The following is a 72089-nucleotide window of genomic DNA, read 5'->3' on the forward strand; positions in this document are numbered from 1 at the left end:
AGCTAAAATTGCCTGTTCTCTGGACTAATCTTCTCAGGAAGGTGTCAGTCACCTGTTAGCTATATGTGTCTTATCAAGGGAGAATATTCCTCTGCCTATTGTTCTCATTCTGCCCAATGGGGTGGTCCATCCCAAATTGCTAGGCAAATCTCCTCTGTGCTTGAGTATCTACACCAACTCCAGGAAAGTGGTTCTGCCTCATGGGTGTGCTTCCCTGCAATACTGCTGCTAGAAAGTGTAAAAACACAAACTTTCACAAAAGGCAATCATTCCCTGCAGTTTCCCTGTGATAATTACTGGCATAAGGCAAATTCGCTGAACTATTGAGCACTGTAATGCGTTTTTAGCCCATTAAATATAGTTAAAGTGTTATAAATAGGTTTTCCAGTTCTCGGATTTGGTGTGAAATTACATGTGCAGCCTGTTTTAACACTTACAGATGGATTTTCATTTCAGGAAAATTGGTGTCTAAAATGCCTACATCCTAGTTATCGAGTCACATTTGATTACACAGTCTACCCTCTTTTCCAATTGTAAATCACGCGAGTGGTCTTAAAAGCAATCCACAGGATGTATCCATTCACATCGACATTTTCTAAAATAAAAAAAAGCGTTCCTCTGTGTTCAATGAAAGCCGAGCAACTCCTCTACCACATGCCTCCATGTGATAATATGTCTTCCCTTCTTACTTTAGTTCTTTCGTCTGCATTCATTTTGTCCAATCGGATTCTCTGAATTAATTTAACATCTACATATTCAGTATTACAATACATGCATTTCATGAAAATAATTATTCCTCTGGATAAATAGGAACATTTTAAAACTTAATTATACATTTGCATATCTTAATTATTATGAAAATAAACTATGCCTCAATATGAAGACAGTGAAATGTTTTTTGTTTTTTTTTATTATTCTGGAGAAGGCCATTCTCTGGAAGCATCTGTGTTACGTCATAGAGATGCGTCTTTTCATCGTCAGCACTCTAACGGCACAATAAGCCGTGACACCGTCCTTTGTGTTACTAACCTGGATAATTACTGCATGTATAATGTAAACATCTACAGATACTCCACATCTGAAGCCTATGAATATGTCTTATTTGGTATATGAAATGTCTGGTGTTCAGTTTGTGATGAGATTAGTGATTTGGGGGTCAATGTGTAAACACCAGCTTAATAGTTTTGGCTATTAGCTGGCACTGAAGTCCGACCTATAAGCTAAAATGCTTGAATTGGAATTCAGCTAGGAGGAAAATGACATGGGAGGAGGGACATACTGTTTGCAGGTGTTGCCTGGTTATTTACCCACCCATTGACTCTCCCATGCCATGCTAATCCTTATGAGCATTCCCACTGGCTAACTGTCCTCCCGCCCAAAACACATCCTTTTGGAATCTCTTTCGGGTTGCTATTTTAAGCAGTAACATCAAAGTTTGTCCTGCTAGCATTATTTCTGGCTGCTGAGAGTTAATGGCTTAATTGCAGCTGTAAAAGGCTACTATTGGAGTAATGAAAATGTCTTAACCAAATGTTCCGTCAGCCATTTAATTTATGTCTGTTCCTTGCTCTGACATCCTGGTAAAACAAGCAAAGACAAAGCCAACCATGTTGGCCTATGTATGGGTATGAGAGAGGCATTTGCCAAGCACTGCAATCATATGCCAAGGCAATCACACCATTGTGCAGTGATGTAAATCATGTTACATTGATCCAATACGCAGGTAAGTAATATATATGGTACGTTTATTACTTGTTACAGCGCCATCCTTATTACGTTGATGGTAAGTGAATGACACCGGCACATCCCACCCGGCCACAATAGTCAACCCCAACTGTCAAACATAGAACGTAGCCTCCAGTCATACACTGCACGTTCCAAGCTACGCTCAACAACCTCACGCGCACCTCACAGCACACGTAATATACATTACGACATATCCTCCCCCGTTCATATTACAAAGGAAGACATTCCTTATAATGCCCCAACCTTACATAACGTGTGGCCAGCACGGAATGTAGCCATCTGCAGCAACACCAAATACCTTATCCCCATGGGTGGTGGACCCATCACACGAATGAACATGCAAGCCCCATCGTACATGCCACGCACTAAAAGTTGTTATAAAAAAACTCCTAACTCCTTGTTGAACCTCAAAGCATCAGACATAACCCTCAAGCCAGAAACATCAAACCAACCCGTTCAGAAGCCCCAACCCACGAGAACTAAAACAACAAAACAGAACTTCCACCGGTCCCAAGCTGCCCCTTGGGAAATGAGTCTGCCACACCCATCTATACACAAGAAAAAACACTAACATTCTAACCCCTTCAAGCACAGTCACCTCCCGTCCCAAGCTGCCCCTCAGGACCACGGACCTGCCACATCTGAGTACACACCCGCTCAACCTAGAGCAACATCCCGCTACCTACAGCAGAGCCCGAACACCCTAGAATCAAATCACTACCTATCTCCAAACCAACACAAATCCCAAAACGCCTATCAATGACCCATAACTCCCTTGGGCCCCCAGACCATTGCCAACGCCCACTGACACTATGGCTTCAAACCATTGCCAACACCTGACAAACACCTTGGCCCCAAGCCATTGCCAACACCTCACAAACACCTGGGCCCCAAGCCATTGCCAAAGAGCTAAATACTCCCGTGGCTTCTAGATAAAGCCAAAAAAAGAAAATAATAAATTCCATGGCCCTACATGGGCCCCAAAGGCATGTCAAAAGTGAGAAACAAACTCCATGCCAAATTCAGCTGCCCTCAATTACAGCCTGAGCAGCCGTCACCTCCACCAACCAAAAAATGAGGAGCAAACCCATCGGCCCCCCCACCCCCGCAGCGATGCTATGACAAAATGCCCCCACTAACCACACCCGAGGGAAGCATAATCGCAAACACTCATAGTGTTCCACAAAGGTGCACATATAATCACACATTCACATATACATAACCCCGAACATGTATAGAGCATATACTTCTCAAATGATTGAGCAAATGTTAATAAAAGTTTCCACTAAACAGAACAGCATTGTCCTGCCCATAGCAATTTCCTTCATAAATGTTTCCACAGCACAACACGTTTGTCATGCACATAGTCATTGCCCATGAAGCAGTTGAAACCATGCCCAATGTCCAACCTGAAACAGAAATCGCATGAAAAACAGTTCCAAAAACCTTCAGCAAACGTCCAAGCTGAAAAGAAAAAATGTTAATAAAAGTTTCCACTAAACAGAACACCATTGTCCTGCCCATAGCAATTTCCCTCATAAATGTTTCCAAAGCACAACACGTTTGTCATGCACATAGCCATTGCCCATGAAGCAGTTGAACCCATGCCCAATATCCAACCTGAAACAGAAATTGCATGAAAAACCAGTTCCAAAAACCTTCAGCAAACGTCCAAGCTGAAAAGAAAAATGTTAAATTAAAGCTAACATGTCATACAGTAGAATTCTGTACACACATAAACCCAGTTAATTACATAGCAGAAAATCGAATTCACACTTGACAGGGCCACTACATATAGACACCCACACCATACGCACCACACGGCCCACACAAAGACACAACAGAGGCCACAGACGCTACTACCCACACGCACTCACCCTGGCCTCGACAACACTCAATGCTTCAATCCTCACTCAAGGTGAGACCCTTTAAACAATGTAAAAGTGACACAAATCCAGCAACGAACAACTTTCCACACACAAATCCTCCATGCTGCCTGTCTCAACTCCATAGGACCAACATCTCCATCGACACGTCCTCTTTGGACACAAACAGTACTTTTCTACGGTGTCCGAGTCCAAACCCCTCTTCCGTGAGGAGTGAGAGGAAGTCGCCCATTCTTGCACCTCCACTGAAATCCGGGAAAAACTCTGTTGATTCTCGCTGTGTATAATCTCTACTGCCGCCGGAAACAAAAGTTGCACACAATCCGCTGGCAAAATGGAGGGAAACATAGCACAGGTGCTCCCCCGGTACCGCGCACTATCCATCCTGCTCGCCATGAGAGGGCCAAAACTAGTCTGACACATACACAGGCTGCTGGCTCCTTGCCACTTGTGGCGCACTCACCTTGGCCCCGACTTCCAAACGCCGTCAGTGTACAGAGACTGGCTCTCTTACTGCCAACGGTTGTGCACAGCTGCTCCCCCTAGTGGACGCAGGGGAACACGACCTCGAAGGAACCAAAACCATCAGTCTGTACCCGCACCAACGGCCTGCCAACATCAAGGGTCCTGGCGAACACCAGCCAACCGCCCCCGGGAACTCCAGCCAACAACAGAGATGCTTCCAGACCGGTCCTGATTTCCCCCGGCTGTCGCTGCACCAAACCAAAAGCGCTTCCAAGTCTCTGCTCTAGCCAAAACAACACAGGGCACCAGCGCTCCAACCGGACAACCACCCCAACGCTCACCTCTCAGAGCCAGGGGTACCGGACACCCAGAGCGGACCTCGGAGACCTCGGGCGGCCCACATTCACCATCCTCACTGCCGAAGATAAGACGCAGTAGGAACAAGGCCACGTGGAAGCAACCACGAATTGGGGAGTGCCGCCACGAACCGCCGACTATTAGGCAGTCCTCCTGCTCCTGCTGTGGCCGCCCGCCGGGTGGGATGTCAAGACTGGAGGGCGGTGTCACGCTCCATAGGCTGCCCCCTCCGCAGCAGCATCCTCGTCGCCAGTGATGTAAATCATGTTACATTGATCCAATACGCAGGTAAGTAATATATATGGTACGTTTATTACTTGTTACAGCGCCATCCTTATTACGTTGATGGTAAACGAATGACACCGGCACATCCCACCCGGCCACAATAGTCAACCCCAACTGTCAAACATAGAACGTAGCCTCCAGTCATACACTGCACGTTCCAAGCTACGCTCAACAACCTCACGCACACCTCACAGCACACGTAATATACATTACGACATGCAGCTGTTGCCATCTTATGGCCAGGTAGTACCATTATGGCAGTGCCCTAGCAAATACCTAGACCATGCATACACAAATGCCAAAACTGTTGCCTTGGCCAATGTTTGTTTACTTGTATAGGTGTTTCTCCATGTACCACTGCAACCCTCACTTCCCCCACCATCTATATACCCTTTATCTCTATCCCCTTTCATGCAGGGGAAATATGAATGCCATTGCTTGAGTTTTTTCCACCGGCCTAAATAAAACCGAAAAAAGAGTAGATTTCACTGTCACTACCCACCACAATGTGGGTGTGTGGGCGTGTTTATGAGCATGTGAAGGTGTGGGTACGTGTGTTTGATGATGAGGAACATCACAGAGATAAGACTGGGGCAATTATGGTAATTGTAACAACTATCACCAAGTGCTCTGAAATTGAGAAACACTTTGTTTTGCAGTGCTATGCAAAACACCATGGGGATGATTTACCAAAACAATTTCAATTGGACTTTCCCATGTTAAAACATGTTTGTAAATCAGTTCCCATGTCTCCATGTGTGAGTGCATGCGTGCACGAACTTTTGCATTTGTGTACTATTTATCAAATTTCTTATCATCATGCGTAAATACCTATACCACAAAATGTATGTACGCTTTTCTTTGTATTAACTTCTTGAAATATATGGCAACAAGGGCCTCTCAGTCTACAGTTTCATCTGGTGTCGATTTGCAGCATGTGGTTTAGTGATAACTAAGATGTGTGCAGTCAAGTTACTACATGCCAGCATTACATGTGTAGAATAAACTGCAATATTTGTATATTGCCTATTAAACAGGTTTCAGCAGGTTTCCTCAAGATGATCTACAAGGACAATTAACCCTGTGAGAACTGAATATAAAATACTAAAAGTAGAGAACCGGGTGAACACAAAGCAGAAAGGCAAAGCTAATGGTGGAGGAGAAGGAAAGTCAAAGAGTAATGTTCCATATTGAGAACAGGGTCTGATAAGACAAGTTGATGATACAGTACCCTCAAGTCGAGGGTACATGCGGGTGGGCAGAGTCCCCCACTTTTTTCAGAGGTCCCTGCACTTTTTACAGAGGCCACTTTGATATGCTAATTTCTAGTGACCACATTCATTTGGTATGTTAATGAGTACCCTCTTTTTTATGTTATCTGGACTTTCCATCGAAAGATTTTCCATCGAAGGTAAGTCCATCAAATTTTTTCCATCTAAAAAATATGCATCAAATGCATATTTGGGGGGGGGTTGAAGCGTTAATTTTGTTTTGGGTGTATTTTTTTAAGGGTTAAAAATGGGGGGCTGGGAGGGGACACCCTCACAAAAAAAGCACAAAAAAATGCATTTGATGCATATTTTTTCGATGGAAATGTTTTGATGGTACTTACCTTCCATGGAAAATCTTCAATGGAAAGACCATAATCCTTTTTTTATGACTTGACCCCTTTGGTGAATGAAGTGAAAAAAGTTCAATTGAACTATAAACAACAATAAATAAATAAATAAATGGCAAGAGTATGAAGTAAGGATTAAAGGTGCAGTACATGTTCATTGCTATTTGGTAATCTGTAACATGAACATAACTGTGAGATCCGCTCTGACACTAACGACCTTGATATCTCAGGTTAAGAGTGAATGTGACCTTTGCATTTGTTTGTTTAGTTTAGGCTACTTCGTGGGCCGCATTCCCCAATGCCATAATTGTTTGTATAACATGACACTTACAAAATAGTACATGTTTTTGGTGTGTGTGCCATGCATGACCAGAGTATTATGAAAGTTGCAGACGTGTGTCATATTGTTATAGCGGCTGTGTGCATTTGTTGAACTTTGGCTTGTGATATATGGTGTGAGCACTTTGATGTCAGTGACTGGTGTGAAAACCTGGGCCAGGCATAATGGTGTGAGAATCTAGGCTGTCATGTGTGGTGTGGTAAAAATGCAGCAGTAATACCGTTACCATCCCATTACCGCACAGCTTAACTGTGAGTTGGGTGGAAAGTTGGGGAATTCTCCAGCTCTGAGCTGGAGGTAAATCTTTGACTTTCTGCCCATTTTCAGTGGAATTTCTGCCGCAGTAATTCCAACAACAAAAAACCCATAGGGTCCTATTGGGTAAAAAGAAATGGGGATTTACAGCGCCACTGCTACTTGTAAACTGGCAGTAATACCGCTGGATCATGTGGCGGTAATGGTAACAAGAGTGTAAGCAGTACCATTTAAGTGAGGATAAAAGTGTAGGAAGTGCGAATGAAGTAAAGATGTGGGAGTGAGCAAGAAGAAAGCCTAAACCCATTGAAGGCAGGGTAAAGGGGATAAGTTTTACCACTGCGCCATGCGAAGAACGCCTGTCTTTCTGCCCTCCATCTTTTCAATGTGCACTTCTTTGGGTCTTAATGTTAGAGCCAGGCTACCTGGTGCTATTCCCTGCATTCAAAGCACTTGTCATCCTTCTTCAAACTTGGGCACCCAAATTGGCTGATTTGGCAAGAGAAAAGCAGGATGAGTTCAGGGGCCCACTTCTGAGTGACTGTAGAGCATGACTTTGCTCAGGGAGATCATTGAGAGGCTTTCATAATGGCCGCAGCATCATGGACTGACTCTTCAGGATTCATTTCTCCCTTTCGGTGGCGAAGGGCTCATGTGGGCCCCAGTTCCTCTCTGTGGGCCGTAACCCTGTCAAATACTCAACTTAATTTCAGTGTCTCCAGGGTTAGTTTCACCTCAACATAATGGGTCGGCAGCAGAGTTCCAAAGAAGGATTTGATAGGTGGTTAGTTATTTTCCAGTATGGGTGAAAAATAATGTCCTCAAAGAGGGTGTCACTTGGTGCCCTGGCTTTTTAGATGACAATTTCTAAAGTAGCCTGGACGGTAGTGATTTTTATTTCAGGGTAATACAGTTTTCATCTCCCAGTCATGTATCTAAGAATATGTGTGATTTCAGCTGTGGAGAAGGCCCAGTCAGAAGGGAAAATGGGGCCTTCCTTCGGGAAGAGTGAGAAAGAGCAGGAACAGGCATTAGCAGATGAAACCTCATCATGAAAAGGAGGAGGCATTGCAGGGAGAGGGGCAGACTGGAGCGCAGTGGCTCACCTAGTGAGAGGAGAGTCATCCTTATAGTACAATCGCAGCAGGGTAGAGCTCTGGATCAGTGCAGTGAATTCTAAAGGTCCTTAGGCAATGAGCAAAACACAACCAAAAACCGGGTGAAGGATCAAAACTACTCAACGGCTGCACTGCTTCCTAAGGGGCAGAAGAGATGCCGGGGTAATTGGAAATGTCCAGAGTTTGGCAGCAATTTGAGCGGGCTCGATGCTGAGGATAGGCAGCAGTGCCCAAGATGCAGAGTGGGTTGAAGTAAGGAAGGTTGACGCGCCTTGAAACACTTGTGTATAGGGGCGTTATAAATACCATGTCATATCATATCAAGATTGAAAGATGAAAGCCAGAACGTGTGAGACTTTGCCAGCAGCCACAGTAGGGGGCTTCAGAGCGGAGTTGGTGTCTCCCACTGGGGTAAGGGAGGCAGAAGGTGCAGATAGAGATGAGCGTTTGCACTGGAGCAGTGCAACACAGAAGCTTGCAAGCCTGTGCTGCCATCTCTTGGTGGGAATACCTGGTCATTGTGTCGCCATGCAGGGTCTTGATGGCAATACACAGCAATTATTTACGTATTTGGGGTTTTGATGGCAATGGCACACAACTGTTTTATTGGATTTTGGTATACCTATGTAATACATGTTAGAACATCAAAACTACTGGCTTTTTCAACGTTTGGTTGCCTTCGTTTTGCTTATATAGCAGAAAGTCATTAAGCCACATTTTAAACTAGAAGGAAGAACATAGCCATTGTGTTTTCATAGCAAATATAGATCACTGGCAATTTCGGTGGTTTTGCTCGTGGAGGGTTACTAAAGTCAATCTACAATTTTGTGTTAGCACTATTTTGGGTCAGCTGGATAGCCATTGTATTAATAGAAATATTAATGGTAAAAATAACACACATAATAAAAATGATAGAACATTTGTCCAGAGTACTTCATGTATTCTTCCTTCAGCTACCAAGCAGTAAAATAAAAGGCATTATAATTTGCCAACATCACAGTACTTAATTCATGGACCTCGAAGGGGTGAAGAGTCGAGTTGCCCATGCCTAGATCTGAGCCTGTGTGACCTGTGGTTTGCATGCAGATCTCTGAAGCAATTGCCACAACGAACACCAATCCCCGGCCATTACCGGTCATGTACATTCACACACAAGTAGTAGGGAAGCAAATACGTTGCCAATACACCATGGCTGTCTTTGAATAGACAAAGAGTTAGACAGAGTGTTTCATGTCGTTTGTGAAGTTTTGCAATATGCTTAAAAGCTTTAGCACTGGTGGGCCTCTGGCACAATCAGCGGTGGATAGTGTGGGATCTAAATATGGTGATCAATCTGACCTTGCCAAAATCTGTAAACAAGAAAATCTGTGCTGTAATGGTGTGAGACAGTGGTGCAAAAACTCCCATTTCCTGCAGTTCCAGGGCGGGAGGCTGCCCTGGTGCCTTTTACCTTTTGTCAAGAATGTGGATATGTCATCCCATGTGGACCCAGAGGGAAGAAGTGCTCAAATCAGCAGCCGGCTTCCATTGCAAGACACCTTGTTTGTGTATAGATGAAATGATGTGCTTGTGATTATTGTACTGTAAACTAACTTCCAAGGCCTAATTTATTTTGGGTTCTGAGAGGGCCCTACCTCTCCTTTTCGGGGTCTGCTAGGTGTACTTTGCAATGGATGCTGTTTGGGTGCTGTTGACAGAGGAGCTGTTGCTGATGATGTGACTGTAAAGTTGTTGAACCTCTGGGGTGTGTTTGGTACACCGGTGCTCGGGGCGTGCCCGAAGCTTGCTTTATGGCACAGTGTTTGTACCTGAAAGCTTCACAGATTCATCCATGCCAACACCCCGTTTTTCGGACCCCATAATATATGTGGTGTCCTCAAAAAAGTATCTGGTGCACACAGATGGACACATTCAGGTGTCCTTCCTTACCCCAATGCACATTTGCTCAAGTAAGGGGGAATTTCTGTTTATTTCAATACTTCAATATCCCGAATATCAGATAAGGATGCACTTTGAAGTGCAAAGAAATGAAAGACATTCCTCTGCTCCTGTTTGGAACAGAGGATGTTCAATGCTTGACAGGGTCAATCCTGACCCTTCTGCACTTTTCAACAGTGACCAAAATGCTTTCCTTCTTGTATTTCTATCCTTCAAACACGAATATAGTTGTGTTCTTTTTTTTTAGCATTTCAAGATGAAATACACTGTCAGCACCCATGTCAGTTTGGGGAGCCAGTCACACATTAGTGTAAAGTGTGCGCTTGAGGATAAGGTGGCCTGGACCTTTCTCAGACCAGAGCAAATAAAGAAAATTCATCCAACACTGTCTTTTTACCACCTTATTATATTTAAATAGAATTACTGTTCCTGTAATGTTTCATTATTTGTAACCTGGTGCATGCAGTTGATAATATTGTTTAAGCATTAATGGACATTATTGGTTTGTATGATTGGAATATTGCTTTGAAAATGTCAGCTAGCTTGTACATGTGTGAGTTACTGCTCAGTCTAATTAATGTTTCCTTAGTTAAGACTTGTTTTGCATTACAAACTTTCACCGGGTAAATCTGATCTCCAGAAAAAAACGGTTTTTCTGGCCTGCTGATTACTAACGCCTAAGATTCCACTTAAAGGTCATGACTTATGATCCTACCTTGTTCATTGTATTAGTGCGTGCAGGAACATGTTGTTTTCCACAAATGAGAGGGATGCTGGTTTCCAGTTACCATGACGCTCCTTTCCTTCTGATGCAGACTTTCCGTTGAATTTCGAATCATGAACGTTCTTTTCGTTATAATTTGCTTTTATTTATGTAGTGTACAGATTGAGGAGGGACACATGTAAGGAGGTAAAGTAGGTATTTATTTTAAGGAAGTATAATAGTTATGGAGAAAGAGCCCTGCCAGCTCTGGCTCTCTCCTGCGACTTCATCTGCTCAGAACCCCGTACTCGAAATTGGCTTGTGAAACCCTCTGAGACAGGGTGTCTAGTGCGGCAGCCCATTGGTGTGGGAAGCAGGCACTACAAAACCCCTTCTCTTCACAAAGTCGCAAAGGCCGCTTCCAGGGATCTGGAACTTCACTGTGTGTAGTCTCTGAGATATCCTGGTCTGCGGCATCTCCGCCCAGTTCCCAAGCTGAGTGGCTCTCCATCTGGGCAAGGAAGACATCACTGACTCTGCAATGTACCCCGGGAGTTTCAGAAACTCCTCTCCTCACTCTCTCCAAGTTATCCTTAGTCCTCACGGCAAACTTAAAAACATTCTTCACCCAGAAAGGACTTGAAAACTTGCACTTTCTATTGAATTTTGCATCATGAACATCTAATTTGCTTTTATTTATGTAGTGTACAGATAGAGGAAGGACACATGTAAGGAGGTCAATTATGTATTTATTTTAAGGAAGTATAATAGTTATGGAGAAATAACTGTGGGATGTCTTAACCCACTTCTGCTCTGCCATTTGGTATCACTGTGTTTTGTGATTGTGCCAAGAACATCAACATGGCCGCAAATCCCTTGTGCGTGCCAAAACCTCTGAAAATCGCACTTTGCAAAGCACAAAAAGATGGCTGCCCATTCTGCCATGTATGTTGTCAGTGGTGGAACAGAGATCTCACTCCTGAAACATGTTACTGGGCTCCTCAACATGTGAAGATGAAGTACAGAAGGAAAAGCAGTGCTTTGCTAAAGGAAACCCCAAAATCTTGCTTTAAATCCTTTTTTCTTTGTTGCTGAAACTGCAGAATGTCGGTACACAACACCCTCAAACATCCAAAATTCTTGCTGGGTGCTACAATTCACTTAGTATAAGAAATCATTGTGAACATACAATGTCCTGAAAAACTGAAAGTATCAAGGGATTTCCACAGCAAAAGTGGCCTGTCTGTGGATCTGTCAAAATCTGGGTGCAGTACCCTGGGCCGCCTGAATGACAGCTTTCAGGGGCCTGCAGGATTAAACTTTAAATATGTATAAACTGAAATAAAATGTTTGCAATCTAAGAGGCCTGTTATTGAGAATAACCCATCTTGTAATTGTTTTGCTTCCATGGTTTAAAATCTTGAATAAGTATTTAGCTTTGATGTGATCCCACAAGTTTGTTGTATGTTAAGGGAAAATTCAACAGAATTAACAGTTAAAATAAAGCTTGGCTAAAGCTACCAAACCGGAATAACAGCTTTCCTCACAGAGGCAAGGCCTCTCCCTCCAGCTCCCTCCACCAGGCAATCACACCAAAGAGATAATTATAGGGTGGGGGGAGAACCTGGTCTGCAGTGGGGAAGGAAACAATGAACAGCTGCAAAGCAGGGAAGGCTAGGTGTGAGGACCGTTGTAAATGGCATCTGTCAAGAGCCAACTATCAGGGAGGAGATGCTTCTGGACTGAAGGGAGAGACAAAGAGGCGGACCCAAACAGCCATCTCTGTCTGAACATTCATAAAGAACATTTTGTTTAAAGATATATAACTTGCCAGTTAAAATTGTCAAAAACACAAAAGTAACAGAATTGTAAATCTAAATTTTGGCTACACATTTCAAGAGGCGGCAAAATTGTGTGACATAATTTGGAAGGAAATGGCAGAAAATGTGATTTTACACCACATGTATTTCTGCTAGAAGTATGAAACTTTAGACACTTATGCCCGCGCACACTTGTAAAAATGTGCTGATAAAATGGACATTGTGTTCTAGATGAAAAGGGCAAAATTCTGTGAAAAGCAGACACAAGATCCCACAGCTACGGGGTTTGGAGGAGTAGTTGCTGTACAAAATATGTAATCTGTATATGTGGTTGTTATAGAGGTTGCACATGTGTAAATATGTATTGTGTCAAAAGTAGATGTTGTGTCAAAAGGCTAGGGGTGGACTCTAAGCCTCATAATCCCACACCATAAAGGAGACACACTGTATTTCTCCTCCTATCAAGGCAGAGAGGAGATTCTGGCCAATCCCTGTCAAAGGGGCGAGCTTAGGCTAAACCAGCACACACACCCCCTTTATCATAGCATAAATAGAGACAGCAGAGGGCAGAAAAAAGAGACAGATTCACCCACTATCCGAATGCTGGCGGAGCACCCTGCTGCAGAACTTTCCATCTTCCTTGCTCCAGACTCCAGAAACTTGGCAAAGCAGAACCCATTGCATAGCTGAACCACTTTCAGCTAGGCCTCAATTTCCAGAACCAGAACCAACCCCATAAACTTAAGGGGAAGCATTGAAATACAGCCGGGCTGCGCTGTACTGTTTGCCTGCTGAAATAATTTTCATCAGAACCAAAAAAGGACAGATCCGATCCAGTCCTGTGCCGTGCTGTAACCAGAGCACCTTGCAGATCTGATCCAGTCCTGTGCTGTGCTGCTGTGACCAGAGTGCCTAGATGATTGCAGATCCAATCCAATATGCCCAGCTGTCTGTCCCAGAACCAGAGCCTTTCCCTGACCAGAATCTTGACAGACCAGAATCCTGATGGTTCCGTTTAAAACCCTATCTAGTGAGTATCTATAGATAGAACTGTGTCACTAGCACGTGTACCTTGTCTAGTTAATCCCTATCTTAAACCCATCCTATCTTATATTCAGAACCAATATTGTTAGGAGTATTTTTAAATTGTCTGAACGCTCTATCCTATCCTTCCTATTTTCCTCCTGTGCTAGTATTGATAAAACTATCATTGCGCTGATCTTTTCTTATCTGAAGAAGACGAGTCCCAGGAAGGCAGTCATTCTGATCAAGTGGCTGTGTTCTTGTGAGGATTTGTTTTGTTCATAGTCATCCTCAAAGAAATGACCTCCACTAAAATGTCCATAACTTCCTCAGATGTTGTGCTAGAAACAACTTCTGCTTGTAGCTAACATCCACAGCCTCAACACACATCTAAAACTGCATCCCAAATCCTTACAGTTCTCCCGTTATCATGATTATTGCACAGTGAAATGTTTGCAGCAAATTTGGTTTTTGGAAAATTCTGACACGTGTAAAACAGCTTTTGATTGCTCCCGACTTGAATTTTAGGATTTCAAATTATTTCTTGGTCTTGAATCATTGCTTGTGTTTGTGTGGAACCATTCAAAGTGGCTCCCATAAGAATTGATAGCAATATCAGCAATTTTGACCATATTAGTGTTTTTGCCTAGTCCATTCGCAAAATAACTTTAAAAGCCATTCAGACAGCTTGACAATCAATTCTGTTTTTTCTTGTGTTTGCTGGGGGAAAGTGGGATTATTATTTTGTTTGCATTCTGCCATTCCTGACTTCTTGCTCTCTCCTCCTATCTCTTTACATGACCTATTGGGGGGTTGTGGGGTGTGCAGGGGAAACCTTTAACCATAGGGATATTTGATCTGCACACACACACAAAAGTATTAATTCTGTGCTGAATTGTTTTGCTCACTATTACTCCTTGTGTATTAAAGAGATTATTCATTGTTACATCACCTCATTGGTGATCATTGTGTACCCATTAAAACATTGTGATTAAATTGTAAATACATAAATAAATATTTTAACTTTGCAAACCAGCCTGATTCCTGGTTCAGTGTGACCGAGGGGTTCCAGGAGAGGGGCGTGATATGAGTGGTATATCGTTCAGAATAAAGAACTTTTAGACAAAAATAAATACGGATTTCAGTTGTGCACTACACGCTAGGCATTGACTTGGGTGTGTGCAGGATTGAAATCACTTTCAGCTTGGGGGCTCATCGCGGGATCCTGAATAAGACATACCACTCGTGACAGTCTAACACAGCGTGCTAACTGACGGGGTGCATACACCTTGGTGGGCTACCATACTGTGTTACACTGTAAAACACCCTTCAAAAGAAATACTCAAAGGAGCTTGGCCTGTTTTTAAAGGTAAAAATAACCCTGAGATAAGTCGAAGGAAATTAATATTTCCGGAATGGCGACCCCAGTGGAAATTAATATGGCAAAAGAACATCCACTGCACAAATTGTTTGTCAGGGGTGAATGGGTTGAGCAGGATGAAAATGTTTGGCTGCAGGAAATCAAACAACAAGCCACTGCCACAGAATTAGATAAGTGGCAGGACCAGGGTCCATTACACAAGACAATTAGTGAACCCTATATGGCCCCAAGGGTAAAAGAAGAGCAATGTAAAATTGCAAAAATAGCGGATTGCCTGTACCCCCACATAGGAGTAATACAGGAAAATATGCTGAAAACCTAGATCTGGCAAAAAGGCAAGTACAATCCCTAGAGAAAACCGAAACTGTTCTGGACTCTGCAGAGCAAAGGCTACAAAAGAGCCAAGAATCAGAGAGAGAAACCAGACAGTACCTGACAAAATTAAAGGAAGATCTGGATCTCCTGCAGCAAGAGAAGATAGAGCAAGATACCAAATTACAGACACTGCAAAAACAGTTTCAGGAAAGATTGGACTCTCTACAACAGAGTCAACAAAGGCTGGAACAGCAATTAACTTTTAACAGAGCATCCGCAGAACAGATGGTCACTTTAGAGGACCGCATAGACAAATAAAAAGTGGAAAATAATACATTAATTTTCAAAGACCTTGAATCCCTAACAGAATTTGATGAAGAGCGCCAGAAAGCTGGTGCATTCAAAAAACAAAGGAACGACGTGGCTGCACAGGGGGGTACTCTAATTTAGGAAAGGGACGCCTTAGGCCAGGAAGCCAACCATTTAAAAACCAAGGTGGAAGAAAATCACCTGGCCCTTTCGGGACTGGGTGAACTCAAAATGGACTACAAAAAGCTGTAAGAGGATACCAGGAGGGTGCAAGAGGCTCTGGCAAAGAATAATCAGGCTAGTAAGGATCGGACTCAGGAGGTGAGCCTTCTGCAGCAAGAATTGGCCAAATACTCCCAAATCAGACAGGAAGCACAGAGAGACAATGAGGCGCTCTGTGAAAAAAATGACAGCCTCCATAGACAGATTGCCATGCAGGAACAACTAATAGAGACCAGTAAGGCCTTAATAGAAGAACAAAAGGGTCACATTCTTGCATGTCATCAGGGAGTAGTGGCTGAGAGAGATGAGGTCAGATGGGAGAGGGAATCCCCTGAGCATAACCTCAGGAACCCTGGCACCAGAGACTTTAATCTCTTCAATTCCATGGACTCTGCCACCCCCAGGTCCACTGGCTCACATGAACCAAGGGTCATGGGGATGGTAGGCTTCAAGCCAATGGGGAATATGGGGCTAATAGGTCAGCGCCTCCCAGAAATGGATGGGCGGGCATCTATGTACAGGTTCCCAAGTGCTAGGGCCATCTTCTCTGATCAGGGAGACTCCAGTGAGGGGAGAATGAGAGAAATGGATCCTCAGAAATATAACTTACCAAGAGATCAGGCGGTAAAATTTGGTGGGGAATTCCATGAGAGTAGGCCCACTAAGAGCATACTAAATCCTCTTCCCAGCTAACACTGTGGGGGGTGTGCTCAGCCAATCCTGGGAGCAAGGAAGAGTCAGAAGACTCTTCTGAGCATCACAGGTCCCTAGAGACTAGGGCCCCACATTCTGCAAGCCATTCCCAAGCTTGCAGAATCCGGGATAGTCTAGAAGACCAGACAGCCACCTCTGGTAGCAGTGCCTCTGAGTCAGAGGATGAGTGGACCAGGGTGACAAGAACTAAAAAGGCTTCCAAAGTTAAGAGGGCTTTACTCATACAGTCCTGTGCCGTGCTGTCACCAGAGTACCTTGCAGATCCGATCCAGTCCCGTGCCGTGCTGTGACCAGAGCGCCTCGCTGACTGCAGATCCAATCTGATGTGCCCAGCTGTCTGTCCCAGAACCAGAGCCATTCCCTGACCAGAATCCTGACGGTTCAGTTTAAAAACCTATCTAGTGAGTATCTATAGATAGAACTGTGTCACTAGCACATGTACCTTGTCTAGTTAATCCCTATCTTAAACCCATCCTATCTTATATTCAGAACTGATATTGTTAGGAGTATTTTTGAATTGCCTAAACGCTCTTTCCTATCCCTCCTATTTTCCTCCTGTGCTAGTATTGTTAAAACTATCTTTGGGTTGATCTTTTCTCATCTGAGAATGCAAGTCTCAGGCAAGCAGTCATTCTGATCAAGTGGCTGTGTTCTTGTGGGGATTTGTTTTGTTCATAGTAGTCCTCTAGTGTTTGAAATTCCATTTGTCATTTGAAAAGTGCATTCCTGTTTCCCATTATTGGGCCTATCTCGAAAAAACGACCTCGATTAAAACGTCCATATCTTCCACATTCATATGCTAGAAACAGAATTACAACTTCTGCTGATAGCTAACATCCACAGCTTTAAATCACATCTAAAACCGCATCCCAAATCCTTACAGTTCTCCCGTTATCATGATTATTGCACAGTGAAAAGTTTGCATCAAATTCGGTTTTTGGAAAATTCTGACACGTGTAAAACAGCTTTTGATTGCTCCCGACTTGAATTTTAGGATTTCAAATTGTTTCTTGGTATTGAATCATTGCTTGTGTTTGTGTGCAACCATCCAAAGTGGCTCCCATAAGAATTGATAGCAATATCAGCAATTTTGACCATATTAGTGTTTTTGCCTAGTCCATTCGCAAGATAACTTTAAAAGCCATTCAGACAGCTTGACAGTCAATTCTGTTTTCTCTTGTGTTTGCTGGGGGAAAGTGGGATTGTTATTTTGTTTGAATTCTGCCATTCCTGAATACCTGCTCTCTCCTCCTATCTCTTTACATTACCTATTGGGGGTTTGAGGGGTGTGCAGGCGACACCTTTAACAATAGGGATATTTTATCTGCACACACACACACAAAAGTATTAATTCTGTGCTGAATTGTTTTGCTCACTATTACTCCTTGTGTATTAAAGAGATTATTCATTGTTACATCACCCCATTGGTGATCATTGTGTACCCATTAAAACATTGTGATTAAATTGTAAGTACATAAATAAATATTTTAACTTTGTAAACCAGCCTGATTTCTGGTCCAGTGTGACGGGGGGTTCCAGGAGAGGGGCGTGATATGAGTGGTATATCGTTCAGAATAAAGAACTTTTAGACAAAAATAAATACGGATTTCAGTTGTGCACTACACGCTAGGCGTTGACTTGGGTGTGTGCCGGATTGAAATCACTTTCAGCTTGGGGGCTCATCACGGGATCCTGAATTAGACATACCACTCGTGACAGTCTAACACAGCGTGCTAACTGACGGGGTGCATACATTTTGGTGGGCTACCATACTGTGCTACACTGTAAAAACACCCTTCAATAGAAATACTCAAAGGAGTTTGGCCTGTTTTCAAAAGGTGAAAATAACCCTGAGATAAGTCGAAGGAAATTAATATTTCCGGAATGGCGACCCCAGTGGAAATTAATATGGCAAAAGAACATCTACTGCACAAATTGTTTGTCAGGGGTGAATGGGTTGAGCAGGATGAAAATGTTTGGCTGCAGGAAATCAAACAACAAGCCACTGCCACAGAATTAGATAAGTGGCAGGACCAGGGTCCATTACACAAGGCAATTAGTGAACTGTATATGGCCCCAAGGGTAAAAGAAGAGCAATGTAAAATTGCAGAAATAGCGGATTACCTGTACCTCCACATTGGAGTAATACAGGAAAATATGCTGAAAACCTAGATCTGGCAAAAAGGCAAGTACAATCCCTAGAGAAAATCGAAACTGTTCTGGACTCTGCAGAGCAAAGGCTACAAAAGAGCCAAGAATCAGAGAGAGAAACCAGACAATACCTGACAAAATTAAAGGAAGATCTGGATCTCCTGCAGCAAGAGAAAATAGAGCAAGATACCAAATTACTGACACTGCAAAAACAGTTTCAGGAAAGATTGGTCTCTCTACAACAGAGTCAACAAAAGCTGGAACAGCAATTAACCTTTAACAGAGCATCCGCAGAACAGATGGTCACTTTAGAGGACCACATAGACAAATAAAAAGAGGAAAATAATACATTAATTTTCAAAGACTTTGAATCCTTAACAGAATTTGATGAAGAGCGCCAGAAAGCTGGTGCATTCAAAAAACAAAGGAACGACCTGACTGCACTGGGGGGTACTCTAATTTAGGAAAGTGACGCCTTAGGCCAGGAAGTCAACCATTTAAAAACCAAGGTGTAGGAAAATCACCTGGCCCTTCAGGGACTGGGTGAACTCAAAATGGACTACGAAAAGCTGTTAGAGCATACCAGGAGGGTGGAAGAGGCTCTGGCAAAGAATAATCAGGCTAGTAAGGATCGGACTCAGGAGGTGAGCCTTCTGCAGCAAAAATTGGCCAAATAGTCCCAAATCAGACAGGAAGCACAGAGAGACAATGAGGATCTCTGTGAGAAAAATGACAGCCTCCATAGACAGATTGCCATGCAGGAACAACTAATAGAGACCAGTAAGGCCTTAATAGAAGAACAAAAGGGTCACATTCTTGCATGTCATCAGGGAGTAGGGGCTGAGAGAGATGAGGTCAGATATGAGAGGGAATCCCCTGAGCATAACCTCAGGAACCCTGGCACCAGAGACTTTAATCTCTTCAATTCCATGGACTCTGCCACCCCCAAGTCCACTGGCTCACATGAACCAAGGGCCATGGGGATGGTAGGCTTCAAACCAATGGGAAATATGGGGCTAATAGGTCAGCACCTCCCACAAATGGATGGGCGGGCATCTATGTACAGGTCCCAAGTGCTAGGGGCATCTTCTCTGATCAGGGAGACTCCAGTGAGGGGAGAATGAGAGAAATGGATCCTCAGAAATATAACTTACCAAGAGATCAGGCGGTAAAATTTGGTGGGGAATTCATGAGAGTAGGCCCACTAAGAGCATACTAAAATCCTCTTCCCAGCTAGGACTGTGGGGGGGTGTACTCAGCCAATCCTGGAAGCAAGGAAGAGTCAGCAGACTCTTCTGAGCATCACAGGTCCCTAGAGACTAGGCCCCCACATTCTGCAAGCCATTCCCAAGCTCGCAGAATCCGGGATAGTCTAGAAGACCAGACAGCCGCCTCTGGTAGCAGTGCCTCTGAATCAGAGGATGAGTGGACCAGGGTGACAAGAACTAAAAAGGCTTACAAAGTTAAGAGGGCTTTACTCATCCAGTCCTGTGCCGTGCTGTCACCAGAGTACCTTGCAGATCCAATCCAGTCCTGTGCCATGCTGTGACCAGAGCGCCTCGCTGACTGCAGATCCAATCCGATGTGCCCAGCTGTCTGTCCCAGAACCAGAGCCATTCCCTGACCAGAATCCTGACGGTTCCGTTTAAAAACCTATCTAGTGAGTATCTATAGATAGAACTGTGTCCCTAGCACATGTACCTTGTCTAGTTAATCCCTATCTTAAACCCATCCTATCTTATATTCAGAACTGATATTGTTAGGAGTATTTTTGAATTGCCTAAATGCTCTATCCTATCCCTCCTATTTTCCTCCTGTGCTAGTATAGTTAAAACTATCTTTGGGTTGATCTTTTCTCATCTGAGATTGCAAGTCTCAGGCACGCAGTCATTCTGATCAAGTGGCTGTGTTCTTGTGGGGATTTGTTTTGTTCATAGTAGTCCTCTAGTGTTTGAAATTCCATTTGTCATTTGAAAAGTGCATTCCTGTTTCACATTCTTGCTCCTATCTCGAAATAAAAACCTCCACTAAAACGTCCATATCTTACACAGTTCTTATGCTAGAAAAAGAATTACAACTTCTGCTGATAGCTAACATCCACAGCTTTAAATCACATCTAAAACCGCATCCCAAATCCTTACAGTACTCCCGTTATCATGATGATTGCGCAGTGAAAAGTTTGCAGCAAATTTGGTTTTTGGGAAATTCTGACACGTGTAAAATAGCTTTTGATTGCTCCCAACTTGAATTTTAGGATTTCAAATTGTTTCTTGGTATTGAATCGTTGCTTGTGTTTGTGTGCAACCATCCAAAGTGGCTCCCATAAGAATTGATAGCAATATCAGCAATTTTGAAAATCTTAGTGTTTTTGCCTAGTCCATTCGCAAGATAACTTTAAGAGCCATTCAGACAGCTTGACAGTAAATTCTGTTTTGTCTTGTGTTTGCTGGGGGAAAGTAGGATTGTTATTTTGTTTGAATTCTGCCATTCCTGAATACCTGCTCTCTCCTCCTATCTCTTTACATTACCTATTGGGGGGTTGAGCGGTGTGCAGGGAGAGCCTTTAACCATAGGGATATTTGATCTGCACCCACACACAAAAGTATTAATTCTGTGCTGAATTGTTTTGCTCACTATTACTCCTTGTGTATTAAAGAGATTATTCATTGTTATATCACCTCATTGGTGATCATTGTGTACCCATTAAAACATTGTGATTAAATTGTAAATACATAAATAAATATTTTAACTTTGCAAACCAGCCTGATTCCTGGTTCATTGTGACCGGGGAGTTCCAGGAGAGGGGCGTGATATGAGTGGTATATCGTTCAGAATAAATAACTTCTAGACAAAAATAAATACGGATTTCAGTTGTGCACTACACGCTAGGTGTTGACTTGGGTGTGTGCCGGATTGAAATCACTTTCAGCTTGGGGACTCATCGCGGGATCCTGAATTAGACACACCACTCGTGACAGTCTAACTGTCATGCAACCCTTTTTTGTCGGTCATTGGCACCGATGGAGGTTCGGTCGCCATGGAGGGTCCCGCTACGTTTGAGACGTATTCCGACCGCGGTCTAGTATTTTTCCCATATGGCCGCCTCCAGCATATTGGCGTCCAGTTGCTGCCGGCTCCCCGCATTGCAACTGCTACCCTTCGCTACCTGTGGTTGTCGCATTCAGTGCTCCTCTTGGATCTGCTGAGCCCCCCCTGTCCTTAGGGCTCTCCGCCCTCCTCTCTTCGTTCTTCTATTTTTCTGCTTTCCCGGCCCTCGGGGTCCCCCCTCGATCCCTTCTCCCTGTCTGGCTTCCCCGCTTACTCCTTACTTGATAGAGGGAATTTGTCTCTTCCCTTGGTTTTCTCCCTTACTGCCGGGTCACTCCTTTGGCGTCTCCTCCGACTGCTGTTCCTCTGCTGTCTCCTCCAGCGATCTTCGCCCTGCGGATCCTTGACTCTCTCCTACTTCCGAGGATTCATTACTTACCGGACATCCAAGGCTGCTGGATCCTTCTCTTGGCTAGACCTCCTGTTTTTTTTTGCCTTTCCGGCTTTTTCCCCGCAGGTTATCACGGTTCCGGGGCCACTGGTTTCCGGAAACTCCGGTAACCATTGTGGCATCGTTCCGTGGTAGACCATATCTCCTAAAAAAATAAATCCACCGCCAGAGAAAGAAGAAAGAAGCTCTCCAAAGATATTTTCTCAGGTGAGGAGGAGGAGGAGGAGACAGAAGTGGGAAGTGACTTGGATATAACAGACAAACCTGATATTTGTGACAGTTTGCAACGCCCAACCCACACCGAAATGGCTACTCCCGAACAGATTCAGGAATTAGTTTCCGCTGTCCAATCACTTAATTTGGAAGTCCGCAACCTTAGTCAAGAAGTACAGAATCTTAAGGTGGAGAGTAACGTACTCCGTCAATTGGTGAGCGATCGGGAAACCCGCTCTGATCTCCCTTCTATGCCTCTGCCTGTGGGCAAATTTGACGGCACTCCCAAGTCACTTAAAGAATTCATTGAAGCCTGCAATGTTTATTTTGCTTTCCGGCCCATCGCCTACTCATCAGGGCGGAGCAAGGTAGGCTTCGCGGTGTCTAACATGTCCGGAAATGCCCATGCCTGGGCCAATCCAGTAGTTACTGGAAATGATCCCGTTCTACAAAATTGGGAAGCATTTATTACCAAGTTAAAACAGATCTTTGAAAGGCCAGAAATCACTTATTTGGCATGCGAGGAATTGTTAGAGGTCCACCAAGGTCAGATGGACCTTTTGTCTTACATCACGAAGTTCAAAAGACTCGCCTCGGAATCAGCCTGGTCAGATCAAGCGCAGTTTACTATATTCCGGCATGGTCTCAAGGAGGAACTGAAGGATGAGTTGGCCCGAGTTCCCCGTCCGGCTTCTTTCCCAGAACTTTTGTCAGTAGTTCTACAGATCGAACATAGGATCAATGAGCGCAGACAAGAAAGAAAGAAAGTTAAAAAAACAACCGGTCTCCCGGGTCCTATTGTGTCTCCCTCACCTTCCTCAAGCTCACCCAGCAAAGAAGAACCAATGTAGATCGGGTCTATGAGGTCTCCACTCACTCCAGAAGAATGAAAGAGATGCTGAGACTCGGGTATCTGTATGTATTGAGGGTCTCCCTTACATCTATTACGGAATTGTCCAGAAGTCCCTCCAAGACGGTCGGAAAACGGGGTGCCTCGAACCTAGAGGGGACTATGGTTTGAGGTAGTGTGGAAGGTCCCTATGTATCGTTATCCATCACTCCATCTTTACAACCAGAAGACACCCGCTTGATGGTGGTTACCATACAGTTGACATGGAGAGAGCAATCAGTGGAAACATTAGCCCTAATAGATTGTGGTGCCGCTGGCAATTTTGTAGACACCCTATGGGCCGAGAAGATGGGTATCCGTCGAGTCCAAAACCAGGAAGATCTAAAAGTAGAGGGAGTTGACGGAACCCCTCTTTGTTCCGGTCCCATTACCCACTCCACTGAACTCCTCGGACTTACCATTCAAAAACATCGAAACATCGAAAGGACATTTCATTCAAAATTATCTGGGCAGCCCATTTTCGTATTATACTGGGTATAGCCTGGCTCCGCCAACACAACCCTACGATAGACTGGGCTAAGAATACCCTCAGTTTCCTCTCATCTCATTGTCATCAATTCTGTTTACAATCCTCTGGCTATCAGCCAGCAGTTATACAGGCCATGGAGACTCAACTCAGAAGTATCCATCTGATCCCTCCACAGTTTCAGGTCTATCATTAGGTCTTCTTGGAAAAGGCCGGACATGATCTACCCCCACATCGCCCGGAGGACTGTGCCATAGACTTAGTATCCAATGCCCTGGTTCCCTTCGGCAGAATGTTCTCCCTCTCTTTCAAAGAGAAGGAAGTACTAAAAGAATACTTGGACGCCAATTTAAAGAATGGTCTCATCCAACCTTCGAGATTTCTCGCAGGGGCTCCTCTGTTTTTCATTGCCAAAAGAGACTCCACAGAACTTAGGCCCTGTATTGATTACCGCAGGCTCAATAAGGTCACGTTCTGGGATAGATACCAGATGCCCCTGATCTCCGACTTACTTGAAGCCGTGAGGGGCGCTACTATCTTCTCTAAGTTGGATCTCAGAAATGCATATCATCTCCTACGCATTAGGGCAGGAGATGAATGAAAAACAGCATTTAGAACACCCTACGGGCTGTACGAGTACAGGGTAATGCCTTTCGGCCTGGTGAATGCCCCAGCAATTTTTCAACGATTCATGGATCGCACATTTTCGGATATGTTGTTCCGTTCCGTAATTATTTACCTAGATGACATCCTGGTATTTTCTAGGACCCCTCAAGAACACTCCATTCATCTCCATGAAGTTTTCCATCGCCTTCAAGAAAATCACCTGCTAGTAAAACCCAGTAAATGCGAATTCCAGGTCTCTTCGGTTCAGTATTTGGGGTTCGTTCTTTCTCAGGAGGGAATAAAGAAGGTCGCAGCAATCATGGAATGGCCTTCCCCGAAGACCACCAAGGAAGTACAGAAATTCCTGGGATTCACCAATTTCTATCATAAGTTCATTCAAACTTTTTCTGGCACTGTGGCCCCCATCACCTCCCTTTTGAAAAAGGAAAGCCAACCCTTTGTTTGGTCCTCGGCTGCAGAAGAAGCTTTCCATGCCCTGAAACAAAGATTTTGCTCTGCCCCTATTCTTACCCAGCCCAATCAAGCCAAAAGATTTATCATGGAGGCTGACGCCTCGGCCTCTGCAGTGGGGGCTGTTCTCCTGCAACAAGAGGCTGGCGCAAAACATCCTATCGCTTATCTCTCGAAAACCCTCACCACCAGCCAAATGAATTATTCCGCGATCGAACAAGAACTATTAGCTATTAAGCTGGCCTGTGAGGAGTGGAGGCATCTCTTACAAGGAGGGGGACACCCCTTCCTTATTAGAACGGATCACAAAAACCTCAGAACCCTGCAGAACATGGAGTGTGCCAATTCGCGTCAAGCCAGATGGGCACATTTTTGCGCCCAATTCGACTTCGAGATTACTTATGTACCAGGAAGTCAGAACTTGATCGCAGATGCACTCTCTCGCCGATACACTACAGAAGATCCTTCTCAGAGCCTCAAGGAGAAATTATTTCCCAACCAAGTGTTTATTGATTGCCTCTGTCTCATCCTTTCTCTCTCAAGTGAGATCAGCTACCACTAAAGTGCCGTCTCCGGCTCCTCCGTCACCCCAAACTCAGATTAACATGAAAGAAGGTTTGTGTTTTGTGGACAAGAAATTGTTTGTGCCCACGGCCGATCTACAGCAAAAGGTCATATCCTGGTGTCATGACCATCCCACAGCTGGACATAGGGGTATACTAAACACAGTAGATCTGGTCCAAAGATCTTTTTTTTGGCATGGAATGACCTCGGACATTAGGAAGTATGTTCAAGCATGCGCTCACTGTGCTCAAAGCAAGTATTTTTACAAAAAACCCATAGGACTGCTAGAACAAATTCCCCTGCCTTGTAACCCCTGGGAGCAGATATCTAAGGACTTTGTGGTGGACCTTCCAGAATTTCGAGGCCACACGTTCATTATGGTTACCATAGATTCAATTACAAAGTTAGCGCATTTTTCCCCATTTCCAGGTTTGCCCTCGGCCTCTCAGATGGCCGAGGTGTTTGTGAGGGACATTTTTCGTTTGCACGGATTGCCCAACAAGATCATCTCGGACCGGGGAAGTCAATTAACCTCTAAACTTTGGACCGCACTGTGTCGGAAACTAGGTATCGAGCGGGCATTGTCCTCTGGCTTCCATCCACAAACCAATGAGCAAACCGAGAGACTGAAAGGGACATTGGAGCAATACCTTAGATGTTATACCAACCATGCACAAGACAACTGGTACGACCTGTTACCCACCGCTGAGTTTGCCTATAATAATTGTACTCATTCTGCCACGGGTCTCAGCCCATTTTTTGTTACCTTTGGAAGACATCCGAGGGGTATCTTGCCAGCAACCGGTACCACCTCAATATGCCCCACCATTGATGACCAGCTAGATAATATTGTGGAGGCACACCGGGCCGCCAAGATCGCCCTGGCTCGAGCCTGTGAACGATACAAGCGCTTGGCAGATGGGAAACGGGTTGATACCCCTCTCATAGAGGAAGGCTCAAGGGTCTGGCTGTCCACCCGATTTCTTCCCAGGTGGATTCACCCATCTAAGCTCTCAGCCAGGTTCATAGGAATTTATACCGTGACTTCCAAGATCAATCCCGTGGCCTTTCGCCTTCAGCTGCCTTGCTGCATGAAGAGAATCCATCCTGTGTGCCATGCATCCCAGTTACGGCCAGCCCCTGCCGACATTCCTGCGGCACCCTTGGTTTGCTTGGCTGATGAACAAAAACTAGAGGAGGGGGGAGTACGAGGTGGCGGGCATTAAGGATTCCCGCTATCATCGGGGGAGATTGGAATTCTTGTTCTCTTGGAAAGACTACCCATCATCCGAAGAATCTTGGGAGCCCAGCTCCAATGTTCATGCCCCTGTCTGGTGAGGAAGTTCTATCGGGCTCATCCCGGTAAACCAGGTTTCTTCCGCTCTGGAGGGGGGCATACTGTCATGCGACCCTTTTTTGTCGGTCATTGGCACCGATGGAGGTTCGGTCGCAATGGAGGGTCCCGCTACGTTTCAGACATATTCCGAGCGCGGTCTAGTCTTTTTCCAATATGGCCGCCTCCAGCATATTGGCGTCCAGTTGCTGCCGGCTCGCCGCGTTGCAACTGCTACCCTTCGCTACCTTTGGTTGTCGCGCTCAGTGCTCCTCTTGGCTCTGCTGAGCGCCCCCTGTCCTTAGGGCTCTCTGCCCTCCTCTCTTCGTTCTTCTCTTTTTCTGCCTTCCCGGCCCTCGGGGGCCCCCCTCGACGGCTTCTCCCTGTCTGGCTTCCTCGCTTACTCCTTACTTGCTAGAGGGGATTCGTCTCTCCCCTTGGTTTTCTCCTTTACTGCCGGGTCACTCCTTTTTGTCGTCTCCTCCGACTGCTGTTCCTCTGCTGTCTCCTCCAGCGATCTTCACCCTGCGGATCCTTGACTCTCTCCTACTTCTGAGGATTCATTACTTACCGGACATCCAAGGCTGCTGGATCCTTCTCTTGGCTAGACCTCCTGTTTTTTTTTGCCTTTCTGGCTTTTTCCCCGCAGGTTATCAAGGTTCCGGGGCCACTGGTTTCCGGAAACTCTGGTAACCATTGTAGCGTCGTTCCGTGGTAGACCATATCTCCTAAAAAAGAAATCACTGCCAGAGAAAGAAGAAAGAAGCTCTACAAAGATATTTGCTCAGATGAGGAGGAGGGGGAGGAGACAGAAGTGGGAAGTGACTTGGATATAACAGACAAACCTGATATTTGTGACACTAACACAGCGTGCTAACTGACGGGGTACATACACCTTGTTGGACTACCATACTGTGCTACACTGTAAAAACACCCTTCAATAGAAATACTCAAAGGAGTTTGGCCTGTTTGCAAAGGTAAAAATAACCCTGAGATAAGTCGAAGGAAATTAATATTTCCGGAATGGTGACCCCAGTGGAAATTAATATGGCAAAAGAACATCTACTGCACAAATAGTTTGTCTGGGGTGAATGGGTTGAGCAGGATGAAAATGTTTGGCTGCAGGAAATCAAACAACAAGCCACTGCCACAGAATTAGATAAGTGGCAGGACCAGGGTCCATTACACAAGGCAATTAGTGAACTGTATATGGCCCCAAGGGTAAAAGAAGAGCAATGTAAAATTGCAGAAATAGCGGATTACCTGTACCTCCACATTGGAGTAATACAGGAAATATATGCTGAAAACCTAGATCTGGCAAAAAGGCAAGTACAATCCCTAGAGAAAACCCAAACTGCTCTGGACTCTGCAGAGCAAAGGCTACAAAAGAGCCAAGAATCAGAGAGAGAAACCAGACAGTACCTGACAAAATTAAAGGAAGATCTGGATCTCCTGCAGCAAGAGAAAATAGAGCAAGATACCAAATTACTGACACTGCAAAAACAGTTTCAGGAAAGGTTGGACACTCTACAACAGAGCCAACACAAGCTGGAACAGCAATTAACCTTTAACAAAGCATCTGCAGAACAGATGGTCACTTTAGAGGACCGCATAGACAAATAAAAAGAGGAAAATAATAAATTAATTTTCAAAAGACCTTGAATCCCAAACAGAATTTGATGAAGAGCGCCAGAAAGCTGGTGCATTCAAAAAACAAAGGAACAACCTGGCTGCACAGGGGGGTACTCTAATTTAGGAAAGGGACACCTTAGGCCAGGAAGTCAACCATTTAAAAACCAAGGTGGAAGAAAATCACCTGGCCCTTCAGGGACTGGGTGAACTCAAAATGGACTACGAAAAGCTGTTAGAGCACACCAGGACGGTGCAGGAGGCTCTGGCAAAGAATAATCAGGCTAGTAAGGATCAGACTCAGGAAGTGAGCCTTCTGCAGCAATAATTGGCCAAATACTCCCAAATCAGACAGGAAGCACAGAGAGACAATGAGGCTCTCTGTGAAAAAAATGACAGGCTCCATAGACAGATAGCCATGCAGGAACAACTAATAGAGACCAGTAAGGCCTTAATAGAAGAACAAAAGGGTCAGATTCTTGCATGTCATCAGGGAGTAGGGTCTGAGAGAGATGAGGTCAGATGGGAGAGGGAAACCCCTGAGCATAACCTCAGGAACCCTGGTACCAGAGACTTTAATCTCTTCAGTTCCATGGACTCTGCTGTTAGGAAAGATTTCTTTATTGTGGGTAATTTTCCTTCCATGTGGCAACCCCTAAACCTTTTGCTGTTGTTTTCACCATGATCTAGACTTTGCCAGAGAAGTGCAGCCTTCTGCCGCACTCCTCTGGGCTTTCGCTCTATTCTTACGGGGAAACTGACATTCCCTTAAGACAGTCAGTACCGGGAAACAGCTTTCGTGCAACATGGCACAAGAGGGCACTGTAAGCTAAATTACTGCTCTCTTCGGGTCTCTAGTCTACTACAGGCCCTAGATACTCTCTTGGGATTGTTATCGTACGGTGCAAGTGAATCACGGACGGGACTGGTGGCAGCGATCGTTTCTTTGTGTTTTTGAGCTCCTTTTGGCGTTTAACACGTTTCTCGCGCTTAGCCCAAAATGGTGGCCTGGCCCCCAAAAGGGCCAGACCACGAGGCTCGTTGTCCTGTCCGCTGACCGTCTTGCCCCCTTCACCTTCCCCAGGTCGAGCCGGCCCGGGGCCTTCCTTATTTGGGCGTGTACTTTCCCGCGAAACACAGATGCTTTCGCAGGCTTCTACAGGCCTTGTGTGTGCCTCCAGGATGTGGGCTGGGATGCCTGGTCCCAATACACATCCTGGGTGCCAGAAGGTCTGGGGTGGTGTGAATGCCTAGGACCTCCGTGGTCCGTGATAGGTCCACGTATGGTGTGAGTGTTTTGTGAGCAGATCTCCCATTGGGTCCCCTCCGTTTTGGCGCGAAGGGAACCGTGGATAAGAGGGGGCTGGAAACACCACTACCATGTCGATCTCCTGAGTTCTCACGAACAAAGGAATACAGGAGCCAAGTATCCTGCAACCACGAGGCTGAACCGAGGAATCGCTGGTGATCCGCTGAAGGACTGCTCCGCTGCACTGCTGTCGCTTTGTGAAACCCTTTCTACCTCAGATCGAACGAGAAGGCCTGTACTGGTACTTCGACCCTTGGAATAGTGGGAACAACTATTCTCGGCATCTTCACCATCTCCTGCACGTAAGCCTTCGGAAGTGTCTCTGGGCCATCCAGCAGACTGACCAGCCTATCCAGGAGACTTGCTCTGTAACAGCCGTCAGGTTGTGTTGTATTACGAGTCCTTGTCACTCTCACACGATTCGTACACTTGGCATTCCCAGGTCTGAAGTGAGTAGTGTACATTTGGCTGAAATACACACGGCCATTCCATTGCCCTGCTGTGGTAACAATCTGTGCGGGTTCACTGCATTTGGGACGTCCTCAACTCAACTTCTGCTGCTGCGGAATCTACACGATGACGAGACATCCCCTGCTCCTATCTGAACCTGCCAGCACTGAAACTGACGCGGAGAAGCCTGGGTCTGCTTGGATCGGGGACCGGTGAGTAGCATCGCTAGGAACTGGTTGCCCGCCTGCAGGAGCCCATAGCTTTTCCCCGCTGTGTCTAGCAGCACGCCTTTCCGTACTCGCGCTCTGCTTCTGCCCACACTGGAGGCTGCGCTTGAGTCGCGGAGCTCTGTTCATCTTAATTTGTTCACTGAACTAAATTGCCTGATTCCCTCGAAGAGACTCCCCTTTTTGCCTGTTGGCCCCTCCAGGACAGAGTTCAGAAATCCGTCTTAACATCTGCCACCCCCAAGTTCACTGGCTCACATGAACCAAGGGCCATGGGGATGGTAGGCTTCAACCCAATGGGGAATATGGGGCTAATAGGTCAGCGCCTACCAGAAATGGATGGGCGGGCATCTATGTACAGGTTCCCAAGTGCTAGGGCCATCTTCTCTGATCAGGGAGACTCAGTGAGGGGAGAATGAGAGAAATGGATCCTCAGAAATATAATTTACCAAGAGATCAGGCAGTAAAATTTGGTGGGGAATTACATGAGAGTAGGCCCACTAAGAGCATACTAAAATCCTCTTCCCAGCTAGGACTGTGGGGGGTGTACTCAGCCAATCCTGGGAGCAAGGAAGAGTCAGCAGACTCTTCTGAGCATCACAGGTCCCTAGAGACTAAGCCCCCACATTCTGCAAGCCATTCCCAAGCTCGCAGAATCCGGGAGAATCTAAAAGAGCAGACAGCCACCTCTGGTAGAAGTGCCTCTGAGTCAGAGGATGAGTGGACCAGGGTGACAAGAACTAAAAAGGCTTACAAAGTTAAGAGGGCTTTACTCATCCAGTCCTGTCACCAGAGTACCTTGCAGATCCAATCCAGTCCTGTGCCGTGCTGTGACCAGAGCGCCTCGCTGACTGCAGATCAAATCCGATGTGCCCAGCTGTCTGTCCCAGAACCAGAGCCATTCCCTGACCAGAATCCTGACGGTTCCGTTTAAAAACCTATCTAGTGAGTATCTATAGACAGAACTGTGTCACTAGCACATGTACCTTGTCTAGTTAATCCCTATCTTAAATCCATCCTATCTTATATTCAGAACTGATATTGTTAGGAGTATTTTTGAATTGCCTAAATGCTCTATCCTATCCCTCCTATTTTCCTCCTGTGCTAGTATTGTTAAAACTATCTTTGGGTTGATCTTTTCTCATCTGAGAAGGCGAGTCCCAGGCAATCAGTCATTCTGATCAAGTGGCTGTGTTCTTGTGGGGATTTGTTTTGTTCATAGTAGACCTCTAGTGTTTGAAATTCCATTTGTCATTTGAAAAGTGCATTCCTGTTTCCCATTCTTGCGCCTTTCTCGAAAAAACGACCTCGCCTAAAACATCCATATCTTCCACAGTTGTTATGCTAGAAACAGAATTACAACTTCTGCTGATAGCTAACATCCACAGCTTCAGATCACATCTAAAACCACATGCCAAATGTTTACGGTTCTCCTGTTATCGCGATTATTGCGCAGTGAAAAGTTTGCAGCAAATTTTGTTTTTTGGGAAATTCTGACACATGTAAAACAGCTTTTGATTGCTCCCGACTTGAATTTTAGGATTTCTAATTGTTTCTTGGTATTGAATCATTGCTTGTGTTTGTGTGCAACCATCCAAAGCGGCTCCCATAAGAATTGATAGCAATTTCAGCAATTTTGACCATATTAGTTTTTTTGCCAAGTCCATTCGCAAGATAACTTTAAAAGCCATTCAGACAGCTTGACAGTCAATTCTGTTTTCTCTTGTGTTTGCTGGGGGAACGTGGGATTGTTATTTTGTTTGAATTCTGCCATTCCTGAATACCTGCTCTCTCCTCCTATCGCTTTACATTGCCTATTGGGGGGGTTGAAGGGTGTGCAGGGGGAACCTTTAACCATAGTGATATTTGATCTGCACACACACACACAAAAGTATTAATTTCCTTGCTGAATTATTTTGCTCACTATTACTCCTTGTGTATTAAAGAGATTATTTGTTGTTACATCACCTCATTGGTGATCATTGTGTACTCATTAAAACATAGTGTGATTAAATTGTAAATACATAAATAAATATTTTAACTTTGCAAACCAGCCTGATTACTGGTTCAGTGTGACCTTGGGGGTGGAAGGGGGTTCCAGGAAAGGGGTGTGATATGAGTGGTATATCGTTCAGAATAAAGAACTTTTAGACAAAAATAAATAAGGATTTCAGTTGTGCACTACACGCTAGGCGTTGACTTGGGTGTGTGCCGGATTGAAATCACAGAGCCCGGCCAGCTCCAGCTCTCTCAATCAACTCCAACAGCTCAGAATCCATACTGGGGATTCTCTTGTGGAACTCTCCGAGACAGGGTGTCTCATGCAGCAGCACACTGTTGCAGGAAGCTGGCTCTACACATCCCCTTCTCTTCACAAAGTCCCAAAGGCCACTTCCAGGGATTTAGAACTTTACTGTACATAGTCTCTGAGATTTCCTGGTCTGCAGCATCTCCTCCCACTTCTCAAGCTGAGCAGCTCTCCATTTGTTGTGTTTGGCAAGGAAGAAATCACTGACTCTGGCGTTGCGAACCAGATGCAAAGTTCTACGGGGAGCGTCAGAGTTTCCTCTCCTCACAACCATCACTCTCTCCAAGTTCTATACCCTGTTATCCTCAGTCCTCACAGCAAACTTGAAAACATCCTTCACCCTGGCAGGACTTGACCACTTGCATGCTCCATCTCGAAGGGCCTGGGGAAGTTTGGTCCTAACCATGTCCCACACATACTGGGGCTCTCTCAGTTTAACTCCACTCTGGTCATACATTGACTTGTTTTCCAAATGACACTTCGTAATATTCCCCCTCACACTCTACAACTTCGCCTCTGCCAAAGCTGACCAACCCACCCATGAGGGAAACAGTCTTGTGCTCACATTCCTCCCTCTGCTGAGCTCAAAGGGCAACACCCCAATAGTGCTATGGGGAGTGAGCCATCACCGACTCCTTCATGGCACTCTTCAAATCATGACCATTTCCCCACCTTTTCACCTTATTATCTCTTTCAATACTCTCTAAAAGCACTTCACCAACTCATTAGTCTGTGGGTGATAAATGGTGCTGGTCTTGTGCATGATGGTGTGTGTGCGGCAGAAATCCCCCAACTCCTTCGACCTGAATTGAGTTCCATTCTCAATGATAATGACACTAGAGTAACCCTCTGTACTGCACAATTCCTCCAGGATTTCAACCAATCTCCTTCTGGTCACACTAGTTGTTACAAATACATCCACCCACCTAGTGAGCAGATCTATCACCACCAAACAGAACAATTCAACCGATCACACCAAATCAGATCAATCAATCCATTCCAATCTTGTCCCACAGCTGCAGTGGGATGTCAGTCACAGCCATCGGACACTTCATACCCACACATGCCTTATCACTCTTATGACAAAGGATACAGTCTCTGATGACCCTCTCGATCTGGAAGTCACATGCTGGCCACCAATAGTAGTTCCTTATACTTTGTTTGGTCTTCTCAATGCCTTGATGTCCATCATGTTCAAGTTCTATCAGGCGATTCCTGACACTCTCAGGCGGAATGATTTTGTCACCCCTCCACAGCATCCCATTTCAGACACATAGGCCATCCCTCACATCCCATAGACTCTTGAGATCTGCATCCTCAGCCATCCTTATACTATGTTCATTGGTGTCATTTAGAGATTTATTGGGGCAGCTTGGGGTACCCCAAGCAATATACTTAGTACCCCTACCACTGCCTCTGCAATCTCTGGTCGCAGAGGCAGAGACAGTGGCCACGGATCATTCACCTAAAGTGACAAAGAGTCTATTATTTCATGCCAAAAGTATTTGAAACATCTTTGGCTTAAAATCAATCACTAAAGTCTGGCCATAAGCAAACTGAAGGTTTTCCACAATCAAACCTTGCATGGCATCCTCAGAATGATTAGTGTGTAGGGAGATATGCTAGTATATCCACTGTGTGTATGAGAGAGACACATCCTGGCGTTTGCGATGTCCATAATTCTCTCTTTTCAAATCTTATTGTGACAATTGCAAACTCTAATAAAACACTTATTATGGAGTATTTTTGTAAATTTCAGAAATGACCCTCCTTTATAGATCGTGTAGATGGGGTGTGACATAGCTTAGTGGTTTAAGTGATTGTAGCTACTAATATTATAGCCTGACACAGGTTCGAATCCCAACAGGTCTGACTCAGTTGTTCATCGTTCCAATGTTTATACATTGAGTGCCATTTGTCATTAATTGTATGCATAGTCCTGTGTTGAACATTTTACAAAAAAAGCAGACTATTTAAGCCTGGACCAATGTAATCTTTTTAGAATTGCAGTTTACACATTTTAGTTGCAACACACAGACATACAAATATGTGTAAATTAATTGCTGTTGGCTTTGACACAAATTACGTTCGGAATATGTTTGAAACACAGGCCTATCAGTATGCTTTTGCTTTGAAAGCAGTGGTCATATTTCAAAAGGAACCCATGTTGTGGCCTGCAGTTGTGAACAAGTAGTGTGTTATTTTGACATTTTTCAGAGGCTCTGTCCACCAAAGCATTCCGCGTTCTTGTCTGCATGTTATCATACAAACAGGATTAACAGAATGAAAAACACAATTAGGCCTGGTTCACACATGTAGGACACACATGGCCTGATTACATCTTTGGTGGTAATGGTGAATATTCAGAATGTTTGAATCCTGGATTTTTAACCTTGAAAGTCGTCCACTCTGCCTGCTTTTGTGTGGTAGTAATGACTGCCAACGAATTAGCCTTACCACATGTGGTAATTGCTGTATGTGGTCATTACCATGTGCTGTAATATGAAATCCAAAAGGAGAATGCGCATTAAGGAGTGCCCCAGTGAGTGCTGTTTTCGCTGTATCCCCATTTCTGTGATCCAAGCGGTGAAGGTGGAGTTTTGAGGACTTTTTAAACATTTCTGGCAACATTCATTGGTGCGGACATAAGCCCCGCTCCCATCATGCAAGAAACGATTTAAACTCCTAGGCGTGCACACCAAGGAGTGAACCAGTGAGTGCTGTTTCGCTGTTGAACCTTGCTGTATCCTGAATTCTGTGATCCAAGCAGCGCACATTGATATTAGCGGTGAAGGTATTTCAGCTATAATCAAGACCTGCATTCTGGACCAAACAAGCTGATACCTCTTTATGTATTTCATCTAGGTGGACTTTTGAGGACCTTTTCAAAATTTCTGGAAACATTCCGCAAAAAAGGATTTAAACTTCTGGGCGTGCGCACCAAGGAGTGCACCAGTGAGTGCTGTTTCACTGTTTGGCTGGTGGCTGTTGGCCGCACTCTATTAGCTATAACTTGTTTTGTGTACTGCTTTGTTATCTATTATCTGCCACTTGAGGACCTCAATACGGTCGTCTATTTGAGGTTCTCTGGCTGGTGAAGACACCACTTTAATGTATTATAAACTTGAATGATGCTGCCAACCAAAAGGAAGACTTACCAATTTAGCAGTGCGTAAGGTCAGCTTGTAGAGTGCTGCATGGCTCTTCTGGAGGCTGGCACATGAATACAATAAAGAAAAAGAAAAAAGTAACATTTGACTACAAAGGTGGCAGAGATAAGGGTTATTGGAGCTGTTTGAGAAAAGTGGGGTGACACGAATATGGCACAAGAAAAAATCACTACTTTCCTAAAACCCATTCATAAATCCAATCGACCCATTACTGTGTCACCAGGCACTAGTATGAATAATTCCCTTGAGCTAGAGGTAAAGCCAGAAGTGAATCCAATTGACAATAACTCTTTATTGAACATGACATTAAACTTAAGAGGCAAGACTTTGGAGATGCCTTGCACGAGTGGCTATATACTCCCCCACAAATGAAAATAAGTACAAAATACCATGCACAGAAATTGGGAAATCCACTGACCTAACAGAAATAGCTAATAGGGCGTATCCATCCTAGGCGAGGAATAGATCTTCATCCTTTTCTGATACATCTAAGGAGGAAGTATTGCATGAACCTTAAAATCTATATTCAAAGAACAAAAAGTGTTAAAAGAAGGACTAACTATGCTGGAAGATATTGTCTTGGGTCAAACTGGTGATGAGGACACAAAAGAGGAGAGGGGCAGTGTCCAAATGAAGATGCTTGCCGTGGCACTTATCCATTTGATAAGAGTCACAATGATAGACTGATTGATGTTAATGATTCTATGTTCATGACCCATGATACAAAGGATAATTCTGGGACAACCAGATAGATATGGAAGACCCAAAGAGTCGTTCTATTTCTGGGGAATCTAGAATGGCTCCCTCAATAAAACCCTGTAAATGCTCTAAAAAAGAAACATCTTAAGATCGTTAATAAAAACAAGAAGGGCACAATAAAATTGAGATCCTTAGCGTCACATCTTCCGGCAGAATCAAATATGTTGAGTTACCTATGTCATTTAGACTATCTGAAGAGAAGCAATTTGTTAAGAGAAAGAAGTCTACACAAAAATGAACCCTTAAAGAAACAACTAATTAAACCACTGGAAGTGAGGTTATCTAAAAAGACAACTCTTGTAGAGAATAAGAAACAAGCTTTGACTGATCTAGTAGTGAGTGTTGAGACAGAAGAAAATGATTCGGAGATGTGGGACAATAACACAGAGTGGTGGGAGAATCTGGAAAGTTACACCACCCACAATTTGAGATCACTCACCAAGGACACAAGGGAAAAATCAGTAAGGGAGATTGTGTTGAATGTGGAACTGAATACATATAGCATCAGGATATGTGACCTGTATGCCACCATGTAGACCTTTCCTAAATAGGAAACATATGTTGGAATGTATCCATCAAATACAGGAGTTGAGGGTAATAACAAATAAAGATATTGAGCCTCATTACGAATTTGGAGGTAGCCATGCCGTTTTTAAAATGGGAATTACTGGGCCATTCCGAACTTTGCGGGCCCGGTAATTCCCATTTGCGGGATCCGGACCCTGTACATCCCCATTCCCATTTGAGCCCCTCTAGGGCTCAAATGGGAATGGGGGAGGATGGTAACAACGGTCCCGTTAGTTAGTATCGGGACGGTAACAACGGTCCCGTCCGTTAGTATCGAGCCCCTTGCTACCATCCTGTTCCGCTAGCGGGTGCCGCTCTGCACCTCTGGTCTGACCAGGCGTACAGAGCGGCCCCACAAGCAGAACTCGTAATGCGGCGGTAGTGAGTTAACAGTGCCGGCAGCACTACCGGCGCCGTTATCACTCTACCGCCAGTGATATGGGAGAATTGGAACTGGTGCCAACTACATTAAGCGACCATGAGATACAAAAAACTAGCTTAAGATATACTCAACCCACTAAGAGAAAAATGCTAGGTACTACACGAGTTAACAACAAGGTCAATAGAATACATTGGACGGAAAAAAAGATAAATGCATATATGTAGCATCTGTATGGTGCCTTGGAAGGGATCAACACTGCGACACTATATCTGTTGAAAAGTATGCAGATAGGTCTGAGTTCAGCTAAAAACATATATTAACCAATGAAAGAAATAATATGTCTATAGCAGATACAAAATATGATAAAATAATGGATAATGAAAAACATGGCCATTACAAAGAATTAAGAATCATTAGGAAAGGGGATGGAGATGAAGATACACAATTTAAGGAAATAACCAACCTCAAAAAAAAATATTAAAATGTTCTGAGGAGACACAAAGCATCTCAATTTACTCAAAAATGGTGTGGTGATGCTGTTAAGGTGATGCCTGCAACTAGAGGCCTATTTGTGACAATTACGCAGGAGGTAGATCGTGGTGGCACATGTGCACTCCCTTAGGCGAGTATTTCTTCTGCTGGTTGAGGATGGGAGGGAGGGTGTTGGAGAACTTACACCAGCTCTAAGGTGGACAAGTTTCAGGTCTCTGGATGCTGGCGCACAAGTGAGGGCCGAGTAAGCTGGGTCATCCTTGAAAGCAAGGGAGTGAGGGGACACCTGGGTAAGATCCATGTAATTCCTGGCAGAGGCTCCGGGTGTGCAAGGTGGGGGGGGGGGCATAGTAAGGGCAGATGCAGAGCAACTATGGAGCAGGTTTGTCTTGTGTAGTGAAAGATTGTAGAAAGATCAGTGTGCTGGGAACAAATGGGGTCAAACTAGCATGAGTAGGTGCCAGATTGGTTAGTCTATTCCATTGCAGTGATGTGTGTGGCATTGCAGTGATGTGTGTGGCATTGCAGTGATGCGTGTGGATGCACCAAGTTGCTGTAGTCATCTGTCATTTGGCTGCAGGTGAGGTGAGCAGTGTTGGGAAGGGGTATGACTTGAAAGCTAGAGCCTATAGTTGAGCGCATAGCTGCTGGCCTCAAGACTGACGTACTGGGTGGCCTTCTTTTGTCACATAGCGTGGGTTGCCCATGCTGCTCTGTCAGGTTAGGGCTCATAGAGATGGCATTCCCTAGGTGCGGCTTGCTAAGGTAAAGAATGTGAGGGCTAGCAGGGGCATCTACACTATGTTAGGGCTGATCTGTGATGTAAAGGGCCTGGGTAGAAAACATGTGCAGACAGAATCTGCTGTTCCCAGGGTGAATTGGCATGTGGAGGGAAGCACTATGAGTTGGGGGGCAGCACCCAAGCGGGAGTGCTTTGTGGGGCCACCACATGATACACTGTGATGTGGAAAGTGATGGCGTAATTGTGGCCCTTGGAAGACTGGCTTGGTTAGGGTAGAACTTTGCACAAGAGGAGCAGGGATTGCTGATTGAGGTAGTGGGTAGGGGGATCACGGCAAAGCAGGACAATCATTTCAGCAGGAAGGGCGTTACACAGTTTTGACAAGCTGCATATAGCACGTACCTTGGGACTTTGCCAGACGGACGGCCCTTGCAGCCCGGGCAGAACCAGAAAGGGGTCCTTGGCCTTGTGAGTCGGCCTTTGGAATCAGTTTCAACCGGCTTTGCCATCTGGCTTGCAGCAGCCTCCATCCATGAGAGGCTCATTAGCCAATCTCATGGCACGACAGAGTCAGATAATGGGAATGAATCTCCCTGCAGTGTCAAAGGCACAGCGGCGGCCATGTTGGTGTTGAGCTCCTGCTCTAACACACGGATGGCAGTCAGAGGGGGTAATGAGGCAATGGTGGTAGATGCAGGCCTGCACTGCTCTCCTTATGCCTCAATTAGGGAATGGACCCAGACAGGGGTCATCGGCCTTGTGAGTCGGCCTTTGGCTGGCATCGCCACCTGGCTTGCAGCAGCCTCCATCCATGAGGGGCTCAGTAATCTGGCTTGCAGCAGCCTCCATCCATGAGGGGATCAATAGCCAATCACATGGCACAATAGGTCCAGGTAATGGGGGTGAATCTCCCAGCAGCCATGTTGGTGTGGAGCTCCTGCTCTAACACACAGATGGCAGACAGAGGGGGCAAAAAGGCCATGGTAGTAGATGCCGGCCTACACTGCTCTTCATGTGCCTCAAATGCACCTACATCAAACCAAAGACCATCCAAATCCATCTATCATCAACCCTCACCTCACTACCTGAACACCTCCACTTTTGTCTAAACTTTGCACTACTGTTGGCGCATGTGAGGCTGTACCTTATATATGATCACTATACCTGACTTATCAGGCTTTACCTGGCATAAAATGGCAGGACTTGATTCATTGACATTACACATGACATATAATAGCAGCACTTCGAAATGTGGAGCTATCGCTTGCTTATGATCACTATAGATGGCATGCAAGCATTAAAATGTTGTGGGATTGCACTACTTGGGTATACGATGCTGCAAGTAGTAACTCATGTTAGTGTCTAGGTATGTGTGGCTGTGGATAGCTTATGATGACAATATCTGACGTAAGATGGCTGTTTGCAATTATAAGGGGCTGGTTGGGTATGCAGTTTCTCTAGGCTATGACGGATCTGATTAGTGAGACCTTGTCATATCATGACTGCACCCATGGCTTCAAGAGGTAACATCATAATTAATATTTGGATGGCAACTAAAACAACCTTTTGCCTGCATTAGTGTTGTATGTTATTTTATTAATCTTATACTTTAGGTCTCTCCCTCAAAATGTGTGCTGTCATTGGGTGTGTGGTGTCACTTCTGCTACATTTTGGAGCATTTTGGTGAATTGATATCACTGACTATCTTGTAACATTATGCCATCTCATTTTATGCCATGTTACTATGTATTAGTAATTCCTGTGCATTGAAGTGAACTAAAGCATAACTTGTGCCTCATACTAGACTGGACTGGATAGAAACCAACCCTTCTCCTTGTCTACTGGGAGACTGGGCCCTACCGACAGAAGAGCACTCTGCTGGTCACACCTCCATGTCCCCAGACAAACTGAGCCATTGCTGATAAGACAGTTCCCAAGACTTACGTGGATACTGCAGGGTTACAAGCCACTAACCTTCAAAGCGAGGACTGCCATCTGCCTGGCTGTGGCAGCACACCTGAGCTTCACTTCACAGCCTTTCCCTGTAGGGTCCACGGTGGAGTGACAGGAAAGCAAGGATGTCTGTGGGTCAAGGATTAGAGTGGTGTTCAGCTGACTCAGGCAAAACAGAAAGATGATGGCTGGAAGGTTTTGAATTAATCATAACCACGGGCAAAGCTCTGGGCAACCCTCCAGACCATCGTTTTTCAGCCTGCCAAGCCATTACAGAAGGGAAAAAACCATATGCAAATCAGGCTTGGTCCTACCCCAAAAGGGGCAGTCCAGCCCGAACTGCTAGGTCATATTCCTTCTGCACGAGACCACAAGCATCCCCAGACATGTTTCAGCCTTGTTGGGCATCATCAGTGAGGGGTAGCTTGGGTCTCTAGGCCCGGCAGACTCGGGACCCACTCTGGGCATACCCGTCCCACTCGGGGTGCTCGCTGCGCCACAGGGAACCAGGCTGCACCTCACTGAGGAGGTCCAACAAGGCCGAAACATGTCTGGGGTTGCTTGGTTTTCTGTGCATAGGGGACCTGGCCTAGCAGTTCAGGCTGGGCTGCTACCTTCGGTGGTGGCAGCTGCTGACTGATTTGCACATGGCTGGTCCCCTTTTGATATGGCGCAGACGGGCTAAAAATCGGTGGTGTGGAAGGTTGCCCAGAGCAATTGCCAGTGGTTTAGATTAATTTGAAACCTTCCACCCATCACTTTTGTGGTCAGTTTGTTTCTCCTTGTGAGAGAGGGTATGCCCAGACGTGGGTCCCTTGCTCGCTGCTCCACAGGGAACCAGGCTGCACCTCACTGAGGAGGTCCAACAAGGCCGAAACATGTCTGGGGTTGCTTGGTTTTCTGTGCATAGGGGACCTGGCCTAGCAGTTCGGGCTGGGCTGCTACCTTCGGTGGCGGCAGCTGCTGACTGATTTGCACATGGCTGGTCCCCTTTTGCAATGGCGCAGATGGGCTAAAAAACGGTGGTGTGGAAGGTTGCCCAGAGCAATTGCCAGTGGTTTAGATTCATTCGAAACCTTCCACCCATCACTTTTGTGGTCAGTTCAGCTGACTCAGCCAGAGGAGGTCAAAGGTACCAAGATTTATTCAATACCATATTGGCCATCTGTGAAGCTTACATTGGAGGAGGGCTTGAGAAAAGTTCAGAAACATATTGGACAGACATGTGACATCTATGGTGGCCTGGTGACCCATTAATATTATTATTATTATTATTATTAGGTTTGTTATACTGCACCAGCTCACCAGTGTCAAAGTGTGTACATTAAGTTAAGGTGGATTAAGTCCCGCCCAGGGAGAGCAGGACCTTAGTCTGCTGAGGAAGCATTGACTAGAAAAAGGTCAGATATAAGATGAAAGAGGTGAGCTGAAGTAAAACCAATGCAGAGAGAGACAAGGGGAGTTGTTTGGGACAATAATCAGTGGTCATGAAAATCCTATAATGTTTCTAAGGCCTTTTCTGTATGGTTTTGCTTTTCTTTCAGTTTTTCTGAGCACTTGAGGAGGCACCACACAAACGATGACAATCAATCTCTTAGCAGGACTCGCTTCTAGGTTACAGGGCATCACTCCCAGAAGAACCGAACTAGACCCCATAGCGAAAAAATATAACCAATTATGGGACGTAGACAGAGTTTTGAGATTTATGCTCTTATGTCGTTTAACTTGGAAGAGATCCTCAGACGTTAGAGCACTGGAAATCAACAGGAAAAGTGTATCTCCGAACGGAGTGACTTTTCTCATAACAAGAAGGACCAGGACAAGTTTGAGATCCATTTCTTATGAAGCCTTTCCGGGACAACCAAAATTATGTCCGGTCAGATGCTTAGCAGCATATGAGGATATGACAAGAGAAGTAAGACCTCCAGAAGTATCACAATTATTGATAGCGATTTGTAAACCATTTAAAGCCATTTCACCGGCTACTATAGCCAGATGGCTTAGATGGGTGATGGTACAGGCAGGCATTGATATAGTGAAATATGGCGCTCATTCAGCTAGAGGAGCGATGGCTACCAAGGCTTTCAACATAGGCACCAGAGTAGAGGACATTATGAGTTTGGCATTTGGTCGAATGAATCGACTTTTAAAACTTTCTATTTCAAACCTATGGAAAGTGCAAAATCGTTAGTGGTGAGTAAGCTTTGAACAAGCATAATCCGAGCCTGCGGTCTTGACATAGAATTCAGATTTTCAACACATTTGTTACAGAAAGTCATAATTCTATTAAAGACACGGAGGCGAAGGATTATCATACCCTATCAATCTTAAGAATATAATGTATTATAAAATACTGAAATGTTTACAGGCCTTTTTTTCTGAAATTAATGAAATGATGCATGATGAATACAATAAGATGGTAAAGTTTTGAAATGCACAGGAAGAGAATGTTAATACTTTGTGGTTGGATTTACGATTGTCCCACCCTTGTTTCGGTTTATAGTCACCTTTTTTAATTTATGTTTCTATAGGGATGGTGGCAGACAACAAGCAATCCGGGATTTGAACTGGGATTGGCATGGAATGGACGGTATTACAAAAGTGCACTGGACACATCCTCGAATGGACAAAGAAAGAGGAGGAATAGAAGAAGGACAGGATGTTTTAAGGACTAAAGACATTGATTGTCTGGAAATGTCACATGGTCAGTTTAAGGACCAATAAGAAATGAACTACAAAAGACTCAAAAAACATGGTTATGGTAGTTTTTATTGGTTGTTGTGTTACATGTTTATTGGTTTGTTCTTTGCTACTGATCAGTAAAGTTCAAAGTTCAGCCTTTTAGGAGTGCCTGTAATCCCACTCAGCTTTCCTGCTATTGAACCTGGCCGTTCAGGAGTGAGTGGGAGCTTGTTTAGGTACCAGACCAACTCAAAACGGACCTGTCCCCGGATCTTTTTTACGGCTGTTTCAACACACACATGTTTTCGCAGCAAAAAAGGAACATAGAAGAGGGGTATGAGGAGCTTGTCCCCCATACAAATACCCCAAAATGTAGAGAAACGGCAGCAGTGAGCTGCCCGACTAGGAGTTGTACAAGATTCGATGTTTAGTCTCCATTCTATTGCCAGCATACAGCCCTCTTTCTGCCATTGAAACTGGCAAGGCATTCATGGCAATGGATGGCGAGGTTAAGAGAGAGATCACATATTGCCTCTTTCTGCTTGAATCAGAAATATGTTACATGCATGTGTACTAATAGTTTGACATGCAGGAGAACCATAGCTCACTTTTTCCCCACATACAGTTCTGGGCCTTGGTCAGACCAATAGTTCATCTGACTGGTTGAATCTCCATCGAAAGGAAAATGTAAGAAGAATGAGTTGATCAGACAGTCAGTGTGTCCATTCATTATTAGACCAGACTTCCACATGGCCACCCACAACCATGCAGAAGAGGCCTTGAAGTGGTCGCAAGGTGACATGTTGTGCTGAAAAAATAAATAAACCCTACTTTTTCCTGTGTAGTCAATCTTCGAAAGAAACACGTGTTTGTGCATGCAACAGTGCTTTTATTATGTACACTTTTCAGTACTATAGCATTCTCATGTTACACACACACACGCAACCAAATATGATGGCGATGGGCTTGCTAATTTAATTGTATGTGTTGATGATTTGATACTTTAACCTGGATGATTGCTGCGAATGTTGACTTGCTCTTGCCCCGGGCACGAGGCATTTGCACAGGGCTACCGTACTCATCAGCCGTGCACAGATGTGTTGATTTGTATTCCCGAGGCTCCTCTTTATTTCTACGCTTCCCTCTCCCACCCATTCACCTACTCACATAGTCACCCAGTGACTTATATGTGATTGAAAGCTGCAGTGGCAGGAAAAAGCAGCAGCGGCTTGGGTTTTGCGATGGGAAAATGCTATAGATACTGCGTCATAAACAGCCACCTTATTTCAAGCGAATGCTTGAGCACCTCTTGAGCACACCTTGATCCATATTACGCTACCACACACTCATTTGTAATTGTCCTGTCAACAGATAGGCCCACCACTGATTCGCCATGATCACCCTACTTCTTGACCAACACCTCTTTCTCGATTAATTCACACATCCAATTAGAAACAAATATATTACCCTCTTCTTTTGGGTCAACATAAATCCCCTTGACCCTCCACTAACTGTTCTCCCCCTTTTTTTTCAATTTTCCTTTAAACCAGGTGTCAGGTCATAATCGGGAGACGGACAAGGTGGCATGGTAATTTGACTTTATTTTTTATTTTTCAACACAAACCTGAGTTGGTCCTATGTTTAGGGTTCTAAGCCCTACTCTACAAAGGAAATGTCAAAAGAGTGCTCTTCAGAATATCCTCAAAAAACAAGAAAGTCCTCAATCTTGAATCCTAAACTACACAAAAAGATAGGTTTACGTCCACAGCCCTTGTAGTTGAAATGTGGCTAATTTCTGACCTCTATCCTGGCATGTCTTTCATAATAGGGCTCCTTGATAGAAGTGCACACTCTCAGGGTGAATGTCTTTTCACTCATGGTTCTGTAAAGTTCACAAAATAAATGCCTCTGATACTCTTTACCCCCCTGTCAGGAGGGTATTACTGGTGCTATTTAACAAGAGAGTTCAGGGCCTTCTCGCCCTGAAAGCCGTTCTTGGGTTTTATGTCCCTCTGGGCCTTGCTTCTCTCGCCCCACCTTGGGGTATGGTTTTGGTCACCCGGCCTTGGAGTATGGGTTCTCTCACCTGACCCTGGAGTCTTATTTCTTGCATCCCACCTTGGGATCTGGGTTCTCGCACCCGGCTTTGGAGTATGGCCCCTCTCAGTCTGTTGGGGGGTTATGGCTTTGTTCAACATGCCTGGGGTCTGGTTTGGTCTTCACCTCCCGACTCCCGGCTCCCTAGAGCCACAATATATCCTCTAGAGTCATTGCGGTGCTCCTCGGGGGAATCAAGGAATTCGTCCCAGGCCTTGCAGTTTCCTCTGTATCTTTGTGTTACTTTGATTTTGGCGGGCCGGTCGCCTTTCTCTCACGGCTTTGATTGTGCGGGTGCCAGTTCCTCAGCCCGCCAGTTGGTGGGCATCTGGTGCTCCACGCTGTTTCTCTTGGCTGGGTGTTCCAGATCCCAATTGCGCTGTCACCTAGGGGGTGTTACATTTAGCAGGCTCTCCTCCCTAGTCCCAAAGTGAGAAGGGATGGCCTTGGGGAGAAGGGATGAATTCCCTGGATCCCTTACAACCACCACAGGCGTGGAACAATATGCACTCTGGACAAGCCTCTGCACATGGACATCGCTATAGTGGTAGCTGATGTAGTACAATGAGTATCTGTATACTTAATTGTGGCATTGCCTATTCTTGGGATCGGTACCCACAGAAAAGGACCACTATGAGCGGGGAGGTGCCTGCCAAAATCACTTCTTCAACCAGGCAATCTCATTTGAGACCTAAAACAGCTTAAAATAGAGGGGGCATTTTAAAATAAATGTACACAAAGTTAAGAATCAACTTAAACTTGCCTAAGAGAATCATCAAAACGACCCATACAGCATATATGTTTCTGTATATTGTGTGTCCTCTTAGGAAAATACAAATAATTCTAACAAAAACGAATACTTGTCTGATCAAACTTTGCCTCTGCCCCCTCCCCCAGGCTTTGGAGTGCAACTATTTAATGTCCTAAAAAATAGCAGGAAGTAAAATGGGCAAACAAGACTGACATGGTGGCGCTCACGGGGAAGAACGCTAATGTATCTGTTACGTATCTGTGGGCCAAGGAGCACTAAAGCCGGCCTGGTTTCTCCCTGGTTAGAACCAAGCAACGTGTGGATATTAACATAGAGAAGCTATCGACTTTTTTCCTTGTGCCCGAGCCCCTGCAAAGCAGGCGTGTTCCATCTCTGTATTTTAACGTAAAAAAGATCAAATAAAACTAGTGCCTCAGCAGCTCCAAATACAACTTAGTCCGCAGCTGCTGACACATTACATACTCGCACAGAAGCACCCTTGATAACAACATGTCTTTTAATGGCTGTTGTGGAAATAAACACTGCTTATGAATGCAGCCGTTTGGGGTGATAACGAGACTGTATATAGTGAGCGTGCTGGCATTCCGGCAGACTTTAGTAAACATCTGCAACAAAGTCTGCAACTGCGCAGTAGTGACCCTGCCATGATTCTCGCCAATGGGCTGTCGTCACCGGTTTAAACAGATGCACCTGTTTAACCTCGTCAGGTGAGTGTCGGGTTTGGTAAACTATGCAACTAAGGGGACACAGTGTGCTGTTGTAGTCGTGTAGGGAAGGTTTGTAGCTCAGGTGAGGTTTCTGGAAATGGGATAATTACAACCGTAAGTGGTCCCTGTCACTTCGTGACATGGCTGACCTCGCTCCTCCCACATTGTTATGTGTGTAGGCCCCACTTTGGGCCAAGTTACTGGGGATGCATGATGAATACAATAAGATGGTAAAGGGACTAGGACTAGGGAGGGGGCAGGACTAAAGAGGGCATGGGGTTTCGACAGTTACACATTGGCATGAGGTTCGTGCTCGAATGCATGCCACACCGCGCCAGGTGCCGTTGCGCCTTGGCACAAGCCAGTAGAAGGGACGCACGTGGGCCCGGAGCACTGGCCATGCTCCGGATGGGATGCTGACTAAAAGGGTTCTGTCGGACACGCTACATGTGCTTCGGCGCACCTCCATGCACTGACGGTGCACTCCAGCCCTCCCCAGCACCCAAAAGGATGGCGCAGAAGGTTGGAAGCTAGCCAGAGGCCTGGCACCATTCAAGACACTCGCCAGGCACTCGCTGCGTGCCCCCATCCCTTAGCCAGCACTCCCAAGAAAAGAGGGAGGAGAAAGCTAATACCGGAGGCCCGGCACCATTACAAGTGGCATGACAATTCAGCCTGGCTTGGCTCCTGAAACTACGCTCACGAAGCCAGGCCCTTCCTCCTCCCTCCTCTCAACTCTGAAACAAGCATTTGTCAGGACAGAATGCACACCAAGGGGCACAACAGGACCTGATGGGCACAAGAAGCCCAGTGGGGCTTGCAGAGGGGAAAGCCCAGAGGCCCTGGAAGAGTGCAGGAGGGCAGAGCTGACTCACCCACCACACCAACACAGGAAAAGTGCACGCCAGCATGCACAGCACTTGGCAAGCAAAAGGGAGCTCCCCACCACCACACTACCAGCCGCCAATGCTCCCCAGAGCAGCTACGCAGCAAACCATGTCTAAAGAAGAGGCCTCGTCCACATCAGGGATTGGGCCATCAGGTCAAATTCCCCCCTCGGGTGGAGGCTCCCAGGTACTGCACCACTGCACCTACCTCATGCGTTTGATATACTAGACACTGGGCAACCTGGCTACGTGACTTTAACTTCTTTCTAAGTGGGTGCCATAGGGCTCAATGATGACACCCGACTTAAAAACATGCTATCCATGGCAGAGGGACCGGCCGTCATAGACATTGCAGGGGAATTAATCGACCTTGACACTGCATCCTACCAAGACCTGCACACCAAATTGTCGGAATACTTCATGCCCCACACAAATGTCGATTATAAAAGGCATGTCTTTCACACAACACGACAGGAGAAGGGGGAATCCCTAGGCAACTTTGTGATGCGGCTGAGAAGTAAACTGAAACACTGAAAATTCCATCAGTATTCCAACGAGTAGGTGCTACAGTCTCAGGTGATAGCCGATGTGACTCCCAGGCATTTTTAAAGAAGCTTCTGCAGAAACAGCGATCGCTAGAAGAAATTCTCTCCCTAGCATGCATGGAAGCAGTGGTGGAATCCTAACTAGACAACCTAGGTAAAGTTACCCTACACCCAAAGACCAGAGACCAGGATGCGGTCAACAACCTTTTCACGACACCTAACCTACTGCCCAAACTCACAGATGCGTCATGCTGCAGATGTGGATACAAATACCCACACACAGGTGATAGCCCTGCCCTGGGGCAAAAATGCACTGCATGTGGTGGCGATGACCATTTTAGGGCCGTGTGCATGAACGGGCCCCTCTACCCTACCAGATGGAGAAGCCTTAGGGAACGTAGGGAGACAGCACCGACAAGCCCCCGTGAAGGCGGACCAGACACTGACCCAAAATGGCAGCAGCAAGATGAGCAGCAAATCTTCGGGTGAGGACCAGCGGAAAAAAGGTATATGTATGGGCCTTAAATAACAGCGCTGCAACCCAGCACAGCCCGGTCCTGACCATACAAGTCAATGACACGCCACTGGACTTTCTTATTGACACTGGTGCCACCGTTAACATAATCAGTGAGGAGGCATACAATACACTCACGAAGGCACCCACGCTCAAAAAGTCCACCATCGACATCTACCCGTATGGCTCCACCATGCCACTACCATGCAAAGGTGTCATTTCCACTGTGTGCATGCACAAAGCTCACATAGCCAAGCTCCAGTTACAGTTACAAGACAGGGGTGAACAGTGGCTATATACTCAGCTTTAGGACCGCAGTGGATATGGGCCTAGTACATATCCTGTACCAGCTAATGGCTCACAAGTACTTTGCATGACCTGAAGACACCGAGGTGGCCTTCCCAAACCTATTAAAAGCACTAGGGAAGTAGAAAAATTGGAAAGTCCAGCTTCACATTAACCTGGAGGTGAAACCTGTTGCTCAGCACTACAGGGGAATACCCATTAATATACAAAGACAGGTAGAGGAGGAGATCAACAAACTGCTAAAGCACCACGTCAAAGAGCCGGTGGGCAGGACCTACCCCGTGGGTGTCCCCCGTAGTACCCGTCCTGAAGAAGCCCCCGGACAGCTCCATAAGACTATGTGTGGACCTGAAGAGGGCGAATGAGGCAATAGAAAGAGAAAGGCACCAAGCACCACGAATAACTGATATGATACACCTACTACAAAGTGCCAAGTTCTTTTCGAAGCTGGACCTCAAAAAAGATTACCACCAGATCAAGATTGTGCCGGAGTGAAGATATATTACCACCTTCGTCACCCACATGAGCCTATTCCAATACAAGAGGCTCAGCTTCGGCATCTCGTCTGCGGTGGAGATCTTTCAGGAGGAGATCCACAAGGTCATCCGCCACGTCCTAAACTGCCTGAACTACTCGGACGATGTGCTAGTGTTTGGCAAATCAAAGGAGGAACATTATGCAGCCCTTCCCAAAGTCTGCTCAGCACTGGAGGCAGCAGGACTCACGCTTAACCGAGTGAAATGTGAATTCAGGAAAGGGTCGCTAAGATTTTTCAGCCACATATTCTAGGAAAAGGGCATGAGACCAGATCCTGAAAAAGTAGCGGCCCTCAACACAGCCCAGTCACAACAGAATGTATCCGAGTTATGCTCCTTCCCAGGACTAGCGAGTTACTGCTCGAGATACCTGCAGGACTATGCCACAGCCAGAAACCCTCTCTGCCTGCTCACACGGAAGGACCAACCTTTTGAGTGCTCGACAGACTGCCGATGCACCTGCAAAACCATCCACAAAAACATTGTCAAGGCAGAGAACGTGGCCTACTTTGATGCAGACAGAAAGACCATTGTGGATGCCACCACGGTCTGCCTTGGTGCCATACTGATGCAACGCGACCCCTCTGATCCCAACGGCAGGCTCATAGTGGCCTATGCGAGCAGGAGCCTCACGACATCTGAACAGGCATATTCCCAGGTGGAGAAGGGGAATCTGGCAGTGGCGTGGGCCAGTGAATACCTCCACCTTTTCCTGTACAACAAGGCGTTCACGGTTGTCACTGACCATCAGGCCCTCCCGACAATATTCGGCGACCCCAAAGTGAGAATGCCACCAGAATAGCCAGGTGGGGACTATGGCTACAGGATTACAAATTTGACATTGTGCATCGCTCAGGGAAAGAAAATAACCCAGCCAATTACCTCTCAAGACACCCCGCAGGTCCACCACAAGCAGCCTCCTCCACTGCTGATGCTTACATCAATTACGTCATTCATCACTTGCAACTGCTATCAATAGAATGGGCCACCATATGGAAAGAACCAGAAAATTACACGTGCCTCGCCATAGTGTCTCACTGCATCTGAACGGATAAGATGGTGCACATCAAGCATCAGGCAAGGCAAGAAAAGGAAGCTGTGTGGGACGACATATGGTCACTGGAACTGGTGAAAGATGAGCTAACAGTGGTGGATGACTACATCATCATGAAAGGCTGCAAGATCATCATCCCGTCATCGCTGCGCAAACAGATCATCACGCTGGCGCATGAAGGCCACCGGGAGGTAGTCTCCACAAAACGCCTCCTATGTCAGAAGGTGTGATTCCCCAAGTTGGATGCTCTGGTGGAGGAGGCCGTCAGCCGGTGCGACATCTGCACACTGGTGACTCAGCCACCACACCCTAACCCATTGCAGATGTCCCCGCTCCCATAAGGCGTCTGGGAAGAGATGGCTGTGGACTTCTTTGGACCGCTGCACAATGGAATGTACATAGTGGTGCTCATTGACGAACACTCCCGTTTCCCGGATGCACAACTCATCAATTCCACAGCAGAGACATGTGTCATACCAGTACTAGAACGAATGCTATCAGCCTATGGGATACCGAAGGTAATAAAATCAGACAATTGTCCCCAATTCACGAGCCACAACTTTGATAACTTTGCACGGTACATGGGGTTCCAACACCAAAAGATTACACCACAGTGGTCCCAGGCCAATGGGATTGTCGAACGATTTATGCCAACATCAAGAGAACCCTGCAGGCAGCCAACCCAGTCAACAAACCATTTGAGCAGGAGCTATACCAACTCCTACGTGAATACTACCACACGCCATACAGCACCACAGGCATCAGCCCATCCAACCTCATGTTTCGTCGAGTCATAAGAACGAAACTACCTGAAGCCTCAGTTCCAACACAGACCGCACCCTTGGAACAACAGGTCAAGGTCCGGGATCTGGAACAGAAGGAAAGAATGAAGAAGAGAGTCGATGCACGGCGAGGGAGCAAATGAGTGTGAAATAGAACAGGGAGATTATGTGGTGGTGTGCCAGCAGAAAGTAAGAAAGGAAGACCTGACATTCACCCTGGAGAGGCTAGTGGTGACCAGCAAAAAGGGCACCATGATAACCGCCAGTGGAGATCACCAGCACCCCATAACCAGGAACTCCTCCCAATTCAAGAGACTCCCCGGCATGGCACCTTTGAGATGGGAACATTCACATGAAAGTACAGACGTATCATTTTCCGATGACCCCTACCAAGGAGATGGGGAACATACAGAAGGAGAGGAACGCTGCAGAGGAGAATGGTCACCAGTTCAAGACCTCCCTTCCCCCAGGAGGTTACAGCGAAGCCGCATAAAACCTCACAGGCTAATTCAGGAAATGGGGTGAAAGTGCAGGTGAGGCTGCACGTTAAAAAGGGAGGAGGTGCCACGTTGTGACATGGCCAACCTCGCCCCTCCCATGTTGTTATGTGGGTGGGCCCCACTTTGGGCCAATTTGCTGGGGAGGTGATGTTGGGCTAGCGAAGGGGCGGGAGGAGGGAGAGCATGGGGTTTCGGCAGTTAGCCGTTGGTGTTAGATAAATAAAGATGTTCCAAATCGTGTGTCACGTACGTGTGTCATTGGTGAGAGCCTGTGCCTGTTGACGGACGAGTCCTGCATGACCCTGGGCAGGGTGTGTACAAGCTCAAAGTCCCCTCCAGGCAATTCAACCAGGATCAAAATGAGCTCCACTGTACGCTTGCACATTCCACCTGTTTTGTCTGTGGTTGAAAAATATGTACACAACTTAAAGGTGAAATTTACACATTAAGTAGTTCACAAACAGGCCGATTCACAAAAGGTTTTGAGGTGCAAGTATGACTTACTCCTGGAAAAAGCAGTAGCTGACTTATTTGTAAATGCCCACAAATACAGCGACTTAAAAGTGAGTAACAAATTATTTACTAGTGGGTAAGCAAATATATCTAGGGCATGATTTGCAAAAATGTTTTAACATGGGAAAGTCCCATTGAATTTTTTTTTGTAAATCAGGCCCTTAGTATTCAGCCAAATATTGAATAGTTTATCAAATATTCAGCCACATGTGAAGATGAATAGTTAACCTGTTTAATAATTAATGTTACAAACTTGAAAGCAAGCTTTTTTTAATAGATAAACACAACAACAGGAAACAAATGAAATACATTAAATTAAATAAGCAATGTTAAATATGCAAAGCTAGTACTTCTCAAAGTGGTAGACATCAAAATTCAAAGTGCCAGGTTACAGTGTACAAAATGGATATTGCAATTCCTGTTGCATTATATTGAGAGCACCATTAACCTGGGGAGTTCCTTCCCACCCCCAATCAAGGAACCCTGTAATACTTGTGTACGTTTTTGTTAGCACTGGCCTTACTGAAGACTCGTAGAATCCTGCAAATCCCACCCTCTGTGTGCCCACAGTGAGTCAAGAACTAGGTAAGGGTATAGGAAATGTATTTGTATTTATTTGGAAGATAGGTAATAGAGATCACACTAAAAGGACAAACGCCACCTTCTTTGTGGCTCACAATTAAACTTCTTGTTACACAAATAAATCACACAAGTTAGTTGGGAAAAACACAAATAAGAATACTTTAGTCATATATTTACTTACATAGATTTCACTTCAAGAAATAATCAAACTGGTCAATTAACAAAAGCAATTTACATATGTAGTGCTGTGCAATTTCGATTTTCCTGCACACTTAAAAGGCTAGCAGTTTGGTTTATAGATTGGTAGAAATACATATGGCAATCATGTTTTCACCCACACTTTTGGTTTAAAATAAACACCAGGTTATTTAGCAGTTTGTTTTCAGACCCCCACCCCTCCACATAAAGGCCTATGATGGGAAAGCTGGACAGAAAAAAATGGGATGAGTTGAGAATTTTTTGATTTCCAACCCCCTCCACTTAAAGGCATGTGTTGGCGAAGTTGCACTGAAAAAAGTGGGCTTTGGTCATTTTCAATTTTAACAAAATTCACCATGTGGTGTTCTGCCAAAGGGAACTAATTAAATTAATATTTTTTGTTAAATAGACTAAGCATCTACACAGTGTTGCCCTCCCCCACGATGAGGGGAAAGGATTTAAGGCAAACAGATTCCCCCAGCTTTGCTTTCGATTACCCCAATTCTACTCACACTGAAAGCCTCTTTCTAAAGTTCAGGAAATCCCGCTGCATTTCAGGAACCTCTTGGAGAACAGGCCACGGGTCTGGTCACTCCACTCTCAAGGATGGTCTCCAACTCTTCACCATGGGACCCAGTCAGCTTTTAGGACTCCCCAGCAATAGACAGCTCCACCCAGATACAATCTCAGCCATTTCTTCTAGCGTTTCTTTGTGGCTTTCAGATGGTAATTTTCAGCAGCTCTCCTTTTCCTCATAGTGCATCCACTTTATATACCAGTGATGACACCATCAAGATTTCAATACTGGGCGATGCCTTGCAAGGATTCTGGCAACCAGGATTGGACAGTTATCTTTCTCTCGACCCCCATGTCTCTAAGGATTGGTTTAGGAGTCTGGAGCAGACATATGGCAATTCCCATTTGCAATCCCCTTTTGTTTTCATGTCAACTTTTGGCAAAAATCTAGTCATGTTGTGGGATGTATTTACCCATGCATCCGAGCCCTACCTCAAAACTGTGCAGTACTGACATGAAAACATCATGATGGCCAGAGCTTCCCAGAAAATGCACAGGGAAATGCAGGAAGAATAGGCTGCCACCCATTTTTGCCGATGTTATGGGCACAGAAGGACACTGCCTAAAACCACCATTGGACTACCCGCACAGTAGTCTGAAACCATTGGGAATGGCAATGCTGATTGCCAAATGCAACCTAGAATTGTGGGGAATTCATTCTTCAATCCCAAAAATGGGTGCAGTACCAGTACTCACCACTATCCAAAAGCCGGCGTTTTAAAACCACCCTGTGTTCCTCTGAAGGCAAGCCAAAGTGTCTATTTTAAACATTGCAACATGTGCAAAATATTCACTGAACACCAGCAGACATTTGGCAGAATGAGGTTTTGTGTGCTTACAAAATCTGGGAAATGAAGAGCCCAAAACAGTGCTTATAACAAAACTGCTGTGGAGTCAGCAGTTTAAGTTGCACTGGATTAAAGACACTAAAATCGAAAATGTTTAGATTAAATGAGTGACCTATGTTGGTGTCACATGCCTTTGTAACTGTTGAAATGCCATAGTTTTGCACTTAGAATCAGCATTCTAGCTGCATATGTAAAAATGTTTAGTTTTATTTGAATGCAGGAACTGGGGAACAAAAAGTGACATTTTATCTGAAACCTGGCTTAAGGATCTGAATTCTGCCTGGCAACTATCCCCATCAGGAGTGAAACTTGAGTCACAGCTGTGTTCCCAGGCCTAGCTGCCCTTTTGCTGCTCACACTAAGGATATGCCATCTATCTGATAATTGAATTACCTGTGCTCTGCAGGAGAGTGAACAATGCAACTCCCTTCACCCAGGCAGAGGGTTTATTGAGAGGATCATAAATGGCTTCCTCTTGAACAATGAGCCTCTCCTGACTCAGGCAAAGGTTTTATTACAGCAGTCGTAAAATGTAGCTTCCTCTTGGTAGAAGCTGGGAGGAGCACTGCCTGTGAGAGCAAGCTGGCTTGGCAGAACTGGATAAACCAGTATTTCTACCTTGTGCTGAGAGGAAACCACACCCCTTTGGAGCCAGAACATAACTCTAAAAAGATGAATAACTCATAGAGCGGACATGTGAAAATTTTATAAATGATACCATAATTCTTGTGATTTTTCTGCCCACAGTTTAAGAGGTTTTTAGAACCGGTGGTATGTTCAGGGGGGTGTTAGCGGAAAAGTGGATATTACTCTAAATGTATGCATGTTAAAAGTCTGAAACTTCATCAGTTAATGTCCATACTCCCTGCGCACATGTATGTAAAGTTGGGTCAATGTCAGAAATTGAAAAATCAGTTAAAAAGTCAATTATGTGCCATTTCTGAATGCAAGCTCTTAGAAACAGCAGATTTGGACAGAGACATGGCTAAATTCAGCCACACCATGTATATGTAATTTCAAGCAACTGTGTAACTGTGAAATATGTCTTTTATTATCAAATATAGAATGTGTGCAATCTGACAGAGGAGTGTCCTATCTGCAAGCCATAAAATGACATCCCTCTGACTCACAGTTCATTCCCCAATCAAATGATAAATGGAAGTTTGACCAATTAGAAGCTGAGAGAGAGGTAGGGTCAGTGATGCTAGAACACACCCACATTCTAAACACATAAAAGCAGACAGACAGAACAGATAGGGACCTTCAATTCCATCTGCAGCGGGACGCTCTGCCGGAAAAATCCATACTTACCTCCATCAACCTCCAGAAAGCCAAACTAGAGACTTCAATCTATCCAGAACTAAGAGACCAGACCAGAGAGAAAGCAGTGCTGTACCCAGAGAGACCCAGACCAGCAGAGAGAGCTGACCCAGATCACTGTGAAGTGCAGAGGCCAGACCAGACCAGACCAGAGTCTAAAACCTGACCAGATCCATGACGAGGCCCATTTCACTCAAGAATATAGTGTGAGTACCTAGAAAACTGTGCAGATCCAATCTCCTAGTTTAAATTCATCTAATTCAATCTATTTAACCTAAGTAGAACTGCCTGATAGATCCAAAACTGTCACCTGTCATTTGCAAAGCTGTCACTTGTCATTTTCTAGTTGCAAGCTGCACGTGTCTTTTTGAACTTTAAAATTTCAAATCTGAAAAACGACCTTTATTTAATCGCTCATATCTCCGCAACCGTTTGTGCTAGAGACTTGCAGTAACTTTCATTTGGAAGATGAGATCCTAGGCTTTCCTAAGACCCCAAAATGATAGAGATAGTCCTGGTGGTTCCTCTGTAATAGCGCTCGGCGCATCCGCGAATTTTACCGCGATTTGCAAATTTCTTCACATGTAAAAACTGCTGCTGCTTGCCTTCCATTTGCCAGAAATTCGTTTAACCTGCTAACTATCCCTGCATCATTGCTAGTGTGAGCCTGAGCTAATATTAACTAGATACCATTCACCCTGAACCTCTGAAAGGGAATTAAAAGCATTTTAGCATATTTTTTTAATTCATTGCCAGCACATATCAAAGCAATTTGGGCCTGTGTTTTCAAACTTCTGTAGTCTAAGCTTGCTGGGGTGAACTGAATCACATTTGATTGCATTTCTGAGAACTGTGTGTTTTCCTTCCATTTCCTTGCATTGCATCAAGGGGGGGAGGGGATTGCCAGAGAAAAGTGATTACATTGTTTTGTTGAAATCATATTGAGTATTTCTATACTGCATTTCATTCATTCAACCTTGCATCCATTTGAACTCTATAAAGCATTTTGTACCACCTTCTTCTTTTGTTCCTATTCACCTGTGTGCTACCTTATCCATTTTATGTCAACTCCTTATTGATTATAGAGAAGCGTGTTAGTGCCAGATTCTCCGTTGTTAATATTTATCATATCAGATTAAGTGTGCTATTCAATTATTAATTTACTATAAAGTGTGATATATATATTTTAATTTATCAAATAAACCTTTTAAACTTGCAAAACAGAACTACTTCTTGGCTCAGTGGGGTCAGGGGGATTCCAAGAGAGGGGTGTTATATAGGGGTAGTCATCCAGAACGCATGAACTGGACCTAAAGATATATCAATAAGGGTTTTCATTCAGTATTATAGACTGGGCGTTGACTTAGCTGTAGTGTTGAATTGAATCCCCTTACAAATTGGGGGCTCGAGCCGGATGTTTGGGTTAGAATACCACTTGTGCAGCTTAATACAGTGTGCTAACTGACGGGATACATACATCCGGTCGGATCACCACGCTGCATTACGCTGTGAAGCATTCCTCAAAAGGGACACTCCAAGAAAAGTTCTGTTCTGCAAAAATAAAATACTAACTTCTGTAAGTCAGGACAGAGACCAATCTCTAGAATGACGACCTTAGTAGACATGAAAATAGCCAGAGAGCACCTCTTGCATAAGCTATTTGTGAGAGGTGAATGGACCGAACAGTGCCAGGATGCGTGGTTGCAGGCCATCACACAACAGGTCACTGAAACAGGGTCAGATATATATAGAGATCAGGGTCCCTTACATGTGGCCCTGAGTGAGCTATATATGGCTCCTAAAGCCAAAGAGGAACACAATAAGATTGCCAGGATAGCAGCATACCTGTACCTATATATGGGAGACATGCAGGATAGATGTGCTGAAAGCCAAAATCTGGCAAATAGGCAACAGATGGCGTTAGAGAAGGCCCAATCTGACCTGGTCTCTTCTGAGCAGAGGCTGCAGAGGAGCCAGGAGTCAGAAGATGATAGTAGGCAGCACATCATTAAAATAAAGAAGGATATGGATGTGCTGCAACAGGAAAAGGTAGAACAGGATACTAGATTTCTGGCCCTGCAGAAGGAGCACCAAGACAGTTTGGACTCCTTACTGCAGAGCCAGAAAAAGCTGGAGCAACAATTAGACTTTAACAGGGCATGCACGGAGCAGGTAGCCACCCTGCAAAGTCATCTAGATAGAGTGAAGGTAGAGAGCAACAAGCTGATCTTGAAAGACCTGGATACCCAGGCAGAGTTTGATGAGGAGCGCCAAAAAGCTGGTGCCCTTCAACGGCAAAGGGACGACCTGGCGGCACAAATGCAGGCTCTTAGTCAGGAAAGAGACGCCATAGGCCAGGAAGTCTGCCACTTAAAAAAGGAAATTGAAGAAAATCACCTGGCCCTCCAGGGGCTGGGTGATCTCCAAAAAGAAAACCAGAACTTGGTAGAGCACACCAGAAGGGTGGAAGATGCTCTAGCAAGAAAGGAGCAGGCCAATAGGGACATTGCCCAGGAGGTAAACCTCCTGCAGCAAAGACTGGCCCAGTTCTCCAGGACCAACCAGGAAGCACAGAGGGAGAATGAGGCCCTCTGTCAACACAATGATAGGCTCCAGCAACAGGTAGCGATGCAGGAGAAACTGATAGAGTCGAGTAAGGCCTTAACAGAGGAACTGAAGGCACAAATGCAGGCTCTTGCATTGCAACAGGGAGCAGGGGCGGATAGAGATGAGGTTCGCTGGGAAATGGAAACTCCAGAGCATAACCTCAGGAGCCCTAGTACCAGAGGCCCTCATACCTCTCAGTCCCTGGACTCTGCCACCCCCATGTCCCCTGGTGCACATGAGCACAGGGCCACAGGGATGGCAGATTACTATCCAGCTAAAAGTATGGGGCTCATAGGCCAGTACCACTCAGGAATGGAGGGGTGGGCATCCGGGTATGGGCACCCAAGTACAGTACAGTTCAGTGGGGAACCCCAGGAGAGTAGGCCCATTAAGGGCATCCTGAAAACCTCTGCCCAGTTAGGTCAGTGGAGGGGGTACCCATCAAATCCTGGCAGCAAGGAGGAATCTGAAGACTCCTCTGAACTGCGCAGGACACAGGAGACCAGGTCCCCACATTCTGCCAGCCATTCCCAGGCTCGCAGAATCCGGGAAAACCTGGAAGAACAGACGGGAACCTCTGGGAGCAGTGCCTCTGAGTCCGAGGATGAATGGACAAGGGTTACCCGAACCAAAAAGGCCAATAAGGCAAAAAGGGCCTTGCTTAAGGACCCCTTAAAGCAGATTAAGGCGATCAGGAGCGTCATCACGCCTTACCATAAGAACGCTAAGTATTCTGTTTGGGAGCACTTAGAGTTGTTTGAACAAATGATGGAGACTTTCCATTTGAAGGACAGCCAAAGCTGTATTCAATATGTAAAGTGGACCTTCTCCCCGGAATACTCCAGTTTCTTTGCGGGGCTGGAGGACCAAAATCATTTAAGATGGTCCACCTATAAGGCGGCCATCTTGAAACATTTTTCTGTTCACAGAAATCCTCAAGAGGCTCGCAAGGCAGCCTACAATTTGCAATGTGGGGAGGATCAGGCCCCACAAGAATTTGTGCAGGAGTTAAAGCGTGCTTTTGCACAGACCACAAGAAGGGTGCGCACAGATAGTAGAGAGTTCATAAATACGTTTTTCCATGCCTTGCCCAAATACATCATGACCCAGCTCGTGAGGGATTTTCACGAGAAAAGATCCCTAGATTGGGTCATTGAACAGGCTACCCGGATCTATGAGGTGCAGAAACCGATAGATAGCAAAAGTAATGCCCAGAAAAACCCCAAAGCCAACACCACCCCTGCTGCTGCCAAGGTGGCAGAGGTAAAGGTCACCCCCGTTTTAGATTTGGAGATGGGGGGGCCTAAAAACCTACCTGCACCTAATAATGCTAGGCCCAGAAGGTCCTCGGGCCAGTCACAGACAGGGAGCCAGGGAGGCAGCCCCACAAATGGGGTCCCTCGCTCTCCTGATTATGTAAGTCCCCGTTACAAGGGAAACAGACCCATCCTGGGTTATGTGTGGACTCCTCCAGCCCAAGGGGGGGGATCCAGCCAAGCACCTAACCCAGGGAACTTCCCTCCTAATTTCCCACCGGAGGGCAGAAACTCCCCAAATCCTGGGCAAAACTTTTTCCCCAGTTATCCACCCAACTTTCAGCCCCAAAACCATCCATCCTTCTTTCCCCAATTCCCTGAGCCCAGACCACTGAATCCGGGAGAGGGGAGGCCAAGGGTGGAGGGGTACCCAAATCTTCCCAACCCGGGGTATTACCAGAGGAGGGATAGCTACCCTTCCCGGGATCAGCCCAGGGGAGAAAACAGGGCCCCGTATCAGCCTGAGCGGGTTTCCCAGTTAGAGCGCCAGGTTCAAAACATGGCGCGGGATATGGGTCATATACTGAGGGCGCAGCAGAACCCTCAGATCAGCATGCCGGCGCAGAACGCACCCAACTCTGGACCTGGTGCTCCAGAACAATGACGGGGGCAGCACCCCGATAACTCACCGGTTCCCAGGGAGGAGGCACAAGGGGAAGGGGGGTGTAAAGCCTTGGAGGAAGCTTCCTTCCTCACTTGTAAACAGCCCCTGGAAACCCAGGAACCGGAAACAAAATCTCTGGCCCCTGAAAGTCTGCCTCCTAAGGAGCAGAGGGGGGGTAGGAGAAACAAAAGACCCAAACAGACTCAGTTTAAGGAGGAGGTACAGATCTTCCAATTTGAGGGAGAGGGATCCTCAGAGGATCCTGAGAAAAGGATCTTCTCCTTCAGAGAGGGGGGAACTCCTCCCAAAGAAAAATGGGTCCCTAGGAATGCAAATCCAGACTGGGGAGATGTGGAGACTGAGCTACCGCCGCCCACCATCTCATCCCAGAACCAACAGCAAGAAAATCCCCGGGTTCAAACCCATACTGGGGACTGCCTCCAAAAAGGGGGGGGCGGCCCAGAACTGGAACCAGGGGAACCCACAATGGCTCTGATCTCCAGTTGCCAAATTTTTCTTTCAGATTCCCAAGACTCTCCACAGAATTCTGCCCAAATCTCTTCGCTAGCGATGTCCAAAACCAGAAAGTTAGCCCACCAGTTGTCCAAAAATGTGCATTATCTGTGCCCCCTTGAGGAGAAGGAGGGAAGATATTATGCCCCGGTACAAGTACAGGGGCAGGGTACAATCTCGGCACTGGTGGACACGGGATCTCAAGCTACCCTTCTGTCCAGAAGGGCCTTTGACGAACTGAATGCAGGAAGGGGAGAGAATTACCAAATTCCTCTCACCTCTCTTCCTGGACAACTACAGAACTTTGACGGGAAGGAAATTCCCGTCGAGGGGACGGCAGATTTGGACATTAAAATTGGGCGACATAAGTTGAAACACCCGGTCATAGTTGTGACCCCAGAGGGCACCCCTTGTTTACTAGGGAATGACCTCCTGAGAAGGTTGTCACCCCTAATAGATTGCGTAAACAAGGTCCTCTGGACCCAGACTAGCCGACCGATAAAATTAAAACAGAGTGTCAACCATGTTAGTTTAAACGGCACCTGCCACATGGTTGAACAAAAATCTGACCAAGTAGAATTTCACTTCCAGAATATCCAAATTCCAGACGTGACAGTAATAGCAGTAGGACAACAGACTGGTGATGGGGGTCCTCTCTGTTTCTGAAAATCAACCTTCCTTCCAGTCTAAAGTGGTACTCCACGCTGGAAGGAAACACCCTGAAATTCTTTACTAATCCACAATCAGAAACTCCCACTCCTATAGTCCAGAAAGATGTGAAATCAGCTCAGAGCCTGGCTGATATTCAGCAAATTGGAGAGCAGTTGTTCATCCCTGTCCAGTTAAATGATGGGAAGGACTCTGTTCTCGCTCGAGTGTGTGTGAACAACGGTAAGAGCTTCATCAGCGAAGCCATGTTCCGCCAACTCCCAAAAGATCCAGCCATTCCCACCTTCAAACTGATAGACAAATGGGAAATGGACCTGGAAGCACCTAATTCCAAACATCTCCTGCCAAGCAGGTGTATGCTCAAAATCTCCATTGGCAACAAGAGCATTGTCCATAATTGTTGGGTCGTGCGAGACGTCCCTGCCGCCTTTTACTTAGGCAGTGACATTCTCAATCGATTTGCCATTAGTTTGGACCTAATAAACTTCAAAGCTTGGTCCCGATTAGCGGATAATCCCATGGGCTTTGATGATCCAGAAAAAGCATTTAGGTCAGCTCAATTGCTACCTTATGCAGTTGAAATTCAGATTAAAGAGGAAGTCACCATCCCAGAAAGGACCCGACAATTCTCCCTGGAAGTGAAAGTTAAAAGAGGACAACATTTGAAAAACCCTGATGCTTACATACATCTAAATGCTTCTCTCCAACAGCAAGGGTTAGGGGTAAACCCAACACCATTAGTCAACATAGAACATGACACTATTCCAATAGAGGTGGATAACAGCGACTTAAAGAGTATTACTCTAGCCGCAGGCACCATTATTGGAATGGCGGTTGATGACCGACATTTTTCCATCGACTTAGTAAATGAACTGTTAGGACCAATCCCCAAGGACTGCTTTGACAGTGACAGTGATGACAATACAACACCAGACAGGATCTTTACCCGGCATGGGGGGAACTTCCTGGTGTACACTTCTTGCCCCTATGGTAAGGAAGATGTGACTTGTGACTTCAGGAGGGATGAGGTGATTTTCCAGGTTCATGAAGGCTGCCTTTCCCACCTGAAGCCTCCGGTCCAAATCAGCACTCTGACCAGGGACTTCTCCACCCAGCTGGAGGAGGCCGCGGAGATAGCCAGACCAGAAGTCTTTCCAGGCTTCAGGCAGATGGTGGAAGAGAGAGTCAACCTAGCGGACGCCTGTGTGACTCTGGAACAAAAGCAAAAGTTGAAACAAGTTTTCTTGGATTTCCAAGATCTCTTTGCGGTAGACTCATATGACTGTGGTCGCACTGACATCCACACAACAACAATCCCCACGGACCCTGGCATGACCCCAGTGTTTGTGAAGCAATATCGCTTGCCTCTCGCATCCATGGAGTCCCTCACTGAAATAATTAAGAACCTTGAGTCCCGGGGAATAATCCGTCCAGTCCACAGCACCTTCAATAATCCGGTGCTGGGAATATTGAAGCCAAACGGCCAGTGGAGACTCTGTGCCGACCTCAGGGAGCTCAACAAACGGGTCCATACTTCCCGATTGACCAAGGGCTGGCCCAGATCCAGGGGTCACAGGTATTCACTGCAATAGACCTGACCAAAGGATACTGGACCGTGCCTGTCAGTAGGGAGGACCAATACACGCTGGCTTTTACCTTTGGGGGCCAGCAGTACACCTGGACCCGGACTCCCTTCGGATACCTCAACTCCGGCAATGTATTCAACATTTTTCTACACAAGGCCATGCCTGACTTGGGTGCAAGGGGTAACCTGGCTTATGTAGATGATGTCCTCATCAAAAGTTCATCTGTGGAGGAACACATAGCGGAGATCCGTTATGTTCTGACACAGTTGAGGGCCGCCGGAGCAAAACTTTCCTTTCAGAAAGCACAGTGGTGTAGAACCTGTGTTAATTTCTTGGGGCATGAGATTACTCCTCAGGGTCTCTGTCCCCAGGAAAAGAAAGTGGAAGCACTTCAGAAACTGAAAGACCCCACAACTCTGCGAGAACTAAGGAGCCTCCTTGGACTGACTAATTACAGCAGAAAGTTCATTGAGGGCTACGCAGAGATCACCAGACCCCTGATTCATCTCCTGAAGGGGGGGGTCAAGTGGGAATGGGGTCCAGAACAATCCGAGGCAGTAAGACAACTCAAGAGAAGCCTCTCACAAGCGCCTTGCCTAGCTTACCCTGTCAGAAACAAGGAGTTCTTCCTGGAGACAGGGTTCTCTAATACGTGCTTGACGGCAGTATTATACCAAAAGCATGACAAGGTCAATAAAGTAATCTCATATGCGAGCAAAACTTTATTCTCTGTGGAGGAGAAATTCAACGATTGTGAGAAGGCACTCCTGGCGACGGTGTGGGCATTGAAGAATTACCGCCCGTTTATCCAGGGGGAACACATCATAGTGGAGACTCCACACCAGCCTCTGCAATATCTCCAAAGTGACAGAATCCGGGCCGGAAATGTGAGTAATTTCCGAATTACTTCCTGGATTCTGTCAATGCAAGGCTTTCCTGTGGAGGTCAGATATGGCCAAAACAAGAAGAGTCCCCTCGCGCAAGGTCTGGCTGACTTGCATGATTGTGCCAGAGAAAACTGTCTCGAGGACGAAAGTCTGAAAATCAAGGACAACATGGAGGCATACCTTAATTCCCCACACAAAGTCTTTGAAGAGGACAAGTGTGAGGGAATGCCCACTGTCTATGTGGATGGATGCTCTTACCATGTTGACAACAACGGGGAGAAAGAACTGGTGGCCGGCGTAGGGAATGCATGGGTGAATGAGTCCCCAGAACCCTCCGCTGGATACAAAATTGGTCCCCGAAGTAGTCAGGTGGCAGAATTGATGGCTGTACATCAGGCCATCCTCACTGCTGTCCAGCATCAACTCCACGAACTGGTCATAATCACAGATTCAGATTATGTACGGAACAGGTTCGTGGAGCACCTGGTTAATTGGAAAACCAGAGGCATGTTATGTGCTAACAACAAACCCTTGAAACATGGGAAGTTGATCCAAAACATTGATGATCTGGTCACATCGAATGGGATGACCATCTACTGGAAAAAGATCAAGGGTCATTCCAAAGTAGAGGGACCAGACAAAACTGGAAATGACTTAGCTGATCAGCTGGCCAAAACCGGGGCCATCCAAGGGGATCTAATTGAGATTGAGTCCCTGTTGGGGGAAATCCAGGTCACTGCTATCACTAGGTCCCAGTCAAATGCTCACAACAACCTTTCAATTGCACAATGGAGTAAGGAGACCCCTGATGCTGATTTGATTACCGCTCAGAAGGGGGATCCAATTATTGGTAAATTTTACCAGCACCTTGAGGACCCTGAGAACTTTCCCCTGACGGATACCGATTACATTGGGAAAGAGGACCTAAGAGTGTTGATGAAATGTCCAAAAATGTTCCGGATTCAAGACGGTTTGCTGGTAAGGAAATCCAAAGCTGGCCACGATCAGTGGGTGGTTCCTACCTCATTCCGAAGCCTGATGTTAAGTCACGCCCATGATGCGGCCACCGCCGGTCATAGGGGGTTTCACACAACATTGGAAATCTTAAGAGAGGTTGCATACTGGCCACACATGGGGCAGGACCTCGACCAATATTTGAAGGGGTGTCTTGTGTGTGCACAATTTCAGCCATCATCCCTCATGCACCGTGCGCCTCTCCAAAAGAGGGGGATGACACTGCCATGGTCAGATTTACAAATCGACTTTGTAGGCCCTGTGATTCGCTCGGCTAGGGGGAATAAGTACATGTTGACTGTGACATGCTTGTTTACCAAGTGGGTGGAATGTCTCCCAGCCCAGAACTGCAAGGCAGAAACGGCAGCTGCCTTGATGATTAACCACATCTTTTCCCGTTTTGGTCTACCTCAAAGGATTGAGTCAGACAGGGGTAGCCATTTCACCAGTGAAGTAATGACAAAGATGTGGGAGATACTGGGGGTCAAGAGAAAGCTGCATATTGCTTATAGACCAGCTTCTTCTGGGGCAGTAGAGAGATATAACCGGACAATTGTGAGCATATTAAAGAAGTTTGTGGCAGATTCTGGGCCAAGTTGGGATATCCGATTACCTCTGGTCCTAATGGCTATCAGATCTACCCCTTCATCTGCAACCAAAATGTCACCATTTGAGCTGATGACTGGGCGCAAGATGGTGCTTCCGCAGCATTTGCTCTACAGGACCCAAGAGCAGACACTGATAAATGCCTCCACAACTCATGAGTATGTGGAGAATTTAAGGAAACACCTTCAACATGCTTTTGCTTATGCTCAGCGGAATCTAGAAAGATCAGCTGATAGCATGAAGACCCATTATGACCTGAAAACTTCCAGGAAGGAATATCAGGTGGGAGACCGGGTCTATCTATACAACTTCCAAAGGAACCAGGCCAAGCAGCGCAAATTTTTGCCTACATGGAAGGGACCCTTTGAGATCATCGACAAGATCTCCCCTGTGGCCTACAAGATCCGCATCCCCAAAGGCGGTTCGGCAGAGGGGGAAGACAAGTGGGTCCACATAAACCAGTTGAAATGTTGCCATCCCAGGCACACTCTGCAACAACTGGAGGAATCCTCTGGAATCCTAGCGGGTACTGTATCAGACTAATTCAGTTCCAATCATAAAACATACCACATCTAGTCTCTAACATACTGTGATTTGTATGAAACTGTCTCTTAGTCATACTGTTTTTTTTTTTCAAAATAAGAATGTAATGTTTTGTGATTATGAAATGCATATGCTGCCCCACTATCTCAACGGTGGTGGAAAAACGTCTATGAATAGGTATTGCCGCTCTTCCTTTGTCGTCCTAGGAGAAAGAAAACCTTGAGACGGGCCAAGGAGGACGATCCGGAGACCGGGAGCTGAGACGCAACGGGCTCGGGGTACCGCCCAATATTCCCATCAGGACCGGCGAGGAGAACCGATCGATCCGACCGGATGGAGGAAAAGATGCTGAACTGTGCCATCTATTGGAAGAAGATGAGGAAACATCCCAGATCTTGCGAGTCCCATCAGTGAAACCGAATGGCCATCGCAAGAGGGGGGCTTGTGGGATGTATTTACCCATGCATCCGAGCCCTACCTCAAAACTGTGCAGTACTGACATGAAAACATCATGATGGCCAGAGCTTCCCAGAAAATGCACAGGGAAATGCAGGAAGAATAGGCTGCCACCCATTTTTGCCGATGTTATGGGCACAGAAGGACACTGCCTAAAACCACCATTGGACTACCCGCACAGTAGTCTGAAACCATTGGGAATGGCAATGCTGATTGCCAAATGCAACCTAGAATTGTGGGGAATTCATTCTTCAATCCCAAAAATGGGTGCAGTACCAGTACTCACCACTATCCAAAAGCCGGCGTTTTAAAACCATCCTGTGTTCCTCTGAAGGCAAGCCAAAGTGTCTATTTTAAACATTGCAACATGTGCAAAATATTCACTGAACACCAGCAGACATTTGGCAGAATGAGGTTTTGTGTGCTTACAAAATCTGGGAAATGAAGAGCCCAAAACAGTGCTTATAACAAAACTGCTGTGGAGTCAGCAGTTTAAGTTGCACTGGATTAAAGACACTAAAATCGAAAATGTTTAGATTAAATGAGTGACCTATGTTGGTGTCACATGCCTTTGTAACTGTTGAAATGCCATAGTTTTGCACTTAGAATCAGCATTCTAGCTGCATATGTAAAAATGTTTAGTTTTATTTGAATGCAGGAACTGGGGAACAAAAAGTGACATTTTATCTGAAACCTGGCTTAAGGAACTGAATTCTGCCTGGCAACTACCCCCATCAGGAGTGAAACTTGAGTCACAGCTGTGTTCCCAGGCCTAGCTGCCCTTTTGCTGCTCACACTAAGGATATGCCATCTATCTGATAATTGAATTACCTGTGCTCTGCAGGAGAGTGAACAATGCAACTCCCTTCACCCAGGCAGAGGGTTTATTGAGAGGATCATAAATGGCTTCCTCTTGAACAATGAGCCTCTCCTGACTCAGGCAAAGGTTTTATTACAGCAGTCGTAAAATGTAGCTTCCTCTTGGCAGAAGCTGGGAGGAGCACTGCCTGTGAGAGCAAGCTGGCTTGGCAGAACTGGATAAACCAGTATTTCTACCTTGTGCTGAGAGGAAACCACACCCCTTTGGAGCCAGAACATAACTCTAAAAAGATGAATAACTCATAGAGCGGACATGTGAAAATTTTATAAATGATACCATAATTCTTGTGATTTTTCTGCCCACAGTTTAAGAGGTTTTTAGAACCGGTGGTATGTTCAGGGGGGTGTTAGCGGAAAAGTGGATATTACTCTAAATGTATGCATGTTAAAAGTCTGAAACTTCATCAGTTAATGTCCATACTCCCTGCGCACATGTATGTAAAGTTGGGTCAATGTCAGAAATTGAAAAATCAGTTAAAAAGTCAATTATGTGCCATTTCTGAATGCAAGCTCTTAGAAACAGCAGATTTGGACAGAGACATGGCTAAATTCAGCCACACCATGTATATGTAATTTCAAGCAACTGTGTAACTGTGAAATATGTCTTTTATTATCAAATATAGAATGTGTGCAATCTGACAGAGGAGTGTCCTATCTGCAAGCCATAAAATGACATCCCTCTGACTCACAGTTCATTCCCCAATCAAATGATAAATGGAAGTTTGACCAATTAGAAGCTGAGAGAGAGGTAGGGTCAGTGATGCTAGAACACACCCACATTCTAAACACATAAAAGCAGACAGACAGGACAGATAGGGACCTTCAATTCCATCTGCAGCGGGACGCTCTGCCGGAAAAATCCATACTTACCTCCATCAACCTCCAGAAAGCCAAACTAGAGACTTCAATCTATCCAGAACTAAGAGACCAGACCAGAGAGAAAGCAGTGCTGTACCCAGAGAGACCCAGACCAGCAGAGAGAGCTGACCCAGATCACTGTGAAGTGCAGAGGCCAGACCAGACCAGACCAGAGTCTAAAACCTGACCAGATCCATGACGAGGCCCATTTCACTCAAGAATATAGTGTGAGTACCTAGAAAACTGTGCAGATCCAATCTCCTAGTTTAAATTCATCTAATTCAATCTATTTAACCTAAGTAGAACTGCCTGATAGATCCAAAACTGTCACCTGTCATTTGCAAAGCTGTCACTTGTCATTTTCTAGTTGCAAGCTGCACGTGTCTTTTTGAACTTTAAAATTTCAAATCTGAAAAACGACCTTTATTTAATCGCTCATATCTCCGCAACCGTTTGTGCTAGAGACTTGCAGTAACTTTCATTTGGAAGATGAGATCCTAGGCTTTCCTAGGACCCCAAAACGATAGAGATAGTCCTGGTGGTTCCTCTGTAATAGCGCTCGGCGCATCCGTGAATTTTACCGCGATTTGCAAATTTCTTCACATGTAAAAACTGCTGCTGCTTGCCTTCCATTTGCCAGAAATTCGTTTAACCTGCTAACTATCCCTGCATCATTGCTAGTGTGAGCCTGAGCTAATATTAACTAGATACCATTCACCCTGAACCTCTGAAAGGGAATTAAAAGCATTTTAGCATATTTTTTTAATTCATTGCCAGCACATATCAAAGCAATTTGGGCCTGTGTTTTCAAACTTCTGTAGTCTAAGCTTGCTGGGGTGAACTGAATCACATTTGATTGCATTTCTGAGAACTGTGTGTTTTCCTTCCATTTCCTTGCATTGCATCAAGGGGGGGAGGGGATTGCCAGAGAAAAGTGATTACATTGTTTTGTTGAAATCATATTGAGTATTTCTATACTGCATTTCATTCATTCAACCTTGCATCCATTTGAACTCTATAAAGCATTTTGTACCACCTTCTTCTTTTGTTCCTATTCACCTGTGTGCTACCTTATCCATTTTATGTCAACTCCTTATTGATTATAGAGAAGCGTGTTAGTGCCAGATTCTCCGTTGTTAATATTTATCATATCAGATTAAGTGTGCTATTCAATTATTAATTTATTATAAAGTGTGATATATATATATATTTTAATTTATCAAATAAACCTTTTAAACTTGCAAAACAGAACTACTTCTTGGCTCAGTGGGGTCAGGGGGATTCCAAGAGAGGGGTGTTATATAGGGGTAGCCATCCAGAACGCATGAACTGGACATAAAGATATATCAATAAGGGTTTTCATTCAGTATTATAGACTGGGCGTTGACTTAGCTGTAGTGTTGAATTGAATCCCCTTACAAATGTGTCAAAAACTTTGTGATTTACTAGTAACTGCCATAGTAAAAATATATTCCACGTCAGCTTATCATGGGGAATTTAATAAAAGAACAGCGGTAGTACACCATGCTGCACGGCCGTTAGACAATTTTCCCACCATTTTTACAAAAAGCATAATAATAAGGAACATGTCATTTACTCCCCACAGTCCTAATTTTACACTCCACCAGCACGCCAATTCTCAAATTTGGGACATGTTCAGCACAGCCGGGAACACCTTTTAGCTGGCCATTACAGTTTGCGAAGTCGCAGGTGGATACATTGCTTTTCAACAAAATTGCCTGTAAATGTTCTAAAAATATGACATCAAAATGGAGGCAGTACGACTTATGGTTGCTGAGGAAAAAAAACTCCCTTGCTAGCCTCCTCTCTATTCTCTTCTATTTCCCTCCTCGTTCTCTTCCCTAACTCTGCTCTGTTTTGCTTACTGGTCACCTGGTGCACCTCCAGAGCCACACAGGTCTCATGCTCCCCCGCCAGTCTCTCACTTGCCCTCAGGCCACTGCAATCTGCTCATCACTACTGCTTTTCTGGAATTTGTTCCTTGAGAAGGGTAACCTCTCTGCACTTAACCCAATGGTTGCTGGACTGGATGCACTTGTTCCCTTCCTCCTCCCTTTCGCTTCCTGTCTGTGCATATACATTACCTAGAATGCACTCGGCCTACTTCACCACGTCTAATATGGTATTTTTTTGATTCTGTATGTTCTTCTCCTTCTCCTTCTCCTCCTCCTTATCACCTCACTCTTTGTCATGCACTTGCACTATCTGAAACATCATTGGCCTAGTACGATAGTTTAAGGATTGTATGTTCCTCTTCCTCTCCTCCCCCCTTTCTCACCTTCCTTCTTGTCATGCACTTGCACTAGTAGTAATGCCGTCAGGCCTAGTTTGCTAGTCATTTTTTGTAAGATCATTCAGAAACTTCAAGTCCAAAGAATGACTCTGTAGACCCTTGTTCCCTTCCCACCTTGAAGTGCTTTCAAGCACTTCACTTGTGGATACGCGCTTTAAAAATAAGCAATTACAATTACAATAGAAAATCTTCATGTTATGCAAATTGTAGCTCTCTGGTCTCTAGACCATTTGCCACTCTGGGCCAGTCTGTGACCAGAGTTTTTTTTTGTTGATTAGTCTCTTTGTTGTTTGAAGTGTATGCTGCAGATCGTAAATACCTGGGATGCACCGGCCAACACAGAATTCCTCCTCCCCACATTCCAGTGATGCACTGGCCAAAACATTTGGCATGCACAGAACTGCCCTCATAGGTAGCAGGTCTAGGGAAACTTGGTTTTCAACACCCTCCAGACAGGCCACATTTTATTGCAGTTGTAAATAGTGGGGATGCAAGCCAAGCTTTCAGTGGGGGAGTCTTTTGTGAATTGTGCCCAGAGACCCACCGATTGTCCTTGGCTGAAAGGAACTCAGAGATTGCATTTTCCAACATTAGCCTTTACTCTTTGACTTACTGTGTGTTTGTTTTCTCCTGAAAAGTGGGGCTTAATAGTCACAGTGCACCACCTTTGGATGGTTGGCAGTTTCAGTGAAAATGCTGCATTTGTTTCTCAGCCAATAATGTGATGTGCTTTTCCAATCTGCACTTGGATTCCATTTTTGCTTTAGCTTTCTCTAGATTTCATCTGCAGAAAGACACCCACATAATCTGCTTAAATAGGCCCCTATGGTGTGATGTGCTTTTCCAATCTGCACTTGGATTCCATTTTTGCTTTAGCTTTCTCTAGATTTCATCTGCAGAAAGACACCCACATAATCTGCTTAAATAGGCCCCTTTTCAAAATGCAGGTTTCTGAATGCTGGCAGGTAATTTCCCCAGTGGGGCCTTCAGTTCCATTGGTTTGGCGGCACTTTGATTACACCCCACATTCCCTTAAAATCATAGTGAACATATTGAAACTTCTTACGGACTGCAAGGTAGACAAGGTGTGAAGTGAGAATGTCCCCCTTCTTTTGGTTCTTG

Source organism: Ambystoma mexicanum, chromosome 10, assembly GCF_040938575.1.
Source record: "Ambystoma mexicanum isolate Mex_15411 chromosome 10, UKY_AmexF1_1, whole genome shotgun sequence".
Taxonomy (NCBI): domain Eukaryota; kingdom Metazoa; phylum Chordata; class Amphibia; order Caudata; family Ambystomatidae; genus Ambystoma; species Ambystoma mexicanum.